The following is a 55,745-nucleotide window of genomic DNA, read 5'->3' on the forward strand; positions in this document are numbered from 1 at the left end:
AGTCTGCAGAGAATGCTTCGAATTCGTCAAAGGACATTTAACTGCCTAGATGCCCCTTTGTTTTACAAATATGTCAAATATGTTTACATTAAAATTAAGTTCAATGTCAATGTTATCTCAAAGAAGTATTATCACATTTTCAAATTAATTCTGATGTTTTCTAAAATGTAGGGAACATTTCACTATTTAGATATTTTATCCTGCTGCTTGTGTTTGAAATTTACTAGCCTTAATTTTATCAAATTTTAAGATTAACGTGATTATGTACTACTAATATTATCTTTTTCTAATAATGTTGAGATGCTGTGTCTCTATTTGGTCATGAAAAAAGGAAGGCTGATTTCTGACTTTTCGTTCTGGTGTTGGCGAGTTAGAAAGAGCTCAACACGCCAACACACCAGTACGGCAAACTAGCGTGCCTGCACGACAAAAGCCGTATTTGTCGTATCGGCACGCTAAATTTTGTCCGTTCGAAGTACGTCGGTACAACAAAATACGGTTTTATCGTATTGGCCTTCTAAATTGTCATTTTGTTGTGTGAGAGTGTTGGCGCTCTTCAAACGCGGTAACACGCTAGAACGAAATGGCAAAAATATGTCACCATAAGTAGGAGGGGATGCTGTCATCGGCATAAATCTATCAGCTAATATGTAATGTGCCATTTAAATATTCAATAGAATAGGACCTAGTATTGATCCTTATGCTACCACGTAAAACCTCCAGAAGATCGATTTACATAAAGCACATTTTCACACAATGCTTTCAACTGCTAAACTAGCTATCCATTGTAGGTTTTCAATCATGTTTGTGGTAGTCTAAGGCAATAGGGACGTATTTATTTTTGTCTACGGTCTTAATCCAATCTTCTAATATTCGAAGGTCGCCACATGACCTATAATTGTGTCGGTACGACGTTTAGCCAAACGAAATGTATGAGCCGTATGTTTACTATAATCAGGCAGTTGAATGGTTTAGAATCAAAGTAACTAAATGTTCACATAAGTCTTTGGATAATTATTTTGCCGGATTTAAGTTTCAGTCAGTCATGCTTATACTTCATTACAATATATATTATTTTTTTTATTTTAAACTTTATTTACACAGAGGCGGAAACATTTACAATGATCATCGTCTGAACTTAAGTTGACCTTATCTTGTCATCTAGATATTTATAGTTTTTGATGTGGTCAATAATCTAAAAGAAGTGGGCCAGTAGCCGACCGGCCTGGTTAGCGGGAATGTAATTATTCAATGTGCTATAGTGACGAGCAGGAGTTAATTTCAATTTAAGTTAAACGTTATTTAGCTCTATTGTATTTTCCAGTGTGCTTGAGTTTATCAGAGAGAGAGAGAGAGAGAGAGAGAGAGAGAGAGAGAGAGATTTAAATCTGTTGTCTCTTATTGCCCTTGTTGTTTACTTGATGCATTCTTTACATATCGTGGCATGTCAAAACGCACTATTTTGCATCATCCAAATGTGTTTGATATTGTGTTATAAATCACATATCTATCAGGTCGATAACCGTTGCCTTATCGCAAGAGAAGCTCAATAAATTTGCGTTTTGTCAATAAAGCATTGCCGTTCCACTTGATATCCTAGGTTTCATAATACAAGTGTACAAAAAACCCCGCGAATGTCACATTTTATTGTTAGATACGTCAAATTGCTTTTGACAGTTTTAAATCTTAAGTAAAAATATTTAATGCGTAATTTTACTTACAAAATTATTGTATGTACATTTGTATAGAATTATAATCAATGTCAATGTATAGTTTTTTATCATGTCTCCCCCGTACATGCTGGAGACATATTGTTTTTGCATTCGCTGTCCGTCTGTCCGTCCGCCTGTTCCTCCGTCCGCATTAAGCTTGTCCGGCTTTCACAGGTCAAACTGCATATCGCCGGCACGTTCCGCTTCGCTTTACAAATGGCCGCCAGAGCTAAAAATAAAAAAATCTTGTCCGGCTTTCACAGGTCAAACTGCTGGATGGATTTTTACGAAATTCACAGGAGTGATCAGTGCCAAGCCTAGTTCTGCATGTCGCCGGCTAGTTCCGCTTTGCTGCACAAAATGGTCGCCAGAGCTAAAACTAGAAAAATCTTGTCCGGCTTTCACAGGTCAAACTGCCGGCTAGTTTTCGACGAAACATCACAGGAGTAATCAGTACCAAGCCTAGTTATGCATATCGCCGCCACGTTCCACTTCGCTGCACGAAATGGCCACCGGAATCAGTCACTGTCAAAAGCGTTTGTAGCTTACTTAAATAAAGCTCTTCAAACTGTTCGTTAGCTTATACTTGATATGTATTTTTTTCTTTTATTTGTTTAAGCAATTATTGCTGTGAGGGCCTCTCCTCTTACACAGGACCAAGTTGAAACTCTCGCCAATACCATGAGTATCAGAGCTACAAATCTATACAACTTAATGGATAATGAAAAAACGCATACCGTTAGAATATATGTCAAAAATGTCGGTAACGCGAACATTCAGGCTTCAGGATGGCGTCTGTATTTTCACAGCATGTACCTTTTGTATCCTGATATGTTTCCAAAGAATATGTCAGTAGAACTGGAAGTGGAACATGTCAAAATTGGCATGATTCAAGACGACTTGTACTATCTTGAACCAAGCAGATGGTTTGTAGCGATACAATCTAACGAAGTTAGGGAATATGATATCAAAGTCCCTTGGTGGTCGGTCTCTAGAACTGACTTCATGCCTCACTGGTACGTAGTGTCTGAAATTGACTTTGTTGAGCCACGTCTAGTGAACACCACAAATAGTCTAGGTTTGGAATATGTAGAACCTATTGATGACGTTAGACAGTGGAAGAGGTTCGCCTCAGACAAATATAACCCATACACAGCACAGGAAAGACTGCGAAGATACAGAGTGGAAGACAAGGGAAAGGTACATCACTTAAGTTCTTTAGAGCATAACTATTCTTGAACTTGAATATTCAAAAAGTAAAACATATAACAATTGACTGTGACATTATGAGTGTAAAATGTGTCCAGTTCTTACACAATCAGAGAACTTCCTTTGATAAAATGATTGGCTTCACGTTAACTGTTCTGAAATTCGCTTGTACTCTTGAAATTGTACCAAAAATGACTGTTCTGGAATTCGCTTATACTCATGAAATTGTACCAAAATGTTTTATTGTGAAATTAAATTGGTAAATTGATTGACTCTTCAAAAATGACGAAACATACAAACTTCATGGAAACTGAGGAGACGCCTCACCTAGCACGACAATGCGACACCACCCACGACAGTGCGACAATGTCACGATGTTCAATCGTATCGTTTTCCATTGTATCAAATGCCGAGCGTCGTGTGACATTTCAATGCATCGTGTCGCATTGTCGTGCGTGGTTTTGGGTTCGATACGATGCGCAACTTACGAAACGACGTGTGACACGACGCAAAAATGCAGCATGATGCTCGGAACACTGTAGGACGGACGATAATACAACATGACATGGCAAAATTACACTGACACGTAATGTTGTATTGTTGTGCGTCTTGACGCATTGTTGTGCATTGTGTTGTGTGTCGTGTTATATTGTCGTTAGTTGTGTCGCATGTCGTGCGTGGACTTAAAAGATGTTACAACATGACGCACGACAACGCAACACGATGCAATGAAATGCGACACGACGCGTGACAGTATAAAACGGCACGCACGAGCGTCGTGTCGCACGTCGTTTCTTATTGCCACGCGTCCTATCGCATGCCATGCGTCTACCTACAGGAATGGTCGGTCGGCACTAAACGCGTCATGTGACAATTTGACACAACGCCTCCCACAAGACGTGACAGTACGACACGACATCGCGACATTCATAAGTCATATTGCAATTTTGAAAACAGATGGTTTTGCAGAATCGTTTCCATTACCTAGACCAGGAACAAACGATAATACTTTCTCGTAAATAAAGACAGTATTTTTGTGATAGTGAGAGTGTCTAACATTATAGAGAATTCTGCATTGAGAGTGTATGTGAGGAGTAATCTAATAAGCCACTGCTTCTCTTTTCCTACAGATAGCGAAGCTTGTCATACAAACACCTTTAGAAGTTGTGATCAGTGAAGATGAAACCATTGTCAATGTGGACAGTTCATGGAAAAAAATTTCAGCAGATATCACTTATATATCAGTTGCCGTTTACTTTATTCAGCGATGTTTTTTACTAAATTGTACTTCTTTAAAATCCATTCAAGCAATAAAAGCTGCTGATGCAATATACGTGCACATAGATAATATGCTCGTGTCAAATAATGCAAGCCCGTGTTTGCCTCGCATCTCGCATCTTTATTGATTGAAGCTTCAGTACAATGCCCGTGTAACAAAATGCGTACCATGTTTAATATTATCTGGTAACTTCTCTTTTCAGGCATACTAAACATGACAATAGCTGACACCTTGCAACTGAAGAACATTATTATCCTAAATACAACAAATACGCTCGTCGTTCCAGAATCTTACACATTGCGAATAGATGCGGAAAACAGTATCATTTATCTAAATGGCAAGGATTTAGATGGAATATTTTATGCAGCAGTCACTTCAGAGTATACATGATGGTTATAATAGAAGAGATATCCCAGAAATTACTATTTGTGATGAACCAAGATTTCACTACAGGGGAATGCACATCGACGTATCTCGCAATTTTCACCCTTTATCCGATGTCAAGAGGCTTATCAGAGCAACGACAATGTATAAAATGAACAAATTACACATACATCTATCCAACGATGAAGGATGGAGGCTAGAAATACCCGGCCTACCCGAGCTAACAGAGGTTATCATGAAATACTATAATAATACACATTGTATTGTAAATCATAAAATGTAGGTTAACAGAAACAAAACAATTATCTAACAGAAAAGAAATACTAGTTAAATAGAAAAAGTGGAAACTCCAAAGGTTGCCAAACACGACAATTTCGTATTTGTAATGTAAAAAAAATGTTAATTACTAAATAATTTGATGAAGAAATTATCTTTAAGCGACCTATTAACTACTTGTTTCAGATTGGAGGTCAAAGATGTCATAATCCTTATCAGAGAACATGTATAATACCCCAGTTTGGATCTGGCCCATTTAATTCAACATCCGGGTCAGGATTCTTTTCAACAGAGGACTACAAAGAACCATTGAGATTTGCAAATGAACATCATGTCCAAGTTATTCCAGAGTATCCGTAGAATGTATTTTATTTAACGAAAAATTACAATAAACTAGTAAAAATGATATACAAGGATTTGCAAAAAAATAATGCTCTAGATTTAGAGATACATGCATTTATTAAAAAAAAAATACAAAATTGTGAAGAAAGTAAATATTAAGAGAAAACTGCATGCAAACGATATTTTTCAGCTGATACAATTTTCACATTTTGTTGTAAAATTGACATGTTACCAACTGACCATAACAAATTTTAAGATGTATTTTGTTTAAAAAAGCACATATAACTAAATAAAATAAAATAAAATAAAACAGATTAGTTTCAGAAGTCGATTCAACACATACATTTGTAAGACAAATGAAACCATTTTAGAAATAACATTACAGGTATAAAAGTGTATTTTGTTCACAAAGTGGCAAAGTTAGTAGCAGAAAGAAATTTGAGCCTTGCTGGATGGGAAGATGGATTTGCAGATGGTCATCATGATCCTATAAGACCTGGTGACATTGACACCAACAATAATTATGCGATAACTAGGAATAATATTTGGGAATGGAGAGGTGGAGAACAGGTATATAAACTGGCAAATGCCGGATATAAGGTAATTGAATAGAGTACGATGAGACCTTCCATTGACGACAAACAAGTAAACGCATACTGTAGGCTTACTTATTTTAGCGCTGTACTAATAACAGCGCATTTAGCGCTATCGCACGTGCGCTAATTCATGTCCGCGCATTAATTTGTCCAAGCATTTTCATGTACATTTTCATTTGATGATGTTTTCTTCGAACTTTTGCAAATAAATACTCTTGAGAGTTTGCACTAGTTACACTGCTTGCTAATATTTTAAGGTTTGTATGATATTCCTGTTTATTGTTCATATTATTATTTTAAATATATGATCATGCAAAATAAAATATTTAAGCTTGTAGTTTGTGTTTCTTCTCATTTGATGAAGTTGTTATCGATTTCCGTTTCACCTTCGGGCATGTCCGTTGTTGCAGTCGATTGTTTACGGAAAGGTGTGAAAGTTTGTATTAAGACACAATACATGTAGGACAAAGGGGATTCAATGATTAAAATGTGTGACAATCTCGTTTTATTTCAGCAATTATAACTAGTATACAGAATATAAAACACGCAGATTATTATAATTAAATACAAGAAGACAATACAGTTAGTAATACGTAGGCAATATTATACTTTATATACTGTACGTAAACATAAAGCTACATCACAGTTGAAAGTATCATTGAAAAAATACAAGTATCATCACGGCACACTATCTTAAAGTAATACTTGGTACATGATTTAAAGTTTTTAGCTAATAATTTCCCTATGTTCAGAGCATTGAGCACAAGAGGGACTGACAAGTCCAAAACTTTCTATACAATCGTCATTGTCACTGCTGCTGGTACTGGAGGAACAGTCAGCAGCATTTTCATTTCCACTTAACAGCTACTTTCGCAACATTACGATTGGAATGACAAATGAAAACTGAATTTTATTAGACTTTAATCAATCATCAGATATTTACTAGGAGTAACTAGTAACCAACTGACCAATTATCGCATTTTCGAGAGATTTACGGTATAACACTTACAGTAAATAATTTCAAATAAATCGTACTTTCTTTAGCCTGCTAACAGTGAAATAAGTTGATTTCATAATCAGTATGACGTATAATTACAGCAGAAACACATTACATAAAAATTGCCGACGGTTAAGTTTATTTCCGAAAATCTTCGTGAATCTCCGTAAATCTCCGAGAGCCTTATCTTGGACAGCGCTAAAATTAGAAATTAGCGGTCTCGCGAGAGCGCTAAATCACGTCCACGCATTAATTAGATATTTCACCAAAAATTGCGTTTGCGCTAAATTTTTGCCGCACTAATAAATGTATGCCTACAGTAATTGCAGGGGAGAATTATATATATTAATAAGTTACATATTTTAATGGTTACTAGTATTTTAAGATTATGGAATTCACAATATAAGTATGAGTGTATATGTAGGTTTGCTTATTAGATGAAACATACCAAACTTAATTTCAATGTCTGTTTCACAGGTGATTTTAGCACAGGCAACAAATGTATATTTTGACCAACCCCAAGAGCCAGATCCTGAGGAGCGTGTATTATACTTGGCCACGAGGTGTACAGACACCTTTAAAGTTTTAAAATTTATACCGGACTCTTTATATGATAACATATTTGAAGAAAGAAATGGAAAAACAACTAAGCGTGACATATGTGGCGAGAATTCGGAGAACTGTGAGTCGCTGAACAGAAAAGAAAATGTTGTTGGTAAGAATAGTATATTTCTATGAACAGTGTTACAAATATGTACATAATCTTGGATTCTTGTCTTTACAATTTCATAAGATAAGGTAAAACATAGAATATATGGTTTATTGCGTTACAGGCATACAAGGGCAGTTGTGGAGTGAGACTGTACGGACAGGGGGAAACGTAGATTATATGATTTTTCCTCGATTAGTTGCGCTTGCAGAGAGCTTGGCATAAGGCAGATTTTGAGGAAGAATCCATATCAGATGATGAAAGGGAAGGTAGATTTAGTCGTGAATGGGAGGATTTCTCCAATACCTTTGGATATAAAGAGTTGCAACGGTTAGATGATTTGGGCATAAAATATAGAGTACCGCCTCCCGGTGCAAGGTAGGTCTTTACAATATTCTATAAACCTTTCAAGAATCTTGTTTAATTCTATAATGCAATAAGTACTGGTACTTGTAAACATGTTAATACTCGATACTTGTTAATTTAATTTAGTGTCAGCCTTGTAATAATTTTTGTTATAATATGACATCATACATGTGTATGAATTAGTAAGATAATTAAAAATGTTGTGCTGGCACTTTCGTCAGACAGTTAATTGAATTTGATAAAAATAAAGTAAACTTTAATTTGAAAAACAACGATAATGACATTAAGTACTCGAAACGATCTCTCTGAATGTACACAGACTTTCTAAGGAAGCTTGTTTAACAATTTTTATACACCTTTGGTCTAAGAGACATCAGTTGTTGCAAAAGTTGCGCGATAACATCACATATACTTTAAACAATAAGTAAATTTTATTGTTAAAGAGTAATTGAAAATGGAAAGGTGGAGGTATCGGCAACATTTCCTGGGCTTGGGGTACAATACAGCAGCGACAATGGAAAATCCTGGTCTGGAGTGCGACAATGGAAAATCCTGGTCTGGAGTTCCTAATAGACAGAATATACAATGGCGGGATGACTCAAGTCTTCATTTAAGGACTTTGTATGTGATTATATTCTATTTTTATAACTACCGTATCCGTTAATTGAAGACTTAATGTAGACCGACTCATTTTCTAAATTACGTTTCTTCCTGAGAGCATATGTAAAAGCATTACGGTTATCTGCAACGAACTATAGTGGGTACTGGGCACTTACAATAATTTATATTTAAAAAGATTTACTTTTCCTAATAATTCAAATATTTCATGAGATGAAAAGTTTCTTATCAATGTACCTTCAAATTGCATGTTTCTTATGAACCGCTTTACGCAAAAACTACTTTTTTGTTTATCCGTTTGTTATTTACAATTTATATTTGCACCGTCAGGTAGTAAATTTTATCTAAAACGCGTTTTATTAGTTCATTATCTGCCTTAACACGCTTAAGATTGATATACGAGAAAATGTGGGTAAACAAAAGTTTTACGGAATGCATTTTCATTATGTAAACAAGGAACTTTAACATTACCTTAATGTTAAACAAACTTGATGATAAAGCTGAACCAGATATTTACAGACGTATTTGTGCTACAATAATTGTTCTCCTTTTCCAAAATGAATCTCAAACTACATACCACTGGAGTGGCTATATACACTTACAGACTGACCTAAACCTATCACGCAGTTCAATCCATTTAATGACACAGAAATATTTAAATGACTTAATTCAATTGTTTGATCTTCTAACAATAGAAATTTAAGAACGCGCACAACAGATCATTCAAAATTCAAAGATAAAAGAAATAGAAAGAACAAGAGCTGTCTCCATAGGATGACACATGCCCCCGATGGCACTTTGAATGAATAGTTATGGCCGATGTTAGAGTTAAGGATCTTTGACCTACGGACCTGGGTCTTACTGTGCCACACATTCATGCGTAGTTATTTTAAAATCCATGCATGAATGACAAAGATATGGACCGGACTCGCCCATCACTGCACTATCATGAAATATGTCCTTTAACGTCTAAGTGTGACCTTGACTTATGAGCTACGGTCCTGGGTCTTGCGCGTGACACGTCGTCTTACTGTGGAACACATTCATGCCCAATAATTTTAAAATCCATGCATGAATGACAAAGATATGGACCGGACACGCGCATCAATGCACTATCATGAAATATGACCTTTAACGTCTAAGTGTGACCTTGACCTTTGAGCTACAGAACTGGGTCTTGCGCGCGACACGTCGTCTTACTGTGCCACACATTTATGCGTAGTTACTTGAAAATCCATCCATGAATGACAAAGATATGGACCGGACACGCCCATCAATGCACTGTCATGAAAAATGACCTTTAACGTCTAAGTGTGACCTTGACCTTTGAGCTACGGACATGGGTCTTGCGCGCGACACGTCGTCTTACTGTGGTTCCCATTCATGCCAAGTTATTTGAAAATCCATCCGTGGATGACAAAGATATGGACCGGACACGAAAATTGCGGACAGACCGACAGACGGACAGACGGTTCAAAAACTATATGCCTCCCTTCGAGGGCATAAAAACAGAACAAAAATCAGACGAACTGAGGATTTGGAATGCACTCTTTTATCATATGTTAAAGCTAATTTCTCGTGACATTCTACAATGGGAAAACAGCTATTACTTATCGACTTAAATATCGTAATTATATTTCTCTGTAGTATCATAACCTAAATCAAATTACATGTTATATAGAAAGTAATCATTCAGTCTCATAATTCTTGTCACAAAGATGGCGTCAGTTGTCATTTGGATGTCTCATCTTACTGGACAAGTTGTTTTGTTTAAGTTTAACTTTAAGACCTGCTGAATGATAGGTCAATGTCAAAATACAACAAGTAGCTAAATCAATATTTCCTTGCCACTAAGAATTAGTATGTGCAAAACACGGTGTTTTAGTTCAAGTGTTTCATATTACGATCTGAAGTATTGTACTTATAACTGAGGTTTTAAATCCTTGTATTGTATGTGTAAGTTTTGATGACTCATGTTTGATTTTTTTTATTCAGGTAAGTTATCCCTTTTTTGGTTTTTCATTTATTATTATGATCATTATAATCATTACTATTGTTATTACTATTATGTAATTATATAAGTTTTGTAGTTTCATTATGTTAGGACATATTTTTTAGATCGGCTAATATGATACAAATAAATATGATTTCTGAGGTAAGTCGGGACTCGTTACCTAATTTTTAATCATTATGGCACGTGTGGTTTTCCTTTGATATCTTTGGTTTTAAGCTGAACGGAAGTGCTTGTTTCAGACACTGTTGTTGGAAATATTATAATGTATAATATTCAGCTTCTATAAAGAGGGATGAAAATGACCAGTGTTACTTTATTTGCAGGTCAGCCGATACCAAGAGATACAGCAGAGCTGTACAAGTGTTCAAGTGTAAGTAAAATTGTCGAACTGTCATATATTAGTTGACATGCTATGTAGTAGAATATCTACTTTGCTCGGTAAATATTTGGACAATATGACATTTTACAAATAAGTGCAGCTGATCCAGTATCCACATTCCTGATAAACTTATGATTTTATATAGGAAAGTATTATTCAAATGCCATTCTCTGCAAAACAAATCGCCCTTAAGCTTCCATATTCGAATAATTAAATATGACGTTTATGTATCAGTAGTAACATTTGTATTCGACAGATGAACCATTGGATTGGTCAAATCAGTCAGTGATAGATTACATTGCGGACAATGTCAAGGTAAACGTAGATGTTATTGATAATCTAGAGAAAGAAGGTAACTACATGCGGATACAATTACGGCTTCGAAATAATGGAGACATGGATATTCCAAGAGGAACGTGGCGGATATATTTCTACAGGTTCGTTTTTATTTGATGAAATCGCTGAAATAAAACAATATGTGTTGTCGGTAATTTAGAGCATAGAATGATCGTGTATTTATCTTAGAGAAACAAATTCTTTTTAATATTTAGTAATCAGCCGATATGCTTATCTTTGTTGCATAAAGACTCAGCATGACATATTGTTCTCGAAATAAAGTTCATGGGAATCAGCCAGGTGAAAATTCACCTGTCCTTGAAATCTGACTGGCGAACACACTTTTCGTAGTCTTTTGTTCTACCTTCGTCGAAATGGAAACTGAATGAAACAGTATTTAAGTATCATGCGCCTTAAAATGTAAACCAAACTTGACCTTAAAATATAACATCAAACTTTGGACTAACAAACGTGTGAAGATGTTCATTTCATTACCTCTCGTGAACAGATAGATAAATCTGTAAGAAACTCCTTTGCATTGAAAGCAACTAGCAACTAAGCAAAATAGTAAAATTTGGTTTGATCTAGTCTTTTGATAAGAGGTTATAAAATGTGCTATGTTCATCTTCATCTAGAACGGATTTAATGGTAATTCATTTATACAGATAAATTAAATGAGCTCCATCACATGATCCAGAAAATATAATCATATTTGGTCGAAGTGCAGACACTTCTTCTGTTTGCTTTGTAGCGTCATATATTTCCAAAGGATTACGTTGTATCATTAGAAAGCTTAAAGTGTTATATATATCAGCCAGCATATCTGATGTCCACTTGCTTCATTCTTACAATCATTGTTTTAAACAAAAATGAGTGGCCTCCGTGGCCGAGTGGTTAAGGTCGCTGACTTCAAATCCCTTGCCCCTCATCGATGTGGGTCGAGCCTCACTCGGGGCGTTGAATTCTTCATGTAAGGAAGCCATCTATCTGGCTTACGGAAGGTCAGTGGTTCTACCTAGGTGCCCACTCGTGATGAAATAATGCACGTAGGGGCACCCGGGATCTTCCTCCACCATCAAAGCTGGAAAGTCGCAATATGACCTATAATTGTGTCGGTGCGACGTTAAACCCAAAAACAGCAACAACAAAAAAAAAGAAAGAAAAAAAAGAAATGAGATTACAAGTGCATCGTTTAAATATAATAAAAAAGCAGACATATAGACGTTTTCAAAAATTGTAAACGGATGATATATCTTATACCTCCAGTTGACTTAAAATTCAGTCGTTTTTTATGTCTTTGAAGAAGAAAGGTTTTGTTCAGGTGTGTCTGTATTTAAGCGGTTAAAATTGCTTCAATCAAATCGCATACTCCTGACTGCTTGGAGAGTCGCAATTTGGTCTATAATGTACTGGTGTGACACTAAAGAAATAAACAAAGTTTCAATGGATTTGACCTTATATATTAGAGTTTCGTGCTTAAATTTTGAAAAAGCAAACGTTGACAATCAGATTAACTTCTATTCTAATTCATCTTGTCTGTGATGTATTGAAAATGAATAAGAAAATCGACAAGAATCCTTAAACATAACAGAAACGTTTTGAATGAATAAACAAAATAAATAAAACGATAGATTGATTGTGTTCATGAGAGGTAATTAAACGTGCAAAACCCCTCTCGCCCCTTAGCCTTTGCTTAATTGAAACTCTATTATTCATCAACATTGAACGAACGCTGTGATCCTAAAGGACTAGAAACACTGTATCAATGTACGGGGTGACTTTTATAACCGCCATACAACTACTGTTGTTATAGGTAATGAAATATGTCCTTCGTAAGAGTAGAACACAACCAGGCTGAAATTTTGTGAAGTATTTGTTTCTGATATTCTGCTGCAGCCTTTATATGGAGGGAAGGTCGAATGTTTGCAGTGTGGACTGAGACTGGAACATGAAAATGGAGCACTGTATTATTTCACACCTGACGTAGAGGTATTTCTTGGAATAGCCGCAGGAGAAACTCTAACTTGCCAGTACCATAATAAATACTGGATGGTATCGCGCACAGACAATATGCCGAATTGGTATGTAACTTCAACAGGAATGAAAGCAAAAGTAATCAAAAGCACGGAAAGTGAAAACCTAGATTATGTTGGAGAGTTTGATACTCCTGCTAAATGGAAAAGGACGAAAGAAGACCAGTATGATCCGTACTCGCCTGCAACCAGATACGATCTTTATAAAACTTCAAACCCTGCAAAACCATCCTATAAAATTGTGCCAACGCCAATGGAAGAAGCGCGAAATGAAGATTCAATGATGTCTTTCATTCCAGAAGACTGGAAAGTAGTGCAGTCTACCGATTTCCCATTTGAAGCGAACTATTTATCAGGTGATGCTATCAAACGTTTCCTCACTGATTGAATAAAATATGTCTGAAAATCATTTAACATACTTACTTGTGGCCAATAAAAATGGAGACGAATATGTCTTCTTTATCAAAGATTCGTAATTAAATTTGAAACTTCACTATATTTACAGCTATCATAGTTTCGTTATGCCTTCCCTTAAAATTGATATAGTGAGAACATAATTCTTGTTAGACCATTTGAGCTTTTTTATTTCAGACAAGCTCAACACACCCACTGGAACAGCTTCGCAAAGTAAAATTGTCACGTTTGTCAAAGAAAATCCGAGCAAACCCGGCCCGAAAGCGTATGATTTAAGCATTGATGTACATAAAAGTAAAGTGACAATTATAGCCAACAGCTCAAATGGTGCTTTCTATGGAGCCCAGTCGTTCATAAGTCTTGTTGAAGGTGGCAACGGCAATTTTATAGAGATGAACATAAAAGATACACCCAGGTGAGTCTACAGAAAAGGGCATTAATAGTTTACTGCTTTCAGGACATTCAATAATTAAGCTGTTGGTATATTTCGTTGAAAACCTTTATTTTTAAAATATTGAATTGAATCATGGTTTATCGACGTTACCTTCCAAACAGGAAAGTTAAAGGTTGAAATGAAAACTTATTCATTATTGCAAATATCAAGAATTTCCCATGCCAGATGATTTAAATAGCGTTAAAAGTATTGCTTTAGCAGCAGTTTCGTTGTAGTAGTATTGATATGAATGTCAGATCAAAAACTCCTAAATAAAACTGTAGTTTACATCAAAATGCCCATATAAATGTTTATCAGAGTTAAAATAGACAAATGTGATTAAGAGTTTCTCCAATACGTGTTTCGTGTTACAGATATAGTTACAGGGGCATTATGCTAGATACTTTACGAAATTTCAAGCAAAAGGAATGGGTATTGAACTATTTGGATGTCATGTCAATGTACAAGCTGAACAAACTTCATTTCCATCTGACGGATGACGAAGGATGGAGAGTTGAAATACCGACTATACCAGAATTAACACAGGTGTCGTATTACGTTATATCTCTGTGATAATAAAATCTATAAGAATATCCTTTTGTAATCATAGAGAGCATAACGTTAGGAGATTCTTTTTACGAGAGATGATGAGCTGTGCAACACCCCTCATGACCTTTAACAGCGGAATTGAAGCGATTCCTTTTGAGCCGATAATTTGAACGGACTCCTGATCTCAACGGACCTGCAAATATAACAGAGCCGAGTCCAATTACTTGTAAAACTTTTAAAGACCTCCGCACTAGAATTGCGACAGTGAACAATCTACTTGTATTTGATGATTTAACGCAGCCAAGCAATGTAAAAGTATGCTTGGTTTGACGTCCAGGTATGGAGTAAATAAAGTTCAGTTTTCTAGACGATGTTATTTACTTGATGTTGCGCTTTTTAAATTAATTTGAAATTTAAGGAACTCCATGTGCTCTAGATTTTATAACTGATTGTTAATAAATGATATGTTAATGTGCTACTAATGACAAAATATGTATATGTCAGTGTTTGTATAATTACATTCATACATATTTAGATTGCCAGCAAAAGATGTTACAGTGATTATAAAGGAATTTGCACAGTTCCACAACTTGGATCTGGACCGAATACAGACAGCTCCGGGTCCGGATACTATACCACTCATGACTACAGAGAAATACTTAAATACGCAAATGATAGACATATCGAAGTTATACCAGAAATTGAGACACCAGGTCACGCGGCAGCTGCAATCACTGCAATGGAACATAGAGAATCTGAAATTACGAAAATAAAGCAACATGGAAGAGAGAAACATCCAGAAAGTTACGTTCTCAGTAAACATTGTGACAGAAATGAAATATTCAGTTCCCAGAAATGGACAAGAAATGCAATGGATCCTTGTTTGAACACAACATACAAATTTGTAGAGTCTGTAATTGACAGTTTGATAGATCTTCATCAGCCAGTCAAGCCTCTAAAAGTGGTTCATCTCGGAGGTGATGAAGTTCCTTCCGGTGTTTGGGATGACTCTAAAGCTTGTTTAGATATGCTTGCACCAGGGCAACAAATAGAGTAACTATTACCATACCATTATTGTTAATAGTATGATTATTACTTCCGTCATTTCCCATATTCACTGCATAAAGTATTACCTATATTTATTTTAATACTCATGTTCTTTAAAAGTATAATATTAGTAGATATGTTTACAGAAGTTAACATTACCAAAGAAAACACAATCAATCGTTTAAATATTACAGCACTCATCAGTTGAAAAGAATGTTTTCAAAGCGTGTCGCTGACATCGTTGGCGCGAAAGGGTTGAAACTTGCCACGTGGGATGATGCCATATATGCCGACAATAAGCCGAATCCCATCACAGACTATGAATCGTATGTTAATTTCAGTATATAGTCATATCTCTGTTACTAAATGAAATATAAAACTGCGTAGGTCAGTTTTAAGTACTCCCAAAAATCTTACAGAGTTCCTCTTAACATATCTTCTCGTACTTTAGCTCACTTTTATTTCTGGTTCTTTTGTATCATAGAGTTTATTCAAAGTTATTATATGAAAGGGCTCTGCTTAATACCCCAGTCACAGATACGGCGCGGATAGCTACGTCTAGCTACGGACAGAAACGCAGTAATACGTATCGATCCGTACAAGAGCCGTACCTCAGAGTAGTCATTCGTATTAATCCGTACCAAAACGTGGTCAAAACGTATTCAAAACTTGCAAGTTTCTCCAACTTTTGAACATGCACAAAAGTTTGAACGAACCGTAGCCATTTGAGCGTGACTTTAGTCCAACTTGACTGAAACTGATTCATGCGTAGTTAAACGTACTTAAACGCAGTTATCCGTGCTGTTACGTACCTCGCCGTAGCCAAACGTAGTTATCCGAGGCTGCTCGTACTTAAGCATAGTTCAACGTAGTTTAACGCAGACCCGTCCGTGCGCTGGGCAAGTTGAAAGGCGCAGTAAAACGTAATTCATCGTAGTACCTCGTACCTATCCGTGTCCTGTATTGTTTTGTTTATTTCCTGTTTCTCACCATTTTTCCCGTACTAAGACGTACTGCTCCGTAGGTATACACTCACAGACTAATCCTATCCGCACAGTACCTCAACGCACGGACATATCCGTATGTGTAACTGTAGCTTAAGCCGATGCAAGGGGAGTTGTGGTGTTGCTATCTGTTATGAACATGCTTAACCAGCTTGTTTCTTTTGGAGTTTAGCATAGTTTTTCCACAGTATTCAGTTATGTAATGTAGTTATGTAGGCGGACATTAAATTTGAATTTTTTCCTTGATTCTGTACCAGTACTAATCTGTTCTTCCTCTAGCAACTGCCAACTTCTCCACGTAAATCAGAGGAAGATGATGATTGATTTTATACATAATGTCTTACATCAAATCGCCAAGGGTAGCATGCGGCTCGCCCGGGAATCGATCTGCGCTTTCTGTTCGTATTGCTTGGTAGTGTTTTATACTAGTTGGTGATAAAGTGTAAATGTTAATACTATCTTTGAGTACGTCCCTCTCGAAAATCCGTGCCATTGTAGCTTGAGAGCTAAAGATGGTAATTATATCGAAAAGGGAACTGTTGGCTTGAACATTTTCCTTGTCCTTCCCTTCCTTAATGTTGTATGTGACAAAACAACTCACCCAGTAATAGTCTTTACTATCACCAATCGCTGACATATTTCTTCATATAAGCACATACTTTATAGAGAAACATTGCTGCCACATTGATGTAAAGATCTTTAGATAATTCTTGCTTAACTAGCCATTCCTGTTGTAAATATGGTCACTTTAACAAACTATCCAATAAAATTGACATATATGGATTCCATTCATGTTTTGTAACAGTCTTATCATAATCCAATATATTTATTCATTTCCGAGGATTGCCTCGATTTCAATTAATTTTCTTTAGAGCTGTTTTGCTGTTACTTTTGTTTCATTAAATAGATAATGACGCTGCATGTAAGAAATAAAATGACCAGTTGATGAATGTTCTGTTTTAGAGAAGTCTATGTCTATACATGGAATAACCGTGGAGAAAATGCTAAACGGTCACCCGAATTCGCAAATGCATGCTACAAGGTATTGTATTTTTATTGATAAGCATATCTGGTTTAGATAAGGTGTAATAGGTAATTTCATTTTTGCAAAGAAAAGCCCAATAAAATATGTAATTGCTTCAAACATGCAGTATGTGAAGCGCAACAAATATGCAGTCAAACCTTTATTAAGCAGTGAGCCAAGAGATCAGCACCATCTGGTTAAGTAAGGCAGGTGGCTGCGGAAGACAAGTTAAACATAGAACAAAATAAGTAAGTTTTGGAAATTACCTGACTGGCTGCTTAAGGCAAGGAGTTGTTTAATACATATGGCTGCTTCTGGCAGGTCAATGGTATAATTATATTCTATGTACGTGTTTAATAGGTTGTTTTACCGTTAGATACCCATTTGTTCTTCGACCAGCCTCAGGAACCCGACCCAGAAGAGAGAGGTCTCTACTGGGCCACACGGTTTACAGACACAGAAAAAGTATTTGGTTTAAGGCAAGATGACATATATGCCAACATAGACGTTGATCGATTAGGAAATAAAATTGACGTGAACAGTTTATGTGGAAATAAAGAATGTCCAGCGGTAAATAAAACTGAAAATATTCTTGGTAAGTACCGATAGTTTTAAATATATAATGTCATATGAAATTGATTAATTCAACGATTCCAAATGACGATCAGTTTGAAACTAAATCAGCTTGTTAAGAGTGATATGAAACGGGAGGAAAATGAACTCTTATTCGTTAAATGTTACTGTATTAAGTTGTTAAAGTTACACGGATTTCAAATAATTTACAGATTCAGTTCCATGACAATCAATTACTGTTTACCATTTGCCTACTTTGCATCGTTGGCAATATCATACATACATATCATACTTATAAACGTAATATCATTGTTTATCTTCTGCGAAGACATGATCTCAAATTCAGTTCTAGGCTAACAAGCGTTGTAGATCTATCTATATACAGAATACTTGTTACTAGGTTAAACACATTATGTGAACTAGACATCAGACAAAATGTTAAATCTATTATTACAATTCAAATAGGTATTCAAGCCTGCATGTTCTCAGACACAATGCGAACTAAAGAGCAGTTTCATTATATGGCTTTTTCAAGATTGCTCGCCCTGGCGGAACGTGCCTGGCATAAAGCACCATGGGAAGACAATGCAGATACTGACAAAAGAAATGCTGAGCATGCAAGAGATTGGAAAGAATTCTCGGATAATCTAGGATACAAAGAGATTTCGAGGCTAGACAAATATACTGCTTATTACCGAACACCACCACCAGGTGCAAGGTAAGTTAAAAATGTACAAGTTCCTACCAACTAATTAGAATGATCTAATAAATTGTGGTAAAATCATATAGTCGCAATTGCTATAATTTCTACAGACTTAAAACCTTGTATTTCTAAACATGCGTTAATCGAAGAGGGTCTCCAATATTTCTCATTAACTGACTCGATCAAATCGGGTATGCTATTTATTTTTCTTTGGTAGCGTTACGTACTACCCATGATCTTCCTATGTGTTAAATAACGAACCTTGACACTAATCATGTAAGTTAATAATCATATACGTGTATTTTTGCTTTGGGTCAGTCGTTAATTTTGAGCAAAACAGTTTAATTCAAGACGATATTATGTCCAAAGATAATAAAGGTGCTGATATCTAGCCACATTAAAATACTGCATAGCGAACAGAAATAAAAAAAAATATTCTAAATAAGCGTAAATTAAACAAATCCTTTTCCGTTGCCTTAGAGTCGAAGATGAGATTCTCAAAGTGAATACAAAATATGCCAATCTTCTGGTTGAAATTAGCAGGGACGACGGAAACACGTGGAAAGTTTACGAAGAACCTAATCTAAATCCCGGATCACACAAACTACTACTGTGTGCAAAGTAAGGAACTACTTTATTCTAGAAATATAAAAATTTGTGGTATATATCTATAATTATACCTCGGCTGGATATCTTGCAGTCAGATATAAATATTAAAGCTGCACTTAATAATGTCTTCAAATATTATTGTGAGTTTTACATCTTTAAACATATGAGTTTCCTTATTTCGTATAGGTCCTACTTCGTACAATCTGTAGGATAAAGTTTTCTTTCGTATCTCCTTAGACAAATATATATCGAAACAATATTTGCTTGTTTCTTTTGTTTACAGTTTCCACTTTCAAAATATACATTCAAATTCTTACGTGTAGCTCATCCTGTGTCATATCTTCGCTATAGCTTAATATAGTCGCTTATAGATTTTAACGCTATTACAATACATTGCCAGTGCTTCTATAAACGCGCTGGTATCCTTTGTAAGACAAGCATTGTTTTCTTTTTTTTTACAGATCAAAAACGTCAGACGTTACTAGCAGACATACCGAGATTTCAACGACAATCGTTTCTGGTGTAGCTGGGCTTTCTAGTTATTTATGTCTTATTGCATTAACAGCATTATTTTACTTCATGCATTGAAATAACATTTCATAACTGATCCATGTGGCGTATCTACTTTTTGTGTGTATAAAATCAGAGACTAAAAGACATTTATAATATGTTGCATATAATCACAATTTAATTTAAACCGATGAAAAATCAAATCATTTTCAAGGTTTTATGATAGCGGCTGTTATATGTTAAATTGCATTTAAATGCATCTATCACTTTGTTGTTGGTTTTTCTTTCAGACATTTTCAAAATGTGTCTGTTTCTTTTAAAATATGTAATATGGTTGTAAATTGTAGAGTTTCAGTGCAATTCGGTCATACGGTTTGCACAGTGTACAAGCATTTTATTTTTTTTTAACTTTTTTTGTTGCAGAATAAATATGATCCAGTACTGAATTAAACCTTAGTATGGTTTTGTCATGTTATCCGCTGACAAAATATTGCATTTAAATATATAAAGGATCAATCGTTGTTTTTTTCTCAACTTATAACATCGTCAAAAATACCTTAAACCATAATTTAACACATCAAATGAAACATTACGTAATATCATCAAAGTTAACGTCTTAAGATGGAATACGCCTGAGCTGAGGTTACATGGTATTGTTTCGACATTTCATTTAATAAAGAATTCAGCACATTGCCGATATAATGCATGTTTTAATTTACTGTTATTTCTAAACATTTCAAATAATCCTATTGACGTTGGTTTGTGATGAAACGTCTGTCAGAATGTTTTCATATTCAACAAGTATCGAGTTGCTTATTATCCATCATATTTTTATATAAAACGTTCTTTAAAGTGGTGAAAAATTTGGGGACGATAGTGTTTACGTATAAGTCCATATTTAAGTTAAAATGACGTCATGACGAAATATGTAGAAACCCATAGGTCGTTCAACACAAAGAAAATGAAGATGTTGTAGGCTCGATCGGATTGAGCTTGCTAATGGACACCAGAGTCACGCCCTCTCGCGTCGGGTTGACCAAAGTTCAAACGTAACGCGTTACAGCTTAGTACCACAATACAACTTAGAGACATCCGCAGATGTATGAATATGGCGGGGCATATTGACCCTTCGATGATACACTAGAGTGCAATTCCATGAAAAGCGGTGTATGGTCACAAAAGAACTTAATAAACGGGCTCTAAATATGAAAACAATGGTTTAGAACTAAACAAAATTTAGAGAGGAGATTGAAGTCTAAGTATAGTACTTTCGAATTCTCAGTCATTAAAGGTTCAACATAGTCCCGAAACGAGATCGTTTTTGTTTCAAAATAGGTCTAAAGAACTTTTATTCAAATTTCGAATATGGGGCAAAATGGTTTCAATATAAAACGTAGGAAACGGACAATATAAAAATTTGCTTAAAATATACTTGTTTTGAAATTTAAAAATTTATACGTGTTACAACTTAGTATTTAGTCCTTGTTCCACTTTCCGCCTACACCACTCATCCCCCCTTTTTTCTACCCCTACCCCTTCCTTCTCCCCCTTTTTGCATAAAATTAAAATGTATTTGTTGGATATTTGAAGCAACCCGTCTATAATATTATTCCCTTACAGGTTCATTTTGTTGTGGGCCTGCTTTGCAAATGCATGGCTCTGCAGCTGTGTTTGGGGTGGTCAGAGCTTCCTACCTTTTATCTTTTTCTTTGAAAACCGCTTTCAACATTGTTTTCTGTACAAATCTTCTAAAATAAAATATTAATTTTGATATTTGTATTATGTAATTTATTCAGTGTATCAGTAATCAAGTTTCCTGTTGTAAGGCAGACCTAATGCACTATAGTTAAGTGTTTTCATACTATAAACACAAAAACGAGTTCTTTTATCATAATGGTGAAGTAACATGATAGATCAATATTAAATAAGCTGTTCAAAAAAAAAAAGTGCAAGTTGACAAAGAATATACTTAGCTTTATAACATTGTAAAATTGATAGAGATATTGACATTTCCTAAACGTGTACGTGTTTGCATGCGTGCAAAAATTTCATATAGTAGCACGGCGAAGGAAGTGTTTTTGTTGTACAGAGGCTGTTGCTCAGAAAGTTTACTACACATAGCCGTTTGGCTAATTGAAAACATCATTCTTTCCAAAGAGGTTTAGACAGAGGAAAGAAACATATTCGATATAGAATATTTTTTCCAAACTAAGAGACCTATGACATGTAACACACTTGAATAAGTGATGTGTTAAAATTGTTAAATGTTAAAAGACGCATTAAATAACGTTTGTTTAGTGCCGACTTTCAACATAATTTCAGTAATGTCACGACGGGCAGTTAACCTACACACTTCTTACCTGTTCTCCACAAGTAACTGCCGATTTCTTCACATAAATCTGATGCGGATGACGAATGATTTCAGACACATCTTCTATTGAATCGTCACGGAGAACAAACACGTCGCCCAGAGATCGAACTTACGATCCATAGATCTGCGCGCCCTGTCTTGAGCTAAGCGGGCGATTAAAAAAAAAGAAAAACATAATAGTTGTGATTGAGACTCGATGCCGCCCATTAGCGGCTGAGTAATAATCATGACATATGTGTGTGTATTTCTGTGTTGCCATTATCTATATGGACGTCTAAAGATTTGTCAATTTGCACGGAGGACCGGCGGTTCAAAATTGCAAAAACATGTTGTATTCACGAGATATAAAAATGTATTGTGATTTCATATGTGTATGTGAATATAAAGGGAATATTTCATATTTACAGCCCATACCCAACTAGGAACATATAGCATGCCAAAACAACATCTTCTAAGTAAGGGGGCAACATGTTTACAATGTATATAAACCATAACTAAACGTCATATAATTCATAAAGAATCTATGTAGTTTGAAAATGTCTGAAAATCTATAACTGTTGAATGCTTTCAAATGTTAATATCTTTATCAGAAAAAGTAATGTGGTTTTATTTGCCGGCTTTAAATAATTTTTACCTTATCTTATCTTTTGTCTGGACTAACCAGCAAATACACCTATGATTTAATCGGCCAACGGATATGAATAACTTACACAATACGTGATAAACACTGCATTATGTTATAAAGACTGGTCATCTTAATTAGTAGGAAGTGTTTGAGGAATTTTATTGCTTTTAACGTTTTAAATTATCCAGGTTTTTAAAAATCAGCACAACTTGCATTGTTTTAAGTGTTTTTATTCCAAAGTATGTTTTATTGCTCTTACATGTGAAAATAAATCTGCTATGTACACGTTGGTAACTTTTGCTATGTTATATGGTGTCCTAACAAAGTCATTGATTCTATCACTGATATAAAAATCTGGACAGTTTATTCTTGAGTGCGGCTTATTTATGAGCCTTTTTTGTCTGTAGTGAAATGATGGCTCATTTTCGAGACCAGTTAATTTTCAAAACCGGCTTTTTTTCGGGATTTCAGGGTAAAAGAATTCGATATGCTCGTGCGTGTCTGTAACAGGCAGTATTCAGTTCTCAACCTCTCGATAGTGTTATTTCAAAAAGCGGTTTATAAAACGTTAAAGAAGCGTCTGAAAGTGTTATAGGTATTTGCTGTGTATAGTCTATTACCTTCATGAAATCTCTTTTGTAAAAGCCATGGAAATTTAAAACCTTATTTTCATCATTCTAGATCTTCTTCCTAACTAATGGAGGAAGCTACGAATTAATGGTGGTTGAAATTATACCACTGGGGAAACACAACTCATCAATTAAAGAACATCAAACCAGAATTATAGAGTACCCACTCAAGACACTAAAGCAAGCAGCCTAACAATAGTTAAATATTATATACTGGAAATAATTAAAGGAGTATGACCACTGCAATACGGTGAAACTCAAGTCTGCATTACCTTTCAAAATCATGGCCGGTGAAAGTATTAATCTAACCAAGAAAATGAGGTGTCTTTTTGTCAAGGCATTTTTTAAATTTTTTCCTAATATTACTTCTACCTGTTTAATAATCATCCTTTTGCTGTTATTTTGATTACGTCATCTGTTTTTGTCCCCCATTAAAACAACTCACAGCGGAATTGTAGTCAAGTTGTAGCAGAAAATATAGTTTTAATAATCATGTATAAATATTTATCTTTTTACATGGCATATTTACATCATGAATCAAAACTTCAAATGCCAGCAGGGACAAGATATAACAATAAACAGGACATTCCTATGTAACTACATTTTGAAAGGATACTAGTACACTTTTATTTTCATGTTTGACCTGCATAATTTTACGCAATTGTAAGATCGGTTAGATGCAAGTCGGATACTTTTTGGATAGCGATGCGGATATTCTACTTTTTTCTCGTCTTTACGGGTAAATATACCATTTGAGAGCTTATAGATATCTGCAGCATACATTCAAGTACATGACACAATTTAAGATCATATGGCGGTTTCCTTTTTTTAGTGATGGCAGAAAATCCATGTACCTATTCAGGCATTACTTCATCACGGGTGGCACCTGGATAGAAAGACAGCTGCATGGCTTCCTTACATGAACAAGAGCTGTCGGAGGACAGCAACGCTCGACTTTTCAACAGCCTTGTCAATTGAACGAATACAAAAGTCGAAAAAGGGGCATGATTTTGTTAAAGTGCAAAACAGGGTTATGAAACCTACACAGTGCTTATCAGCTCATGACAGTGGACAAATGTGTGACGTTTCAATCCATTCCCATTAGCGGATACTGATATACCAGATCACACACAAAAACGTAACCAAAAACTGCTAAGTCGATAAAGGGGCATAATTTTGCAAAAATGCAAAGTTGAGTTATGGGATCTGCACAATACATGTTAGATCATGACAGTGAGCAAGTGTATGAAGTTTCAATCCATTCCCATTAGTGGATAATGAGATACCAGCTTAAATACGAAACCTTAACCAAACATTTCGAAAAAGGGGCATATATTTTTTAAAAAAGCAAAATAAAGTTATGGAACCTGTGCAATGTAAGTCAGTTTATCACAGTAAATAAGTGTGTGAAGTTTCAATCCATTCCTACAAGTGCTTTCTGAGATACCAGCAAAAAGTTCTATACCCCGAACAAGGTTTCAAATCCACTGTAAGAGTATATATATATTTTAGTACTACATGTGTTGTGGCAATAAAGCATTGCCGTCCAACTTTATTACATAAGATTCATATGCAAGTGTACGTATAACGCAAAGTCATGTTTTATTGTTAGATACGTCAAACTGGCATCGATAAAACGAAGTTGATATTCGTTCGTTTCATAATGTTACTTTTATTACAACGAAAACTACAAAATGCATTATCCGTATTAAACGTTTGTAGTTTAACAACAAATTAACTGTTCAAATTGTTCGTCACTTAATATATCTAAAATGTTTAACTTTTGATTATTTTAGTAATCATTGCTGTGAGGGCCTCTCCACTTGCACAGAACCAGCTTGACATTCTGTATTAAAGCTAAAATTCTATACAACTTAAGGGACAATGAAAAAACGCATACCGTTAGAATATATGTAAAAAATGTCGGTAACGCGAACATTCAGGCTTCCGGAGGGCGTCTGTATTTTCACAGCATGTACCTATTGTATCCTGATATATTTCCAAAGAACATGTCAGTAGAGATGGAAGTGGAACATGTCAAAGTTTGCATGATTCAAGGCGTCTTTTACTATCTTGAACCAAGCAGTAGGTTTGTAGACATACAGCCTAATTAAGTAAGGGAATATGATATCAACGCTGCCTTGTGGTCGGTATCTAGAACTGACTTTATGCCTTACTTGTACGTAGTGTGTGAAAATGATTTAATTGAGCCGCGTGTAGTGAACACCACAAATAGTCTAGGTTTGGAATATCTAGAACCTATCGATGACGTCAGACGGTGGAAGAGGTTCGCCTCAGAGAGATATAATCCATACACAGCACAGGAAAGACTGCGAAGATACAGAGTGGAAGATAAAACGAAGGTAAATTATTTGAATTCTTAAGAAAATAATCCTTGAACGAGAATACGACACTTTCAAAAACATTCAAAAAGCGTTGGAAAAACATATCACAATTAACTTTGACACTAAAAATATGCCTGACTGTGAAATGCGACCATTTCTTATACAATCAGATATATATATATATATCAGATATGTCGTTATGGTATTTGTGTTTAGCTTGGTCTCGCAATATATATATAAATATTTATAAATCATAAAAAATGAGGACACGCGAGACGCAACAAGCGACATAAATGCCTCGGGGCATGCACATCGATGTATCTCGCAATTTTCACCCTTTATGCGATGTCAAGAGACTTCTTAGGGCAATTGCAATGTATAAAATGAACAAATTACACATGCATCTATCCAACGATGAAGGATGGAGGCTGGAAATACCCGGTTTACCCGAGCTTACAGAGGTTATTATGATATGCAATAAAAATGATATGCATTAGAATAATACACATTTTAAGGTAACTTATAAAGTGCAGGTTACCAGAAACAAAAAACATCCTCACAGAAAAGAAGTACTTCAAAGTAGATTAAGTAAGAAGTACTTCAAAGTAGATTAAGTGTCAGGGTCAGGATTCTTTTCACCAGAGGACTACAAAGAACTATTACGCTTTGCAGATGAACATCATATCCAAGTTATCCCAGAATTCGACATGCCAGGCCATGCTCATGCTGCAATTGCATCGATGGAGGAACGATATCGTAGATATCACGAAAAAGGGAATGAAAACGAGGCTATGAAATACAGACTCGTTCACCCTTATGATGAATCAGAATATATTTTTAGTCAAAAATGGCTCGATAATGCTATTAATCCATGCGTCATTTCGGTTTATACGTTCATAGGAAAGGTGATGGATGAACTAATTGAGCTGCACAAAGAAATTCAACCACTAGACATTTACAATTTTGGTGGAGATGAGGTTGCAAACCATGCCTTGGAAAAATCAACAAAGTGCAAAGATTTTATTAATAATAACCCACAATATAACGTCACAAAAGGTTTGTTTACATTTTTTTTATTTTATCAGGAGATAGAGTGGTGATTAACTATGAAAGCATGATTCGTATTTAATGAGGAAATGGAAAGAATCTAAATTATCATTCCCTACGTAGAATGTATTTTATTTAATGAAAAATAACAATAACCTAGTAAAAATGATATACAAGCATTTGCAAAATATTGCTCTAGATTTAGAGATACATGCATTTATTTGATACAATTGTTCTAACAAAATTGTGAAGGAAGTAAAATATTTAGAGAAACCTGCATGCAAAAAAATATTTTTCAGCTGATAAAATTTTCATATTTTGTTGTAAAATTGACATGTTACCAATTGAGCATTACAATTTTTAAAATGTATTTTGTTGGAAAAGCACAAATAATATAAAATAAAATAAAATAAAATAAAACAGATTAGTTTCAGATGTCGGTTCAACACATACATTTGTAAGATAAATGAAACCAGTTTACAAATAACATTGCAGGTATAAAAGTGTATTTTGTTCACAAAGTGGCAAAAATAGCAGCAGAAAGAAATCTAAGCCTTGCTAGATGGGAAGATGGATTTGCAGATGGTCATCATGATCCTATAAGACCTGGTGACCTTGACACTAACAATAATTATGCGATACCTTGGAATAATATTTGGGAATGGGGATGTGGAGAACAGGCATATAAACTGGCAAATGCCGGATACAAGGTATTTGAATAGAGTACGATAAGACCTTCCATTGAAAAAAATTTTTCTCAGATAGGTAAATATATAAAAGCATATAGTCAGGAATTATATATAATAAGCTACAATGTTTAATGGTTATGAGTACTTTTTTTGGAATTAACCAAATATGTATGTGTGTATATTTAAGAATAAGGTTTGCATGTCGGATAAAATGTACCAAAATTAATTTCAATGTCTGTTTCACAGGTCATTTTAGCAAAGGCAACAAATGTATCTTTTGACCAACCTCGGAGCGTGGCGTATACTGGGCCACGAGGTGTACAGACACCTTAAAAGTTTAAAAATTTATGCCGGACTCAATATATGATAAAATATTCGAAGAAAGAAATGGAAAACCAATAACTAGACGTGACGTATGTGGCGAGAATTCGGAGAACTGTGAGTCGCTGAACAGAAAAGAAAATGTTATTGGTAAGAATAGTATATTTTTATGAATATTGGTACCGTATATACATAACATTCTTGTATTCACAATTTCGTAACGAAAGAAAAACGTAGAATATATGCTTTGTTTCCTTTCAGGCATACAAGGGCAGTTGTGGAGTGAGACTGTGCGGACAGTGGAAAACGTAGATTACATGATATTTCCTCAAATGATTGCGCTTGCAGAGAGGGCTTGGCATAAGGCAGAGTTTGGGGAAGAATCTATATCAGATCATGAAAGGGAAGAAAGATTTAGCCCGTAAATGGGAGGATTTTGCCAATACCCTTGGGTATAAAGAGTTGCAACGATTAGATCATATGGGTATAAAGATTAGAGTCCCTTCTCCAGGTGCAAGGTTTGACATTACAATATTCTTTATATATTTTAAGAATCTCGTTAAACACCAGAATGCAAGTTAGAATTGGTACGTATGTACATGTTAATATATACTTGATACTGATTGATTAAATTCAGTGTCTGCCATGCAATAGTTTTGTTATAATATATCGCATGTGTATGAAATTGTAACTTAAATTGAGAAGATAATCAAAGATAGTGTATATGTTCTTTATTCAGACAGTTGTATGCAAATAAGTAATAAAAATGAAATAAACTCTAATTTGAAAAATAACGATAACAACATTAGGTACTTTAAATGGTCTCTCATAAGTTGATTTCTAAGGATGTTTGTTGAAACAATTTTATATGAGACTTAAGTTGCTTCAAAAAGTTGCGCGATAGCATTGTCATAGACAATAAGTAAATTTTATGATTTAAGAGTAATGGAAAATGGAAAGGTGGAGGTATCGACAACATTTCCTGGGCTTTGTGTACAATACAGCAACAACAATGGAAAATCGTGGTCTGGAGTTCCTAATGGACAGAATATACAATGGTGGGGTGACACAAGTCTTCATTTAAGAACATTGTATGTGATTATGGTCTATGTTTTATAACTACCATATCCATTAATTGAAATATTAATGTACACGAACGTTTTTCAATATAATGTTGTTGTTTTTTACTTTCACCAAATGCAAAGCATTGCTGAGATCTGCAGTAACCTTTTGTGGCTATGGATACTTACTAAATAGGCCGTTACAATGATTTATATGTTTCTTATTTAGCATGGGTAGTCGACTCGGTATGAATAGACCATCTTATTTCCAGTCAGGACGCTACAGGGATCATATTTACCTATTCAGCATCTTATCTAGGCTAGGCCAATACTGATGGAAATAGTACATTAATCAACCAACATTGAATATTATTCGGGATTCAGCCCCGACCAGGAATCAAACCGGACTTCCTCACAAAAAACGCTTTTCAATCATGACAATCAACCTTAAGTGCAACGTATTAAAATAGCACTTATATCAGTTAGAAATTATTTATCAACACTGGGTCAGTTATATTAATTGAAAAATTGAAAACACCATAGTGAAATATGTATGACTAACCTCTAATTGTCTAGAAGTTATATAATTCACCTATTTTGACATATAGGACATTATCCATTATTTGATGGACGAAACTTACATATGAAATTGAACATGCACTGTTGAATCCCCAAAAAGTGTTTTATTTCGAGATGTTTCTTCATAAAGTACTTTTTGTCTGAGTAATGAGTACAGGCATTTTCTAATACTTCAAATATTTCATCAAATGCAAGATTTCTTATTAATACAGTTTAACCTCTACTTCGTACGACGAAACATAGGTATCAAGTAATTATTGATATATTTCTTAAGAAGGCTTTGAGATAAGTCATCGGAACTTTTAACAATCAGTTGGTTACTATGTTTTTCATTCAAAATTGAAAAGCGTTTGTAAGGGGTGTACCGGAGGTAAATTGCCTTAATAATTAAGATTTATATTTAACGGTCGTTGTGTAGGTGTATTGTCCCAGAGGGTAGCAAATATTTATTGCCGAGGCGGCCCGGGGTCGGTTCCAGACTCGTACACTTTCATGTCTTTTTAGTTTGCATTTTAAGATGGTTTAGAAACACAAACTTATGTTATAATGTTCTTAATAAACTTAACTTCAGTCTTAATGAAAGATAATTTTTAGTGAAATATCTGGAGTCTAGTATCTTTAAAGTGCACGTTTTTTTACTGGTAGGTCATTCTAGGTTGGTGCTCTAAGGATGTGAAAAGCACTCATTTATCATATCAGAAGCTGTAAATAAATTATAAGAACCGTATAAAATGTATGGTTTAAAATAAACATATATAGGTAATTCCTTGTGACAATCTATGGAAAGACAGCTATTATTTATCTTCTAATATTTCTCTCTGATGTCATGACCTAAATGTTAAAAGTATTCACTTAGTCTCCTGAACAACGCCAGAAAAGAGACTTCCGTTGTCGGTTGGATGTCTCAACGGTCCGGAAAGGTTATTTTCTGTTTTTAGTTGGACGGTTAGATCTATAGACCAGTTCTATTCGGCATTAATTGTTTGTTCTGTTACACGTTTACTGTTTTGTGCATTTTAGTTTTTGACTTTTTACCGAAATCTAAAGCTTTCCCGTACTTTTTCTGAAATATGTTTGGATAACGGATTGCAAATAATTTGATTAAGCCGCGTGTAAATACTTTGAACTTCGATCTTACAAACGCCATTGAACCAAAGATGTTGCTGCTCTCTGCTCCCTGCTCCCGCTGCAAGTTCCCCGTCAACAGGTCATTTGGTATGCGTCCATCATCCATTCTGTGAACGTGGCCGAGCCAGAGTAGGCGGTGATGGCGGAAGAAGGTGTTCATTGAAAAAAGTCCAGCTTTTGTGAGGACGTCAATTTGGTCACATTGTCTTTCCAAGTGATGCATAATACTCTGCGCAGAAAACGAAGATGGATCACCTGGAGTTTTTTTCTGATGCTGCATGCGTTGTCCAGGATTCAATGCTATAGAGTAGGGATTACACAGGCTTCGCGTACATAGTTTCGCCGCTGTTGACAGATTTTGCTTTTTCCAGACTCTTTTGTTGAGCTATGAGAGGATTGTCGATTTTTGCCAATTCTTTTTGTTTCCATTTCTACATCATGTGAAAGTGTGTGAAAGTAGTTGTACCAGTCTTTGATTTGATCGGCGCCGTTTTCCTCACGCCTGGTCCGATTGCTTTTTGATGCCGTCGAATATGCCCTTGATGTTTCCAGTATCTTTGGACTGATGGATTGTGTTGCAGAGTTAAGACTAGTAGTCGTCAACACAAGTCCGGACTTCTGTCTTGACGACATTGTGGGTTTTTAAGGCAGAGCGTTTGGCATCAATCAGAGGGGTGAGTTGCTTCATGTTGTGGTCGAACCAGTCATTCTCTTTGGATCCAATTTTCTTGCCAAAGATAATAGTAACTGCATTGTATGTTGCATTCCTCAAGTTGTTCCATTGTTGTGTTGAGGCTTGGTGACAGTCTCTAACAAGGGTGGAGTTTATAAGGCTGACAAATTCAGTTGAAAGGTGTGGCAACTTTGTCTTGGTAACATTCTAGGTGTTCCTTCCTGCTTCGTCCTATTGGGCCTTTAGGGTCTAAAGGCTTAATTTCAAAGGGTATGTCCAAGTTTTGGCCATCCTCAAATATGGGCGAACGCAAGAACAAGTCGCTAGGCGTTATAATGTCTCTCGTTCGACAATACTGCATCTCTTTTGGCGCTTGTAGGCCTTGTTCTATTTGACCGCGTGTAACGTCAGACCGGTAGGAAATCATATATCCCATCGCCATTTGCATAACAGATTTGTGACTGAATCCACGTCACGTTTAGTTGTAGGTAGGTAACCGTGGACGACCTATAAGGCGACAAACACTGAGATATCGGCTAAGAGAACGGGAAATTATCTGCCGCAGGTCCTACCACGGTCTAGTTCTTACGCTATGTCACCATCGCCAGCGTCTTTTGGGCCCTCAACCATAGCGGTCAGAGTTGGCAGAACTTAGTGTTTAGTGATGTGTCACGTTTCAACTTGTGGAACGCCGACGTACGTATCCGTATCGACTGACAACATTGTGAATGCTACGCTAACATTTGCTCTCTGCAGCACAATCCTTACGGTGGGGCGGAGTAACGGTCTGGGCAGCCATCAACCATAGGTTTATGCCACAACTCGTCGTGTGCCAGGGTAATCTACCAGCCAGATGTTACATCGGTCAGATACTAGTATTACGTCCTATGGTTATCCCTATATTCCGTCAAAGGCGAGGATTGGTCTTTCAGCATGTCAACGCGCGACCCACATTGCACGTGTCAACAGGAACATTTTACAGACGAGCAATTCGACTGAACACCATCTAGATTACCTTGAACGGCGGTTACGTCAACGTCAACCATAGTCTGACAACGTCTTGGAACTGATTACAGCGCTCCATCAGGAGTGGGCCAGAATCAAACGAAATTTGCTACGTAACTGGTGCGGGTCCATGGGGCGACGTCTTGCTGCTGTGGCTGCCAGTAGAGGTGGCCGCTCGTGCTACTGATTGTGTCAGTGAAATTCCTCTGACCAGGTTTTTAAAAAATCCAGACTTGAAGCATAATGCGACCATGAAATGCTGTCTAATTAACCATCAATTATTTTAAATAATCAGATTTGCGAATGGAATTGTTTTATTCTAATTTTGAATCACAATTAACAAAATATTGTACAATGAGTTTGAAAGAGGCGTTTCTTTTTCTTGTCAGTGTATTAGGTAAAGCTTATTCCAGGGTTTTGACCTTGGATGACGCCTTAATACCCTGTGCTGTTTCTTGGTGCTGAAGTAGGTGTTCCTCACACAAAAGTCGTGATAAGTACACAGTTCCAAGAGGCGTTGCCCGTTTTCATTTGATTCTCTACTCCAAAACAGCATAAGCAGTTTGGCCAAGCATCATTGTCATTTCCTACATGAGCATTGAAATCGCCCAGTATGATCAGCTCTTCCTTTTGTGGGACGCTTTTGATGGAGTATCAAGCTGGCTAGAAAATTCATCCTTAGTGTTGTCAGATGCCTTGAGAGTTGGAGCATGCACACAAAGCAGATTGATGGGTTCGCTGGTGATGTTAAATTGCAGGATTATCAATCGTTCGGTAAACTGAAACTTGTCCAGCAGTGAGTTCCACACTGTAAAGCCAACTCCCTGTTCAGGTATTTCCTCCTTCTTCTTACCCTGCCAGACGAATGAATATTCTGATTCCTTCAAGCTACTAGACTCAGCAAGTCGAGTCTCTTGCAATGCAGCTATGTCAACTTTCAGGCTCTGTAGCTGATTGTTGATGATGGCTATCATTTTTGAGGTCAGATATGTTCACTAGATCAAAAGTTAGCTAGTTGTTATGGTACGTACATTCCAGCACCCGATCCTGGGCGCTGTTTTCTTTGTTGTTTCTTTTTTTTTTCATTTTATTTCGTGCGAAAGTTACTGTCTATTTGTCGGAGTTTATCCTAAGCCCCACGCACCAGAGAGCCAGGTGGCCAGTGGCGGAGAAACACCTACTTGATTAAGGGCTGCTCAGTTTATTGTGGGCGGAGAACTTTTTCCACCGTCGGAATTACCCCTGTCCTCTGGCTGTACGCCAGTTCAGCTTTGGCTAAGAACCGGTAACTGCCATTCCCCGTGTCGGTTTTACGCTGAAAGCGTAACTGGAGTTTCTCTCCAGGGCACAAGGCCTGGGAAAGATGTGAAGCTGAGTTGCTCAAGTGTCAAAATCCCCCCTCTCTCAATGGCAGAAACCAGAGGGAAGTTGAAAGCAGGGACCATATTCACTGCAGGGGCTGCCGGAAATCTGTCAGGATTTGACAAACAACCGTCACTCTGGTTTTACTGTCAGGATTTATTCCCTAGCCTTTGTCTATCCTCGGTCATCCCAAAAGCAGAGCTATTTGACCCATTTTTGGGTCTGTTGATGTGTATCAGGGCGTATCCACAGACAGGTGGGCCCGGTATGCCACAGGTCTAGGGGCATACCTTCACCGAGTCCCTCGTAGTTTTGCCTTGGACCGCAAGGTGCCCAGTTTCCCGTGCATCGTCGATCGGATGCACTGCGCAAGTCTTTAGTGCTTGAGAGGCTGTGTACTGGCAAGGGAAGACTTACGCACTCTGCTCCTTTCAAAATATAAAATGTTGTTTACACAGCATTTATATGCCACTAAGAGTAAGCTTTTTTCAAAATACGTTGTTTTAGTTCATGCGTTTCATTTTAGGGTTTAAATTTTAAAATCTTTGAATTGTATGTGTAAGTTTTAAGGATTCTTTTTGATTGGCTTAAACTGGTAGACAGGTAAGTTATTCTTTTGTTGTGTTTTAAAGGCAGTTAAACAATTTGTAATTGGAAATGTACATGTACAATTATATAATCTGCCTCTACTAAGAGACACAAAAATGACCAGTATTACTTTATTTACAGGCCAGCCGATACTGAGAGATATAGCAGGGCTGTACAAGTGTTCAAGTGTAAGTAGCATACGTCAAACAGGCATTATTATTAGCTGACATGCTATGTAGTAGACTATCTAATTCGGTCGATAAAGATTTGTACAACATGTCTGACGAACATATTTTAATTGAGGAAGTTCTTGTTCATATGGCCATGTCCCACTCCACAAACCCGATTCGCCATTAGCTAACAAAATAGTAATAAAGATAAAGGTAAAGGTCTTGTTTATCATAGTGTCACCGCTATTGAAAGGGCCAGCCAATTTGGCTTATGAGACAACTTTATTATGCGTACCAATTACCTCCCAATTCATACCACTATGCCAGGCGCCAGGCGGATAGAAGACGGTAACCATTCATTTAACTAGTTCGCGGCTCACGAACCGGCCTTTTCGGTACGAGTCCCATGACAAAAATCCCTTGGACGAACGCTCCCCATGGGGCGCGAACCTTCGACCTCCCGGTCCCGAGGCGGACGCCTTAAACCACTGGGCAACGGTGACAAGGTAAAATATTAAATATATCGTTTAACATTTGTATTCGGCAGACAAACCACTGGAGTGGTCAGATCAGTCAGTGATAGATTACATTGCGGACAATGTCAAGATAAACGTAGATGTTATTGATAATCTGGAGAAAGAAGATAACTATGTGCGGATACACCTACAGCTTCGGAATAATGGAGATACGGATATTCCAGGAGGAACATGGCGAATATATTACTACAGTTTCATTTTTTATATAATTTGTTCATAACAATATCTGCGTTGCCGGTAATTAAGAACATAAATGATCGTGTTTTTATCTTGGAAAAAATAAATTCTTCTCCACATTAAGTAATCAGACGATACTCTTTTGTTGGGTTCAAAAAGTAAGGACAACCTACTTTTCTCATAAGTGCATAAAAGCAATCTGGTCATACCGTTAAAATGTAGTACAAGTGAAAAATGAATGCATAAAATGAAGGCCGCGACTCCATTTTCCAAGTCTACAGGTATCGCAACAAGAACACAACTATATTCCTACACAAACAAAATATGAATACGACTATTCTAAATCCTTAATGTTAAAAATATGTGATCAAAAAATCCTAAAACATTGTCCGTCCAGGTCATCCAGATCATTTGTTAAATGCATAGATATGTTTCTAATTCAACAAACAGAATGAATATCTTTCGGCTTTGTTCCAATTGTGCATGATAAGGTATTTGTAAAGCACATGGCTGTAGTCCAATGGAGTTAATTCCTCATGATTCCGATAGCGTTAAATAGACATAATTAAGAATGACAACACATTAAAACATAATTTTGGCGACAACCAGTACAAAACTCAACATATGGGTGTAAATTTGTAACTGTTTTAAAAAGAATATATTCTAATTTCTAAAGACAAAACAATGTTTCAATGGATTTGACCTTATAGTAACGTATTTCTAAATTTCGGAAAACCAGGCGATGAAAACCACCTAAAACTCTCTTCTTTTTCATCTGGTCAGATATACAGATGTGATGTACACGGATAGATAATAAAATCTGTACAAGGTCCTTCGTATGAGTAGAACGCATCCCAGCTAAATAAAACAATAGCGGACTCGGTTTAAATTCGATCTGTTCGTGAGAAGTTATGAAAAGTGCAACACCCTTTACGCCCTTTAGCTTACGCGGAAATCTTTTATTCAAAAACATTGAACGAACTCCATGATTTCAAAGGATAATAAGGTAAAACAACACTGAATCAAAGAGGGGACTTTTACAGCCGCAACACAATAATTAAAGACTGTCGCTGTTCTGTAAGTCGTCCTTCTGAATCGTAAAATGCAACCAAACTAAATCCCATCACATTTTATTAAAACATTTCTCTGTTATTCTTCTACAGCATCTATGAAGGGAAGGTCGAATACTTGCAGTGCGGTCTAAGACTGGAACATGAAAATGGCGGACTGTATTATTTCACACCTAACGTAGAGGTATTTCTTGGAATTATAGCCGCAGGAGAAACTCTAACTTGCCAGTTCTTTTTTAAATACTGGATGGTATCGCGCACAGACAATATGCCTAATTGGTATGTAACCTCAATAGGAATGAAAGCAAAAGTGATCAAAAGCACGGTAAGTGAAAGCCTAGATTATGTTAGAGAGTTTGACACCCCTGCTAAATGGAAAGAGACAAAAGAAGACCTTTATGATCCGTACTCGCCTACAACCAGATACGATCTTTATAAAACTTTCGACGCTGCAAAACGATCCTATAAAATTGTGCCAACCATATTGGAAGAAAAGTGAAATGAAGGGTCAATGATGTTTTTCATTTCAGAAGACTGGAAAGTAGTGCAATCTATCGATTTTCCTTTTGAAGCGAACTATTTATCAGGTGATACTATTAAACGTCTCCTCACTGATTGAATATAATATATATGTATATGGAAATCATTACGGAAATTGACTTGTAGGCAAAGAACAGGGAGATTTTTTTTGCAAAAGTTTTCTAATAAATTTGAATCGATAGCTTTCTTCAATCACTGTATTTGCAGGTAGTATACTTATGTTATCCATTCCCTTAAAACTCCAATAGTGACTAACTAATTTTTAACTCGATTAAAAGAAGTATGGAGAGTTGTTCTACTCGACCAGGCGGCGTGGTCCTTCCACGTCCGCATCTTGGTAAAAGTTTGATGCACTTCCACTTTATCTCTGTAATAACTTGATGGATTTCTTTCAAACTTAAAATAGTTAATCCTCATCACAACCCGTATCATAAGACACAATCGTCATAACTCTTGCAATGATATTTCATGAATTATCTCCCTTTTACTTAGGATTTCAGGTTAACGTTTTGATGCACTCTCACTCTACCTCAGTTTTTACTTCATGGATTTGATTCAAACTTATTCCACATCATCACCCACATCATATGACACAAGGTCCATAACTCTCGCACCAAGTTTTCATGAATTATGCTCCCTTTTTACTTAGAATTTTAGGTTACTTAATACATTTGACACAGACTTAAGCTATTGTCCAATATCTTCATCCACATTTGAGTCATTACACACTCCAGTGACAGCTCCAGCTTTTTCAGGTGTGCCTAGCTTGTTAACGCAGCTTCGAAATGATCGAGCCCGCTGTCTCTTGTGACAGCTCTTGTCGTTTATGTATTTGACCTTTTTAATTTCAGACAAGCTCAAAACGCCCATTGTAACAGATTCGCAAAGTACAATCGTTACGTTCGTCAAAGGAGATCCGAGCAAAACCGGCCCGGAAGCATATGATTTAAGCATTGATGTACGGAAACGTAAAGTGACAATTACTGCCAATAGCTCAGCTGGCGCTTTCTATGGAGCCCAGTCTTTCATAAGTCTTGTCAAAGGCGGCCACGGCAATTTGATAGAAATGAACATAAAAGATAAGCCAAGGTGAATATACATAGAAGGGTTTACTCTAGTTAACAGCTTTCAGAAAACTCCATGATTAAGCTACTGGTATATGTTAAGTATTTCATATGCATATATCTTCATGCTTCGTTGCAAAACTTTATTTTGAATTTTTGAATTTAATGATGTTTTATTGACGTTAGCGAAAACGCTGTCGTTTCTAAATAGGAAAGTTAAAATGAAAAATGAAACTTATTTATTATTGAAAACATCCCGTAAGTGCCACATAAAATATCGTAGATAGCGCTAAATCTTATTGTTTTAGCAACAGCAACATTCCGTTGTAGCAGTATTGATAGAAGCGTGAGATATGAAACACGTAAGTAAAATTATATAATTTACGTGACAATACCCAGATAAATATATATCAGAGGTAAAATAGATGATTAGTTTTTTCGTCCAGTACGCGTTTAATTTTACAGGTACAGTTACAGAGGAGTTATACCAGATACTTCACGAAATTTCATGCAAAAGGAATGGCTATTGAACTTTTTAGACGTCATGTCAATGTACAAGCTGAACAAACTTCATTTGCATCTGACGGATGACGAAGGATGGAGAGTTGAAATACCAGCTATACCAGAAATAACACAGGTGTCGTATTACGTTATATATTTATGATAATAAAATCTATAAGAATATCATTTTGGAATCATAGAGCGCTATCAATCATAAGGCTAGTAAACGTTTTTTGACTGTGTCTTTTCGTGAGAGGTGATGAACTGTGCAACACCCTCAGGCCACTTAGCAGCGGAATAAAACGGAATTCCTTGGTGAAGATACTTTGAACGGAATCATGATCCTAAAAGGACCAGAAAATACAACAACACGGGCAAATGTGTCTGAGACCGTTGCACTAGAATTGTGGCAGAAAGTAATCTATATGACGAACAATTTAATAGTCTACTCGGTTTGGGACGGACTGGTTTGATATTGGTCCCCTGCCCTACTTCGTCGCTCCCTTAACGTATATGTTTGTGCCTATTTGTTACTTCTCTGTTATTATAGCGTTCATTTGTGTACCAGTGTACATGTTCTCAGCCACCGTGCCTGTGTATACGGTTGTACAAACCAATATTTCCGTGGGCGGCTGTGTTATTTAAACGTAGCTTTTCCAGTTGACATTTGTCCTTGTTTTATTTTGACTGGGTCTGAAATGTTCAGGTATAAAGAAATGACCTCATTCATGTCAATATTAGAACAGCGAATATATTTCATTGATCCAAACGTTGTTTCTAATTCGATTGCACTTCCTATATTAATTTGAATTTTAAGGAACTCTGTGTGCTTTAGATTTTGTGACGGGTGAATTGATAGTAAAATTTATGAGTAAATTGGTGAAATTATAACGTAGACTGGCACTTTATATATGTTTTACTTTATATATTCTGATATTTTGTAATTTATGTTAGAGCTTTCTCAGCGGGAAGTTATTTTATTTACACTGTTTTTCTAACTTATTGAAAATAGGATAAGTGCGAGGTTGGCATGCACTGAACGCGTTTAAATCACCAGTTTGCTTTATATAGGTAACTCACCGTTCCAAGTCGGGGCCCTATTTTTAATTTGTTTTGTCCGTTTCTTATTTTATGTAACGTCTTGTTTGTTATTGTTTTTCTTTCCTTTCCTCGTTGTTCCCCCGTCGCCCCCATGCATTTACGAGTGAGGTTAGGTACCCCCATTGATCTTTCATGCTTGTCTTTGAGTTTGCTGTGTATGTGAGTATGTGTGCGTGTGTTTAGGTGCGTACGTGCGTACGTGCATGCGTGTGTGTGTGTATCCTTTATTCATTTTAATATTTTGCATTTTATTAAAATGTACTTGCTGTTGGATTTTTGAAGCTACCCGTCTGTTAAATTTTTCTGTTACATCTTCTTTTTGTTGTAGTCCTACTTTACGATGCATGGCGGTCTGGCTGTGTTTGGGCTTCTCTGTGCTTCCGGGAAATCTACCCTTACCTTTTTGTATGATAATTGTTTCTTCATATTTAGATTGCCAGCAAAAGATGTCACAGTGATTATAAAGGAATTTGCACAGTTCCACAACTTGGATCTGGACCGGATACGAACAGCTCCGGTTCTGGATACTATACCGTTCATGACTACAGAGAAATACTTAAATACGCAAATGATAGACATATCGAAGTTATACCAGAAATTGAAACACCAGGACACGCGGCAGCCCCAATCGCTGCAATGGAATATAGAGAATATAAAAAAGGGAAATGGAGCAACATAAAAATCCGAATCTTCCAGAAACTTATGTTCTCAGTAAACAGTCTGACAAAATTAAATACTCACCCTCCGTAAATGGACAAAAAGTGCAATGGATCCTTGTTTGAACACAACATACAATTTTATAGAGTCAGTAATTGATACCTTTATAGAACTTCATAGACCAGTCCAGCCTCTAAAAGTGGTTCATCTCGGAGGTGATGAAGTTCCTTCTGGTGTTTGGGATGAATCTAAAGCTTGTCAAGATATGCTTGCACCAGGACAACAAACTACTACAGCACTCATCAGTTGTTGAAAAAAATGTTTTCAAAGCGTGTCGCTGACATCGTTGCTGCTAAAGGGTTGAAACTTGCCTCGTGGGATGATGCCATATATGCCGATGATAAGCCGAATCCCATCACAGACTATGAATCGTATGTCTATTTATAGAAGATTTGCACAATGCATCTTTATTACTGAATGGAATATGAAACTATATAGGTCAGTGTGAAATACTCCCAGAAAAATGTTGAAGAATTTTTCTTTATGTGGCGGCCTTACCTATATTTTCATATGTTAGCTCACTATTATGTATGGTTCTTTGGTATCATAGAGTGCAAGCAAAAGTATTTTATGAAAGGGTTCCGCTTAAGCCGATGCACATTTTATTGTCTGTCATAAACATGTCGATCAGCGTGTTTATTTTTTGGTTTGGCAACGTTTACCAAAGGTGTAAGCTATATAACGGCGGACAGTACACTTGACAGTGTTCCTTGATTCTGTGCCAGTACCTGTACATGCTGCCAACTTTTTCACGTAAATCAGAGGTAGAGGATGATAATTTTTAGACACATTTTATTTTACAAATTGCCACGGAAATCGCACGCCTGGCCCTAAAATCCTAAAATCGAACTCATGACCAAGCGATCCCGTAATTTGCGCTTTCTGTTAGTTTTTGCTTTGTAGGTTTATATACTTAGGAAGGACTTTCCTTTTATAAAAAGGTTTTAACAAATAAATTTTAACACTGCTGGGCACATTCCTCTTAAAAGTCTTTGCCATTTTAGCTTTAGAACTAACGATTATATATGTGCTGAACTGTCGGCTTGAACGTTTTCCTTGTGCTACATTTCCTTAATGGTGTATGTGATATTCAAACTCATCCAATAATCTGTCTATATTACCGTCGATTGCTGGCACATTTCTTTATTCAAGCACATATTTGTAGAGACAAACATTTATCCAGCGTCGACATTAAGATATGTATTTAGATAATTCTTGTTTTACTATCCGTTCCTAGTGTCAATATGTCTTGATATATTAACTAACAGAATTTACATAATTATACTAATGGCATTCGTCTTTCCATTAATAATTTTATTATAACGATTTGTTTCATCATTTCTAAGGAGTGCATCCTTTCATTTCTGCTAAGATGTTTTACTGTTTCGTTTTATTATAGAATAGATAATGAAGTTGCATAAATATAGATTAGGTAAGAAATAAAAATACCAGTTGATTAATATTCTGTTTCAGAGAAGTATATGTCTATACGTGGGAAAACCGCGGACGAAATGCCAAACGGCCCTCTGAATTTGCAAATGCAGGCTATAAGGTATGCGTTTTCTCTTTGTCATATCTAGTTTCGATTAGATGTAATGGTTGTTTTCAGTGTTGCCAAAGGCAATTTAAAAGGTATTTGTTTCAAATTTGTATTGAGATAATGTCGATTGATTTAGTTCGCAGAAATCTAATATAATATGTGAATCTAAACAAATATACAGTCAAACCTGTATTGAGCATTCAGCCAAAGGATAAACACATTCTAGTAACTTAAAGTAGGTGGTTATTGAATACAAGTTGAACATTAAACACACAGTCAGCTGACTGGCTGCGTAAGGGAAGTCGCTGCTTAATACATGTGGTCGGTATTTCAGGTTCAGCTATAAGATTATATTATATATGTGTTTCATAGGTTGTTCTACCGTTAGCCACACATTTGTACTTCGATCATCCTCAGGAACCCGACCCTGAGGTGAGAGGTCTCTACTGTGCCACACGGTTTACAGACACAGAAAAAGTATTTGGTTTAATGCCAGATAACATATATGCCAACATAGACGTTGATCGTTTTGGAAATAAAATTGACGTGAACAATTTATGCGGAAATAAAGCATGTCCAGCAGTTAACAAAACTGAAAATATTCCTGGTAAGTGCTGATAATTTTAAATAAATAATATCATGGAACAGATTTATATGGAAAAAAAATAATTCAACACTTATTCAACTTTTTAAGAGTTATATAACACGAGAGAGAAACAAACTGTTATTCGTTATTTCTTTCTATATCCTTTCGACTACCGCTATCGTACACCGACGCACTACCTGAGACGCCAAATGCAGACTATATTTTTGGGGTTCTCCATTACCGCTACTGTTTTGCAGACGGGCTATCGCAGACGACTAATACGTACCAGAAAAATGGGGGTGCTCATTTCCATAGCGTATAATGCAGTATTTGGGTAAAAATTGTATATTTTCGCAATTGAAAGTAGAAGGAATTAACAAAAATATACTACATTTTTATGCTGCGGTAATTTTTATGTAAAACGGTTGCTACACTATGGTAGTTATGTCCATTGTGTGGTTATTGGTATAACTACACTGTGGCACAACTTATAGTTTCTTGTTTCCTGCAATAGTCTACAATGATATTTATATGCAGATAAAACAAACAGTTAATGTTATTTATTAAAAGTCACATATTTAAACGGCCACTGCATCACTGCGGCAGTACATGCTGTTTTGTGTGAATATGTATTAATACGCTGCGGCACTCTCTTTGGTTTCGCATTCCCTGCATTAAACTACTGTGGTAATCGGGGAATAAATAATGCCTACAGGGTAAGTTTTGATTACTAGTATAATCCTTTCGCAGGGTAACTTTCTCAACACTGTGGAAGTCCTTTAATTTCATTTAATATGTATAACTACACTGTAGTATGGCCTTAAAATTCAAGTTTCTCACAAAAGTCTACTATAGTTCTTAGTAACAGGACGAATAAAACTACACTGCGGTACTACACTGAAATTCGTTCTTCCGAAACTTGGGAATTATTTGCAGAGTGGTTTAGTTGCTGTACCACTTCTCCCTATGTCAGCCCCTACCCCTACCCAATCCCGTCTTACAAGACATATGCATCCCCACACCTATACCTAGTTCCTCACTCCCTGTAATTACTATAAGTACTCTTTTTTCCAGGCACCATAGTGCTTTGGAATTCCCTTCCAGTACAAATTGTGCAAGCCCCAACCCTCAACCAGTTTAGGCAGGATGTAACCAAACTTGCACACAATGCTTAACATGATAGACCTGTTTCTTTAAACTGCTTTTATCTGTAAGTCCTTTTTGTTTTTAACACTTTCAACTGTATTCATGCTTCCAATACACATCGTGTATTACTTTTATTCTCCTGTCCATTCTACGTTTGAAATTCTTGTACAGGCGCGCAGCTGCACTTAATACGCGTAAAGAGGAGTGATGAAGTATAAAAAGATAAATAGATAAACGTTTAATTAATAGTATGTTTTAAAGAGAGGCTTTAAAATATTCGTTTTAGCAGATGCAGTTTCTGCATATCTTTGGAAGTTTAAAGTTTATATTAGAGGAAAAAAAAGAAGTAGAGCTAACGAGTAAGGTTGTTGAACATCTGTTTGAACCGTATAGTGCTTCTAGACACATCCCTTTGGCACAGGCGTTCCTTGCCAGCTAAACCCATCTTTGTAGTTCTTTTAATAAGGGCGAAAATTCTTGCCATATGATTTGAAACCACAGAAATTAGTCGGACAGAAGGATGTTTCGGCAGGAATAATGTAATACATGTAATACATTATAATTCCTGGTTTCGGTTAGTACAATGAACAAAGGACAGCATATGACGCGTCAAATCAAAGATGGAAACATGGTAGCTAGAGTATGGAAGGTTACCGTTCACGAATTAGGAAACCCAAACAAACGCAGGTAGTTAATACCATTGACCGAGAGTTTCAAGACTCACATAAAATTATCTCAATGTCAGGGCGAACAAATGCTTGTCAGTTTTACAGTATGAAACTAAAGACCACCGGTTGTCTTCGAACACCAACGTCATCATTTGGTTCTAAGCAGTGTAAAGACAATTTACACAGGTATAACAATACTCTTCTTATTAAAAAAGTTATATTGATCTAATGAGTAGTTTTAAAGATTTCATGGTATTATTGAGTCATTGCTATGTTACGTGAACGTACTTTTTTTACTCCATGTATATAAATTGGGTCTGAGTCAACAAGTCGCTCAAATCCAAAAATGTACTCAAATTATCGCTCTTGGTCAAATTTCTCGAAATATTTAAGCATGTCAGATGAGGAAAAGTCTGTAATTGTATTATATATTCGACTGCTTTTAACAGGTTAATCTTCTTAGTACAGGATAAAATGTTTCGAGAAATCTAGCCCTTAAGTACAAAAGCCAGTTCCAGAGAAACTGGGTAATAATTGCAGCTGAAAATCAAAATGTCTTGCTTACATAAAAATATTTGTCATCTATTTTCAGGGTTAATCCCCGTGATCTTTTAAATAATACTTTCAGGGAATGCGTTATTTCGTATCATGCGTCCAGAACTGGGATTGGTTAACTAAAGAACAAGTCCATACAGACCTCCAATCCGAAAACGTCCGTAAAACTTATGGCAACCAGAGCAAAACTGGAAACTCCAGAAAATCGATTTCAGTATATATAACCATTGCAAATCACTAAATGTTATAATTTGATACGTTTTATTATTGCTCATTATTACTACATTTTAATAAGAAATCCCTTACTTCAATTTAGCTACATAACGGTTGCAAAAACTCACCCAGGAAGGTACATATTGAAATATAAACACCCCGTAAAATGCCAACAAAATTATCTTGGAAATCGACGAAGAAGAAATGACTGTCTGACTAGCGGACACTTAGCACAAACTGGAGAAAGAAACAGACAGTGTCTAAGATTAGTGACAACATTACATGGTGTACACATTTTTACTATGTGTCGTGTGTATATGTACGTTATGTTTTTTTGTACGAATGAGAAGGTTTGATTGATTCATCTTTTGATAATTAATTTTCACATGCAATATACTTTTCTAATATGAGCTGTCTAAAGGGAAAATGTGTTTAGAGTTAAAGTTTTGAACTTCAAGAAAAACATGTTTCATAAAGTTTGGCTTCTTGTGAATTTTGATACATTGTAATATGGTATAGAAATAATAATCATACAACCGGGCATATTAAATATAGACATAACTAACTTATTAAACAGTTCTACCGATGACATGTTTATCACAGTGAATTTTGGACACTTTATCTTTCTATGCGTCTTTAACAATGCTAATTACCCTACACCCCCCCCCCCCCCGCACCCCCTTGCATTTAGACGGCTATTAAAAAGTACCTGAATATAGATGAACGGTTATTGTCGTAAGTTGTTGACAAAATTGTTACATTCTTACTCAGTTTAAACGGACTACAGTACAAATTCAACAAAAAAAAAAAAACAGGAATTATTTCATGACTTTCAGTGAACATTTTGTGTAACATTACATATGCTCTATGTTACCTTTTGCGATGGTTTGTAAGTAATGAATGATCTTCATTTGTTATAGCTTTCACAACTTGCTTTCGTTTAAATATATATCTATATATATTTTTCTGTCAAATGTTTTTGTTTGCTTTTAATGTTTTACTTTTAGTCTCCTACCTGTTTCTCCGGATCGGACTATAAGTAGACTGTCTATCATGACATTTAGTCCAAAAGACGTTGTTCAGGTTGCGTAGCATTTGATATATGATTCTTCTTACTCATACCTGTTCATAGGAGATTGTCTGTACTGTAGTGTTTTCATTCAGTTGTTAATTTTATTGTTTTATCTTATTATTATCTGTTATAAAAATGTTCTTTTTTGCATTTTACTTTTAGTCACCTACCAGTTATGTCAGCGGACCATGTAAACGCGTCAAATATACGTTATTAAGGTTAATTTAAATTTATTCATATTCATAATCTGTTTTATGGTGTACACGATGCAAGTGCCAAAACAAAACTCAAAAATGTCGAATGACACTTCGTGGTAAAGCTTATAATAGTAGCTAAAAGTGTCTTTTCCTTAGTTTGTTATGCCTTACTGACTTTCAAACAGATTTTAAAATAACTGAATTTATTAATAGCATTATATCTAAATTAAAGCGTATCCCAGTTGCGAGCTGTATTCCGTTGATACTTTTCTTTAAAGTCCAAATTAAGGTATCAATTGTTTAATCATATAATGAAGAATTGCAAGATCTCATTTCACCGAAAGCACATTCATGTACGGTTTTGGAAACAGATCATTTTAGAGTCTGTTTTTGTTTGAATTTACGGTCATTTTCAACATTATTTTTGTTATATCAAGCAACCAGTTCAACTAACCATCGTTCCTGGGAAAGACCAGTACTAGACGCCAAAGTCCGTAAGCAACTACCTACTTTCTCACATAAAAAATCTTAGTCGGTAGCACAGCTCGAACCTGCGACCCTCCGTCTGTGAGAGGATTCAGAGATTACAAGTGCACGAATGTATCTCCTACATTACGGACCCGGACTATAAATTGATATAATGAGTATACAAAGGCACATGTGAAATACTGAATACTGTACCATATATAAAGCATTCCAGAGTATCCATGCATTATAATGCATAATGCATGGAGCTCAAAGTCAAAATTACCATTGTGTACTTTGGGATAATTTAAATGCATTCTTACCTAAAGTTTGAGTTTTAAATTTGAAAAGTAAATACTTCCATAGTGGATAAATTTACACACTACTAGTATGCAATTGGAAGAAGCGATGTGTGCATATGTATTACCGTTGCGGCGTAAAAACGAAGAAGCGTTCTGTAGAGAATTACCACAGTGTATATATGTATGTTTCAAGTGCAATAACAATTTAAAATATTACTGCCGCAGTGTATAAATGTACACTATTTCTGATTACCACAGTGAAATTTTGTATTTCATGGAAAAAAGTTCAGAACTACCGTAGTGCCATTGTGAAAGTAACTGGTGAAAAGTCTACAAAACGCATCAGTGGCAGACCCGTGGTTTTCAGACTTCTAGAATGCCGGAGCCGCATAATGCAGACATAGTAAAATAGCTTTAAATACCGTAGCGTAGAAATGAGTAATTAATTAAGTTTTAAAAACTGAGTTCGGTAATTACCGCGACGAGCAATCATCAAAACTAATGGGTATTTTTGGAGAGTAATGATCCCTTAATTGTCTGAAAAGGATGTTCTTATCAACAAATTGCGATAAAAATGATTTTAGAACATTATTGCGCACGAGACGTTTGGTTTTGTTTTTAAATTTTATGGAGACCTGTTATTTGTTGCGTAATATTATTTAGTATGTCATATGAATGATTTAACTTATTAGTTTAACTGATTCTATACCGATTTGTTAATAGCATAAATGAAAGTTTACACTTCAGATCAAATTCTGCAATAAATAAAAAGCATTCAAATTCCCCTCAGATACAAAGAAAAATTAAAAAATTCCGGTAGTCCTACGCTGTACGATGTCGGTAATCTGGACCCTCGTTTTGATGGTACGTTTTAGGCGTCTGCGGTAGTCAGTCGGTGTATGATAGCGGTAATAGCGACCCCCGTTTTTATGGTACGTATTAGTCTGCTATGGTAGCCGAAAGGATATAAAGTTGCCTCGGAATACAAGTTCGAGGAGGGTTATTCTAAAAATTATGACAATCGTGCTGGAATATAGTACACAGTCTGTGTACAGACTTCAAATGTAGTTTATCCCTTCAAAGTTTTCTCCCTTGACTTACCGTAGTCGAGAAATCCAAGAGGTGAACGCTACAGAGAAGTCTCCCCTTGGTATGGTTTTAAGTAACTGAAAAGTACAACTCCCAAATGCTTTATTCGATAAATAGTCAGCATCTTTTTCAGCCTTGGAAAGAGGACAAAGTAACAAGATCTGGTGAATAAACGGTGTGGTTGATTTTAACCTGTTTTCCATCTCTCGGTTACTTTTGGACGATGACATTTTTATGAGCCGTAGCGACTAGAGACCACGAAGACCAGTTTTTATTATAATTTTGTTTAACAGCTTTCAATATTTTGTCTCTTTAAAAGTTTCCGGTGACTGACTATCCTGACGGTGTAGGAATTTGTACAACAGTACCGCTTGAGTTAGAGAAGATGGAATACAAAACCTTTTTGACCGGTTTATTTCTTTTTACAATAACCAGACTACGGTCACCTTTTTGCAACCATTGTCTTTTATCAACGCAATTATGTGATACATAGACTTTTTCCAGGTCTCATATCCAGTTAGGAGCTGCGGCATTTTGCAATAATCTTTCAGCGTTTCTTTTTTACATATTTGACCCTACTTGGCCTTTGATCTTCGATTAACAAATGAGGCATCCATTTGGCATAAATATTTCTAAAACTCAAGTGATTGGGGAGGATCTCATGAGTTCTACCCGTTGGCATGTCAAGGAAAAACGCTATCTCTGACACCGTGTACCTGAGTCTTCATAAATCAGACGCCTTACAGCAGCATTGTTCTTTGGCTTCACTTCTTTTTTTGGTCTGCCTGGACGAGCCCTGCTTTAAGGACTGACTCACCATTTATCAATTACGTACCCACCTGTAAACAGTTTTCTGTGATACTGCAGTCTTCACATATGAAGTATGCAATTCACTGTGTATCTGCCTTGCAGGTATTTGTAAAGAAAAAAGTACTTTAATATACGCTCTCGGTTTCCATAGCTACATGTATTTTACCTATGTATATGGCTACAGTAGACTGATATTTGTAAAGAAAAAAGTACTTTAATATACGCTCTCGGTTTCCATAGCTACATGTATTTTACTTATGTATATGGCTACACTAGACTGATACGAAACTAAATGTTTCCGAAACGGTGCGCTAGCTTTTAATAAACCTTTGCAGGGTTATAAAGGCGTGATTTATGTATTAGCCCGGTAAACCACGAGACTCTTGCATGTCAAACTTTTACGGAAGCTCGCGATATTCATTAATTTTAGAATGGCCTTCGTATTTTGCTGAGATAGTTTCTGTCAGTCCCTCCTTGCTTATCGTTTACCTACTTTATGTCGTTAGCAATATCATATACCAGCCCTAATATTAAAACTATTCCGTCTTTTTAATATCTGCGAAGACATGAAGGTGTGACGCGTTGCAGGTATATCTAATCACAGAATATTTTTTACTGACTAAAACACATTTCTTTAACTAGACACAAGAAACTGTATTACAGCTTTTAATAACATTCATATAGGTATCCAAGCCTGCATGTTCTCAGAAACAATGCGAACTCAAGGTCAGTTTCATTACATGGCTTTTCCAAGATTGCTCGCCCTGGCGGAATGTGCCTGGCATAAAGCACCATGGGAAGACATTACAGATACTAACAAATGAAATGCTGAGCGTGCTATAGGTTGGAAAGAATTTTCGGATAATCTCGGATACAAAGAGATTTCGAGGCTAGACAAATATACTGCTTATTACCGAATACCACCTGTCCACCAGGTGCAAGGTAAGGTAAAAGGTACAAGTTTCTACCAGCTAATTAGAATGATCTACTGAATTGTCTAAGAATTATAAGGTCGTAAGTGCTGTATATATCTACAGGCTTACAACCTTTTACTTCTAAGCAGTCGGTAATCAAAGAAGGTCTCCATTAACTTCTTGAATTGACTCTTAGACTATCAAAACAGGTATGCTATTAATGTTTTCTTGGAAGTGTTCCATGCTTTTAAATTTTTCTATGTATTAAATCACGACTGACTGCACTAATCATATAAGTTAATAATCATACATTTCTATATTTGATCATATTTGAGCAAAACGTTTTAATTTCTTGACGATATTCTGTCCTAAGATAATAATGGTGCTGATGTCTAGCCACATTAAATACTGCATAATGAACAGAAATAAGATACATTTTCTAAATAAGCGTAAATGAAACGACGCATATATATCTTTTTCCGTTGCCTTAGAGTTGAAGGTGAGATTCTCAAAGTGAAAAAAAAATATGCCAATCTTTTAGTTGAAATAAGCAGGGACGATGAAAACACGTGGGAAGCTTACGAAGAATCTACACTAGACCCCGGAACAAACAAAATACTGCTGCGTTCAAAGTAAGGAACTACTTTATTCTACAAATATGGAACTTTGAGGAGAATTATACCTCGTAACCTCGGCTGGATATCTGATAGTCAGATATGAATTAGTTTCGTGAAGGCCCTACTTGGTAAAATTCTTAGGATAAAGTTTTCTTTCGTATCCCCTCAGGCAAATATATATCGAAACAATCTCGTCTTCTCTGTTTACATTTTCCACTTTCGACATACTACTCGCGCACGGTATTTGTAACGATGACATGTTTATGTTATTATTGAGAAAAGGGGAATCGGGTAGTGAAACCATTATCCGTGACAAAATAGTTGTACTACTTTTGAATCGTATTGATTATAAAGAAAACCCTGATTTACCAGGAAGTAAACCTGAATTACCAATAAAGACATAATCGACTTTTCCGATAACTTTATCGTTTTCTATTTATACACATTTAAATTCTTACGTGTCTGTCTCGTGTTAGGTAATTGAAACAAAAATGTGCAATTCATAGTCATGGTGTGTAGGCAAGAGACAAATTTTATAGTGTATAAAAATAATGAATGATTACTTTAGAGTCACTTATCTCACGATGGGTAAGGCATAAAATGCTTTTATTTACAAACCTTGTATGTCTACATAAAGTACAATCAAACTAAAATTATTGAATATTCAAATGTACAATTATTTCACGTCATAAAATGATTACGCGAAGCAAACATCTTCATCATCAATGCCATCCTGTGCCGTATCTTTGCTATAACTTAATATGGCTGCTTATAAATTTGGCAGTTTTCAGCGGTTTAACGGTATTACAAACGAATTGCAAGAGTTTTTATAAACGCTTTAGTACCCTTTGTAAGACAATCAATTTATTTCTTTATTTACAGATCAAAAACGTCAGACGTAACCAGCAGACATATCGAGATTTCAACGACAATCGTTTCTGGTGTAGCTGGGTTTTCTAGTTATTTATGTCATATTGCATTAACAACATTATTTTACTTCATGCATTGAAATAATATTTCATAACTGATCCATGTGATATATCTACTTTTCGTGTGCATTGTTTAATCAGAGACTAAAAGACTTTTATAATATGTTTATAATGTGTTGGATATAATCACAATTTCATTCAAACTACATACACGGAAGTGTCAAATTATTTCGAAGTTGTTGTGATAACGGCTGCTATGACGTTCAGTTGCATTTAAATGCATTTATCGTTTGCTTTCACTTTCAAGAAATTTCTACAATGTGTCTGTTTATTGTATAACATGTAATGGTTGAAACTTGTAGAATTTCGGCCATACCGTTTGCACAGTGTACATGCATTTTATTTGGTTTAGACGTAGTTTGTTGCAGAATAAATTTGACCCAATACGGAATTAAACGTTAGTATGTTTTTTTGTCATGTGAACAGCTGACAAAATATTGCATTTAAATATCTAAAGGAACATGCATGATCTGATAATCGATATTTCTTCAACTTATAACACTGTCAAGCGACAAAAAATATTTGGAGGAGATGATGTCAACATTTAAGTTAGCGTGACGTCAGAGCGGAAAATGTGACGCTGTACAACTGTACTTTAAATATACTACAGATCATCTAGTTTTGAAACTTGTTTACAACATACATTTCTATACAAATCTGCTAAAATAAATTATCAATTATGATACATTTTTGTTGACGTACAGAGACCGTTGCTCCGAAGAGGTTAATTTTCATAGTACATGTAGTTTAGCTTTAGAAACTATCACACCTTGCAAAAAGGTCTCAGCTCTCTGTTATTTAATAAGAAAAGTTATATGTGTATAGAATAGAACAGAATCATATTCGATATAGAATATTGTTTCCAAACATAAGAAACCTTTTCATACGTAAAACACATGTGTTAAATGTTAAAATCACGTTAAAATTAAAATTGTTTAGTGCCGAAATAACCCAGCCACTATTAACCTTTTTTTCAAAATGATTTTAGACAATTATCTTCCATGGAATCATCACGGAGAACAAACACGTTGCCCATGGATCGTACTTACGATCCATAGATCTGCGCTGCCTCTCTTGAGCTAAGCGGGCGGGATAAATGTACTTCAGTGTTGCTATTATCTGCAGATTTCAAAGAACCTTTTCACGGACGTTCAAACTTGAAACACCTATATAAAATGTATTGTTATTTCATATTTGTACAAGCGCGTGTTTATAAGACTTCGTATTATAACTTATTAAGCGTCTGAGGTGTAAACATTCAGCACGCGATACATACCTGTATGCACACGAAATTACGGTGTTCCTTTAGGGCCAACGCCTGCTCCCTTGGACCGCGAAGCGCGAAGGTTTGATGGTACGACGGCGGAGCGCGACAATACGATGGCGATAACACGACAGTACAATGGCGGAGCTCGACAGTAAATTGGTGACAGTTCGGTACAGGTATCATTGAAATGAATTTAACCTGGCAGCTGTTATTCAAACGAACATCAACCGCCTCGGTAGCCTAGTGGTAGAGCGTCCGCTTCGAGTGCGGGAGGTCGTGGGTTCGATCCCCGGCCGCGTCATACCAAAGACGTAATAAACGGGACTAGCAGCTTCCTCGCTTGGCGCTCAGCATTAAGGGGATAGTGCTAGGACTGGTAAGCTCGGTGTCAGTATAATGTGACTGGGTGGGGTATCATGCCACGTGTCTACGGCGTGATATTCCAGTGAGGCAGCACTATAAAGCTGGACATTGTGCTCACTGCTACAAGTAGACACCGTCGTTTATATGACTGAAAAATTGTTTAAAAAGACGTTAAACCCGAACACACAACACACACAAACGAACATCACCCGGGTGTTATTCAAATGAAAATAACCCGACAGAGTGTCACTTAAATGAATATCATCTGGCAGGATGATGATAGAAAAATATTAATTTACACATTATTAATGATTCAAATATAATCGCCGTTGGTATATGGCTAATTTACAACGTTTGCACGAGGTATAATAAAAATGAATTCAACCGACAGGATATTACTTACACGTATAAACAAAATATCATAGTATTCTTAAATAACCTCTAAGTGGGAAAATAAATAATATTTACATGTACTTAATTGTTTATGAGAAAATGTTAATTAGTAAGCACATATTTTAAGCCATGAAATGTTAGAACTATTATTGTCAGCTTGAAATAACAAAACAATACAGTAACACCCTTGTTTAAATGTTACTTATATCAAAGCTTTTTGGTAAATTTTACAAAAAAAGTGTTAATTAAGTCCAGGATAAAGTTGTTTGTTTTCGCTAACCCGACCGACTACCAAACTTAAAGTTTTTTTTGAAAAAAAATGGACAAAAAATACTTGTATATCTATATTTAACAAGATTACAGTAAGTAAATCCAAAGCACAAACATCCGTCTGACGTCATACCGACTAAGTGAATTAATTTGCATAAGCTTGACAGGAAGGCGAAAGTACGATGGTTATGCGCGAAGGTGCGATGGCGAAGCGCGACAATTAGATGGCGAAGCCTGACAGTACAATGGTTACACTTAGATGGAAGAGCGCGACAGCACGATGGCGAAGCGCGGCAGTACCATGGTGAAGCGCGACAGTACGATGTCGCCATCGTGCTGTCCTGTTATTGTCATCGTACTGTAGCGCTTTGTAATCATACCATCGTATCTTCGCGTTTCGCGGACAGGCTCTGGCCCTAACGGAAAACGTAGACAATACGGTTCATATATAAACAGAGAAAAGATGGTGAAGCGCTACCGTACGATGGCGAAGCACGAAAGCACGATGGTGACACTACGATGGTGATGTGCGACAGTAAGATCGCGATGGCGAAGCGCGGCAGTACGATGGTGAAACACGACAGTACGATGGACTGTCGCCATCGTGCTGTCGCGCTTCGCCATTGTACTGTCGCGCTTCGGCTTTGTACTGCCGCGCTTCGCCATCGTACCATAGGGCTTCGCGTTTATAGGGAGCAGGCGCTGGTTCTAACGGAACACCGTAAGAATTCGAACGCTCATCGTGTACGTAAGAAGTAGTATTAAAATATCAACCTAAGTAATAATATCTTAAGCTAACTTCTAGAAGATAATATTAGTTACACTGCTTGTTGGTGACAGGATACGGAATATACGCTGTCGAGGAAATCCATATTCGCCTGATATGGATTTTCAAGACAGCGTATATCCCGTATCCTGTCACCAACAAGCAGTGTAACGACTACCTTTTACATGCTCGCTATACTGATTGACACAATCTTTATATTAATAAAGCTACTTACAGTGCAGACTGGAATCCTGAAATCTTCCCTGGTTTTCATGCTTTGACTATAATTGATTAACACCAGCCATAAAATGAAAAATGAACTGTATTTTGACAGAATCACAAAACACAGAAGCTCATTTATACAGGTTATGAACTGGTTTTGAAAAACTTTTACGTTCCATCCTTTCGAAAAAAAATCATCACATTTTAGACGATGTCAGAAATGCCTTAAACTTCCGCTTTAGTCCTGTTTCCTGTTAATTCCTTTATCTTGCAGGTAGATTAAATGATCCTACAACAAACTGCTGTCTTACAAATGTGTTAATTTCTTTGCTTTACGATGATTTTACTAAAACAACATAATTTTCAACCTGTCAACGGTCAAGGTCAATCGCGGCCGTGCCATACAGAGTTACTGTTCTTCTATATAATTTCCACTCACTTCACGAACCTAAATTAGGTAGGAAAACTAAGAGCGGCAAGAAAACACTTTTTTTATCTCGGAAATGACATCTATAGTTTGGGCTTATAATCTGACTTGTTTTAATTACCCTAGCGATGCGGCAGCCATTTTGTTTTTAATCAAAATTCATATCTGTAATGTACTAGCAGGATATGGAATATATCCTGTCTCCACGTGACGTCTTTTGACCAATAGAAATGCAAGAATCTTGTAGGAGGCGAGATAATGCTCATTTCAAATCAAAAATCATTTCTATAATACGTTAATGAACCATCCAAAGGTGTTATAGGTATTTGATGTGTATAGAATAATCCCCTATAAAAAGCAATAGAAATCTAAACCCTCATTTTCATCATGCTTTATCTTCTTCCGAACTAATGGAGAAAACCAAGAATGTGTGGTGGTTGAAATTATACCACTAAGGAA

At 36.1% G+C, this 55,745-nt stretch overlaps 2 protein-coding genes and 1 pseudogene across 2 annotated transcripts; all 3 read left to right on the plus strand.

Annotated features, from left to right (window-relative positions):
- Nucleotides 1-2,497: 2,497 nt before the first annotated feature.
- On the plus strand, nt 2,498-21,704 carry LOC123562094 (beta-hexosaminidase-like). Its single transcript, XM_053525136.1, is given in 23 exon segments — nt 2,498-2,912; nt 4,052-4,124; nt 4,403-4,565; nt 4,567-4,813; nt 5,047-5,210; nt 5,574-5,802; nt 7,273-7,510; nt 7,629-7,713; nt 7,715-7,882; nt 8,314-8,425; nt 10,791-10,872; nt 11,138-11,318; nt 11,853-11,865; nt 13,114-13,606; nt 13,842-14,079; nt 14,472-14,643; nt 15,182-15,699; nt 15,888-16,019; nt 17,661-17,739; nt 18,082-18,316; nt 18,760-19,012; nt 19,478-19,618; nt 20,068-21,704. Coding segments are annotated over 23 exon segments (4,533 nt in total). The 5' UTR covers nt 2,498-2,522; the 3' UTR covers nt 20,195-21,704.
- A 6,437-nt stretch (nt 21,705-28,141) lies between these two features.
- LOC128549060 (beta-hexosaminidase-like) lies at nt 28,142-29,262 on the plus strand. Its single transcript, XM_053525148.1, has 3 exons — nt 28,142-28,293; nt 28,405-28,564; nt 29,085-29,262. Exons 1-3 carry the CDS (start codon nt 28,170-28,172, stop codon nt 29,260-29,262), a joined length of 462 nt encoding a protein of 153 aa, XP_053381123.1. The 5' UTR covers nt 28,142-28,169.
- A 4,734-nt stretch (nt 29,263-33,996) lies between these two features.
- Nucleotides 33,997-49,977, plus strand: LOC123562095 (beta-hexosaminidase-like; annotated as a pseudogene).
- The last annotated feature ends 5,768 nt before the right edge of the window (nt 49,978-55,745 follow it).

This window comes from Mercenaria mercenaria, chromosome 2 (genome assembly GCF_021730395.1).
Source record: "Mercenaria mercenaria strain notata chromosome 2, MADL_Memer_1, whole genome shotgun sequence".
Lineage (NCBI taxonomy): Eukaryota > Metazoa > Mollusca > Bivalvia > Venerida > Veneridae > Mercenaria > Mercenaria mercenaria.

Excerpts from the sequence above, each read along its gene's own strand:
- LOC128549060 (XM_053525148.1), top strand. The coding sequence starts at position 28,170 with ATGCCGGACTCAATATATGATAAAATATTCGAAGAAAGAAATGGAAAA. Across the intron at positions 28,294-28,404 it reads CAGAAAAGAAAATGTTATTG|GCATACAAGGGCAGTTGTGG; the intron begins GTAAGAATAGTA and ends GTTTCCTTTCAG. Across the intron at positions 28,565-29,084 it reads AGGGAAGAAAGATTTAGCCC|AGTAATGGAAAATGGAAAGG; the intron begins GTAAATGGGAGG and ends TTATGATTTAAG.